The 72,089-nt window shown below is 37.9% G+C and overlaps 1 long non-coding RNA gene and 1 pseudogene across 2 annotated transcripts; one reads left to right on the plus strand and one right to left on the minus strand.

Moving 5' to 3' along the window:
• Nucleotides 1-12,453: 12,453 nt before the first annotated feature.
• Nucleotides 12,454-35,432, minus strand: LOC139362178 (uncharacterized). 2 transcript variants are annotated; one of them, XR_011620543.1, is made up of 3 exons: nt 35,226-35,432; nt 16,815-17,002; nt 12,454-12,708 (listed from the first exon to the last, which is right to left on the minus strand). It is a non-coding gene; the product is annotated as an uncharacterized lncRNA (long non-coding RNA). The 2 variants fall into 2 exon arrangements; XR_011620544.1 differs by lacking the exon at nt 35,226-35,432 and adding an exon at nt 21,617-21,959.
• Nucleotides 13,688-15,782, plus strand: LOC105486240 (eukaryotic translation initiation factor 2 subunit 3 pseudogene; annotated as a pseudogene).
• Nucleotides 35,433-72,089: the final 36,657 nt, after the last annotated feature.

Consider the following 72,089-nt stretch of genomic DNA (forward strand, 5'->3'; position numbering starts at 1 on the left):
AGAAAGAGGGCTTTCTAACAGAGGATTTGACAGACTAGACAAAAGCCCTGGTTAAGTAATCAAATGTTCATGCAGGTGTTCTAGTTTTCCCTGCAGCACTTGTACATACCAGATGAGCTGTGCTTGGGCCTAATGTACACTCTCCTTGGGTTGAAATTTATGCATACTAACATTTTTCGTGGATGATGCATTTTTATGTAGATATTTTACTACATAGAATATTATCTTTTTTTTTAATTCAGAAAATGAGCAACTGCTTTCCTATTTCAGCAAACAGATCATGAACATTCATTATGGTATGCTGTTCTCATTGGGGCTTATTTGTGGGCTTTCTGAATTTGTCATTGGCAACTGCACTGTTTGGCTTAACTGTTGGGCTGTGGAGCAAGGAATTATCCCTTTAATCTCTCTGCTGTTCTACTTTTTAGCAATATGCTACCTGTATTGTTCCTGGGCACCATGTGCCTTGCTGTAATCCAAGATGCAGTTTTAATCAGCATTCATTTTGTTGTAAGGGGAAATAAAACCCATTCAAACTAGCTCAAGTAACAAAAAGGCTTTCCAAGAGAAAATGATGGCTTCTTTTTGAAATAAAATATAGGAAATATATATATAGCCCAGCTCAAAGGAACCACACAATTGTCATTCATTTACTTTCATTTCTTGTTCCTATGAGAGTCTCGTCTCTGCTCTGCACAGGATAGCCACATAGTCTGCTCTTCTTTTTTTTCTGCAGCATTTCTTTCTGTGTGTGCTTATCAAGCATGCACGTGACCATTCCATCTTTCAGGTAAGTGACTCCTGCCATATATTTATTATTAATTTTAGACTGAATAGAAAAAGGAGAGACAGAAGGAGGGGTGGGAAGAGAGAGAGAGAGAGAGAGAGAGAGAAAGAGAGAGAGAGAGAGAATATCTGATGGGTTGCTGGCCAGACAATTGTCATTGTTAATTTATTGGTTAAGTTAGGATAGTAACAAATGAACTCACCAATCTAAGAGTAGGTTTTATTTTTTGCTCACATTTCATGTTAATTACGGGTTTTCAGGGAAGCTCTGCACATTGTAGTCACTCAGGAACCAAGGCTGAGAGAGTGGCCACTGTTTTGAACATTACTGGTCACTATGCCAGGTGGAAAAGAGAGCTTTGGATGGTCTTGCTTTGCAGTTAAATGCCTGGCCCAGATGACACACACTACTTCCTGCTCATAGCACATGGGACAAAAGTAATTTCATGCTTCCCTTCCCCCAGCCATATGTTTAGAAGGCGCCTGATGGAATATTTGGTGAATAGCACTAATTGCTACCACACCTTAGGACAAGGATCTTATGATCATCTAATTATCTCTTGGCATTAATGTGGCCATAATGTATTTAGCACTTTTTCTTCTTTACTGATTTTTTTTTAACTCTGAAAATAAGTTTGATAGAAACAGTATTATTCAAGGTTATAGCTGACTATAAGCTACTTTAAAGATAATGGTAATAAAGACAATTATTTTGTACCTACTATATGCCAGGCTGTTCGCATAGATTATCTCTATTTGTTGTAAGAGTCCTTTGAAGTTGGCAATATTAACATTATATTGGTTATATTGACTCCAAATTCCATGTTCTTTGTGTTACTCACATTGATGCTAAAGGGCAGATTTGGAAAGTAGTATTTCTTCAAACTTGCAATGGAAACATCTCCCATTCCTTTATTATTTTATTATTTTATTTTATCTTATTTTATTTATTTATTTTTGAGACAGAGTCTTACTCTGTTGCCTAGGCTGCAGTTTAGTGGCATGATCTCTCTTCACTGCAACCTCCGCCTCCCGGATTCAAGCGATTCACAGGCCTCAGCCTCACAAGTAGCTGGGATTACAGGTGTGCACAACCACACCCTGCTAATAGAGATGGAGTTTCACTATGTTGGCCAGGCCCTCAAACTCCTGACCTCAGGCTCCGTGCGCCTTGGCTTCCCAAAGTGCTGGAATTACAGGAGTGAGCCATCACACCGGGCCTCATTACTTTAATAAGTATCTTGCCTTACAAGTTTCTCAGAATATAATGGAGGAAAGTGTAAATTTTATCACTGATCCTTTAATTTTTTATTTAAAATTTAATGGCTATCATACATACACACATATAACATATTGTATATGTGTCTATAGATTAAGATTTGAAGTCATACTCTCAAGTTTATAACAGCAAGAATTTCCACCAATCTCTACCCAACCCTTCTTCAATTCTCATTCTTCAAAAGCATCTACTTCAAAGTCTTTCAATTGATTGTTCTATTATTTACCTCTGTATTTTAGAATAACATTATTAAACTGCTATTCCTTACTTTGACAATTTTAGAGTAATTACTGTGGAAGATGAAAATTCAGCTTTCTTAACCTGCAGTATACTTTGCTCCCCACCCACCTCGTCACACCTCAATCTACGGATACAGCTGTATCACACGTTTTAGTTAATTAGTCAGTGTTACAAATAAGCAAATATTTTTCACAGTTGAGCCATGTTGTTTACTCTAATCACATTATTTTTTAGAGTTAATAATTGCTTCTCTTTCTTTTTTTTTCTTTTTCTTTTTTTGAGACAAGGTCTTGCTCTGTTGCCCAGGCTGAAATACAGTGACACGATCATAGCTCACTGCAGCTTCAACCTCCAGAGCTCAAGTGATCTTCTCTCCTTAGCTTCCTGAGTAGCTGGGACTACAAGCTCGAGATAACCAAACCTGGCGCTTCTCTCTCTCTCGAATACTTTTTAGATACTTTCATGAATCTATTTTCCAATTTTCTGGGAATTACAAGAGTCCTTTCAATGTAATCAAATATATCCTTCCTCTCTCCCTTGTCCCTTCCCTCCCTCCCTCCCTCCCTCTCTCCCTCCCTCCCTTCCTTCCTTCCTTCCTTCCTTCCTTCCTTCCTTCCTTCCTTCCTTCCTTCCTTCCTTCCTTCCTACCTTCCTTCCCTCCTTCTTCCCTTCCCTCCTTCTTCCCTTCCCTCCTTCTTCCCTTCCCTCCTTCTTCCCTTTCCTTCTTCCCTTCCCTCCTTCTTCCCTTCCCTCCTTCTTCCCTTCCCTCCTTCTTCCCTTCCCTCCTTCCCCTCCCTTCCCCTCCCTCCCTCCCTCCCTCCCTCCCTCCCTCCCTCCCTCCTTCCTTCCTTCCTTCCTTCCTTCCTTCCTTCCTTCCTTCCTTCCTTCCTTCCTTCCTCCCTCCCTCCCTCCCTCCCTTCCTTCCTTCCTTCTTTTCCTTGCTTTCTTCCTTTCTTTTTTCCTGTCCTTTCACTATCCTTTCCTCCTTCCTCTTTCTTTCTTCTTGGACACATCCTTTATGGAGCCTTCTCTCCTCCTGCTTGACTCTTGACTAATTGTTTTCTAGATCCTAATTTTTATCAACACCCTAGAGAAGTTTTTGTCTCTCTTCCATGTTGAGTATCCTATTTGCTTGACCTCATATCTGTTTTTCTTAATATTTTGCTCCCATTTTTTGGGTTCACCTCTTCTGGTAGCTTTCTGAAAAAGGTGATAGGAATTAAATTTGTTCTGACATTTTACATAATATTATTTTACCCTCTAAAATGGTCATTAATTTGGCTAGGTTTAGAATTCTAGGTAGAAAAATCTTTTCCTTAGAATTGTGAAGATATTTCTCCATTGCTCAGTTTTGCTGCTGAGAAGATAGCATTTTGATTTCCAAACATTTTTTTATGTAGCTTGCTTTATTTCTCTGGAAACTTTCATTCTATCACATTTTATTTTTGTGATCATGTTTTCATTTCTAACAGATCCCTTTTGGTGTTAGACTGTTCCTTCTGTTGGAGCATCCTTTTTTTTTTATCATTTGTTTCACAGACTCAATATCTTCTGAAATAACTTTTTTATTCTTTTTTGAGATGGAGTCTCACTCTGTTACCCAGGCTGGAGTGCAGTGGTGCGATCTCGGCTCACTGCAACCTCCACCTCCCAGGTTCAAGCGATTCTTCTGCCTCAGCCTCCCAAGTAGCTGGGACTACAGGTGCGTGCCACCATGCCTGACTAATTTTTGTGTTTTCATTAGAGACGATGTTTCCCCATATTGACCAGGCTGGTCTCGAACTCCTGACCTTGTGATCCACCCTCCTCAGCCTCCCAAAGTGCTGAGATTACAGGCGTGAGCCACCACACCCGGCCTCAATATCTTCTTATATCTCTTTGAGGAATTCATTAGAGTTTAAAATATACATATCTTTATTATTTTTAATAGGCAATATATCCAAATGGCAAACCCTTCAAACAGTAAGAAGGGTACTCAATGGAAAGTGTATCTTCCTTCCTCCTTGACACTTGCCATTCAATTTCCCTCTTCAAGGTCTTCCCTTTTAGGCCAGTGAGTTCCTTTTCTTTTTTTTTTTTTCTTGAGACAAGGTCTTACTTTGTCACTCAGGCTGGAGTGCAGTGGAATGATCTTGGCTCACTGTAGCCTCAACCTCCCTGGGCTCAGCTGATCTTCCCACCGCAGCCTGCCAAGTAGCTGGGATTACAGACACGTGCCACCACACCTGGCTAATTTTTGTATTTCTTGTAGAGATGGGGTTTGGCTATGTTGTCCAGGTTGGTGTTGAATTCCTGGGCTTGAGTGCCCAGATGGAATCTGCCTCCCAAAGTGTGGGATGACAGGCATGAGCCACCATGAGTGGCCCAGTAGGTTGCTTTTATAAGAATCCAAGACACCTGCTAGGACAGCCCAGCTGCCAGTGTTCTGGGATCCAGGTGGGCAAAGAGGTGAAGGGTTCCCAGTCTTAGGTGGGTCAACTGCCACATAATCCCCTCTTTTCATTATGGTGCCTCATTCTCACTCTTAGCTTTGCAATCTTAAAAGCCTCTCTACTCGAGGGAGGGCTATTAGTCAGTCTTCTTTGGGATAGAAGAGGAGTAGTCCCATGACTAAGATAAGAGTTGGGAGAGAAATCTCTGATTGCTTTGATTGCTGTCTATCGAGATTTTCAATACATCTGCCTGTTTTCTGGCCCACCCTTCAACTTACACTTTAGAAGGACCTGGTTCCTCTAATTAGGAGTCTTTCTGAGGTTTTGCAGCCTTCTGCATAGTCAATACCCGGTGTTTGATCTCAGGCTACTTTTAGGTATTTAGTGGTTTGGTATAATCCAAAAGAAAACTGTTTTCAATCTCTCATCCAAATCGAAGCTTCTCTCTTTCCCTGCCTAGTGACTAAGTGGCCAGCAGTGGGCCAGGGGGATCTGGTGAATTATTGTTCTATTTTTCTTGCTTCTGCCTTTTCTTTCCATATGTCAGGTTCCTTCAAGATGGAAGAAGGAGAGGTGAGTGAAGGATGAGAGAAAAAGCACCTTTAACTTAACAAGGACTGCTAGTTCTCTCTCGGCTCTCCAATACCCATACCAGTGTTCGTATGGAAAATAGAACCATAAGTTCTGAATTTGAAATAAGGCTTTGTCATTTATTGAGAATGAACTGCATTATAGGAAGGAACGATGCGAATCCTCAACAGTCAGATGCTAGGAGCAATACCCATAGAGCCTTGCTCTGCTGGTATCTCACAGCCCTGGAAAGCAGTCATTTTGGGCAATGTTTTCCTAGTTGCTTCATGCCCATATATCTTCCTTAGTGTCAACTTAATCTTTGAGCACGTGGCATGTTCTCACTGAACTACTCTCTCTTCACCCAGGTGTCATGGTTTTTCTGGCCACTTATCTGTTCTCGTCTCTCCAAAAGAGGTCAGACATCAGAATCTATGTCCTAAAACTCCAGAGGAAAAAGGCGAGTAGTAATATAGGGTTGACTATGAGCTTTGTCCTCAGCAAGGATATTGTCTGGGAGTCTGTCTTTCTGGAGAACATCTTTTCTATCTTTTTCAGTAGTTCTCTTTGGAAGACTTATTTGGCTTGAGGAAAGAGGAAATGAGACAGTACTATTTATACATAAATGCGTTACAGAATCCTCACCAGGAGAACTCCCTATGGTTCTCTTCTTTAGACCACCAGGGATAAATATTGTTAAATGATAAACAGTCTAGTGACCTACTAACAAGTCCTACTTGGGTGTGTCTGTAAATTTTTTTCTTTGTATATTTTTTTCAATCTGAGATATATTCTTTGCCCTTTTCTATCCTGCATTTTACTCCAGAACACTGATCCCTACAGATTTAATTATCTGGATTCCCCCATAGCTGATTGCTATCCTCCAGTTGGATTTGGTCAATAGGAGATCAGTGGGAGAATAGGAGGATGAGAGGAAAAAGGGGTCAGAGTGTTTACTTCCTTTTCCTCCTATTCCGTCTCCTGTGGCTACAGCTCCCATCATTGGTCCCTCCTTCTCAAACTCAGGTCTCTCTGGGTTCCTGGAACAATATGCTCTCCCTTTCTTCCTTCAGTGCCAGTGGTGCTAATTGCTTCCCACTATTGAAGTCTCTGGGTGTCTCACCATTCTTTGTTTGTTTCCTTCATCATGCCCAAAACTAATGTAAGTTCTCACTTCATTGGAGTTTCTTCATTTGGTTGATTTGGAATGAATCTGTTTCCTACCAGAATCCTGAAGCATACAGTAGGAGTGTTAGTATGGAAAATAGACCCCTGAGTTCTAAATATGAAATAAGGCTTTGTCACTTATTGAGAATGAACTGCGTTGCAGGAAGGAACGATGTGAATACTCAACAGTCAGATGCTAGCAGCAATCACATCCTAGTTCCTTAATGCATCAAAACCAAAGCTTTCTTTACACATACGCAAAGCCTAAGAGCCACTTTAAGCATTGCCTTGGTGAGAAGGCAGAATGTGTAAATATAAATTAAGGTGTTCCTAACTATGAAAGGGAAATGGTGACAATATTTATCTGTATTTATCTTTTATTGAGCCTAATTTTTTTCTCTAATGACTTACCATATTATGGAAGAAATGGTATCTTCATAGTTCTCACTCACTTTCCTCAGCTTTGAAGAATGAAAAAACCCCATTCATTTCATGTTCCACAAGCAAAGCTCTTGTTCCATGCAGGTTCAAAATTAGTCTTTTGTTTTAAATTCTGTCTGCTCTTAGGAATGTCCCCACTACTTTGGATATTTGCATAAGAAAAAGGAAAAGAAAAAAGGAATCTAGTATATCATTCTTGGGGTGGAGAAAGTGGGAAGAAGAAACAAGGCTAGCTGCCTGTTAAATGGCTCTCTAATGTTCCTGGTGAATCTTGAGAAAAATGCAGGTGAGAGGGGGCTGATGTAGCCTATTGTCCCCAAAGGACAGAACAGGAGCAACTTCAACAGGTTTACAGAAACTTTTGCCAAAAGGAAAAATAATTAGGTGTTTTGGGGTAAAATTTTAGAGGTTACATACAAATCTTCTTGTCTCTTTGACAGATGTTACGAGCATGAGCACTTGGAGGAATTGGTTTCTTTTCAAAAGATTGAATTAATCATAAAATTGTGATACAGTCTGGCATGCTTAGTTTATCTCAGTTAAAAAGGAAATAAATACACATATTTATGTTTAATAATAGTCTTCCTCAGGTTTAAAACTAAGTAAATAGATATAAATGGTAAATAACTATCCTTTATGAATGAATTTGGTAGGGGGAGGTAGGTGGGTGTAAAAAATTATCGGTTTATATGTCAGCCCATCGAAGGGAAGGGCTGTGTTTCGTTTTTCTTTCATCTGCATGTGTACCTAACATAAGAGGTACTCACAAATGTTTATTAGCTGAATTTTTTCAACGAAGTTCTGATGGTTATTTTCTATCACTCTCCCATAAAAGTAAGTTCTACTCAAGAAGCTACTAAAATAGCTGGGCTCAGAAAAGAAAGATAACTTTTGTAAAAATTTGCTTGAGGGCATGTAATTTAAACTGCTTTCTTCAGTGATGACTTCAAAGATCACATAAATATGTCAGGCTTATTTATTTATTGTCAAGTTACTTCAGTTAGGGGACTTTTGGTAAGTAATCAGTAAATTTAATAGTTCAGTAGTTATGAGATGCTTCTCATTAGTAGATATTTTATGATTTAGCCTAGCACATAGTTTATAAATCTTCTTAACATCTACTTTCTAACTATCTTTTATTTATTCAAAATTATATTTATTAGGGACTTAGTATGTGCCAAGCATACTTTGGCTATATGTTTGTGTTAGAAATGAAGGCCCAGAAGATAGAGTTAGATTTAGGTTTTCATAGAGCTTAAGCTCACGTGTGTGTGTATGTCTGTGTATGATATGAGGAGAATACAGGTCTATAAAATAAACGTGGAATTACAGTGTAATGTGATGACAATAGCATAGGTGAAGAGCAGGTGCTAGGGGTCAATGCCATCCTTCGGGATCAGTGAAGGATGGGTTCTAGTAAGAAGCCATGTTTTAGCTGAGAGTGGGGGATGAGTGAGACATGGCCAGGCAGGTGGTGGTGGGAGGTGGTGGCAGGGATTTTCCAGGCAGAGGAAATTATACACTGAAAGTCAAGGACCTCAGTGTGTCTGAAATATAGCAACAATGCAAGAAATAATGTTTTCTTAGTAAAATTCCCACTCTCATTGATAGGAATATTGGCAATAATATTGACGATGACATTAACAATAGCAATGATGACATTCAGAACTTGTGGAAGCATTTACTGAATATTTATCATGTGTCAGGTGCTGTGCTAAGGGCTCGATATGTATTATTTTATTTAATTCTCACAATAGCCACGAGGCAGAGACTGCTATCTTTATCTTAAAGATAGGGAGATTCAGGGTCTGAAATGTTATGAAAAAGGCCAGACATGATGATAAATGGTGGGTCCTGGATCCAGGCAGGTCTATCTCACTCCAAAGTTCATTCTCTTGATAACTATGCTTATGGTCTGTCTGAACCTGAAAATTAATAAAGCAATATAAGCCCATAATTCACTCTCAGGTAACAGTTTATGCTTAAAGAATCTTAATTTTAAAAATCAGAAAGTATAGACTATTTTCAAATGTGCTTTTCTTTCAGTCCGACAATTCTATCACATTGTAGTAAATATAGAGTCAATTTAAAATATTAAATGTAAACATATTAACAAATAATACAAGGCATGTATGGACACAGCACATAATTTCGAAGTCTGCGTTTTCCTTTCTTTGAAGAGGAAAAATTAATAAGACTATATAAATCAAGTATGAGTTACTATTGTCATATCTTACAGCTAAAGAAAAACTAATACATTGTTTTGGGTTTCTTAGGGAAGCCTCTATGAATTGCAGTTATTTGAAATGAGCCTGATACTAAAAGGCCATGCATGGTGTTATTTTCAACTTTACAGGCAAACCTTGGCTTCTGTGTGTTTGACATGTCAAATCCCCTATAAGTTCCTCACTGTGATCCAGCTTGGTCTGTTTACCAAATCTAAATCTCTGGAAAATTTGTTCCTGCAGAAGATCTAGAAAAGGTGATTGATTTTTATGCCGCACATTTGTCATTCTCCTCCACCTTCCCTTCCCCGGGTCTCACCAAAGTTTCCATCATCAGGTCTGACGCTGCTGGGAGTATCCTTTCTCGTCTTGTTCCCTGTTCACTTTCTTTCTGTCCTTTCTAGTAACTCTTTTATCTACATCTATAATTCTAGTTTATCATCTGTCCTTTTATTTACATATCTCTGGCATCTGTCTTTCCATTTCCCTCTCCTCTACCTCACTTTCCTCTTGTCTCTCCTTCATTTCTTTCACTTTGCTCTTCACTTTTGGAAAGTAATGATAAATACAGATTTGCAGCCTTGTGTTATCTAATTCCTTGCCTCTTTTCCTTGCATAGTCTGGTGAAGGCAGACAGATTCACAACTCCTTCCAACCCTATTTTTGCCCCCTCGTCAGCTATATTACTTCTTGCATGGTTTTATTGCTGTGGAGGAGGTTGAAAGATTGCCAAGTGACCCAGAAGACCTGACCGGCAGTCTCTTGTTTCTTAGCACTTGAGAGACAGTATTTAAATTTTATGGGGTGTGAGGTCTTATTTTGGATACTGTACTTGTCTTCTGGCTTAGAAAACCTCTTTGGGAAAGTGGACATTGAGATCTTCAAGCTATGCAGTCCTAAATGTTTCTTCCATAACTTTATGTTCACATATCTTAAATGAATAAGCATTCTTATGCTAAAACAGCAAAATTTTCCTTAACAAAATAATCAATGCCCATTTCAAATAGTAAATTACAAATACTATGTAGACAAGTGTGTATTTTTTTAACCTAGAATGATGGCTAAGTTATTTCTTCACAGTCTACCATAGTCTAACATAGTTTTTAGTCACATTTTTTAAAAAATTGCATAGTATTTCTTGGAGTACCTAGAATATAATTTATTCAGTCATTTATCAATTGTTGGCTACTTCCCTACTTTTTAATGTGTGAGCTTTCATTGTTGTAAGCACTCAGTTTGACAAACTTTATTTCATTCTTCAATGACCTTCCACGTGATCCTCTTAGTTACTGTCTCAGGGTGACTCAGGGAGTACAAGGAATGAAACACTGAAAACAATCTCAGGGCTGTGATGAGCTTCCTTCCCCCAATCTGTTACAACATGGCACTCAGGAACAAACTTTGAGAAAGCCTGGGATTAATCATAAAGACAAATAGTGAAGGAAGGCTGTTAAGAACACTTCTAGAAATGAAAATACAGACCGACAGGCACAAATCCCAGATAAAAGTTATTGACGTTCCCTCTCAACATGAATATGGAATGTTACATTGGTACCAAGAGAGTGAGTGTTTTGTATGGATGTTTGTTGGAAGGATAGAGTGGTATAAAATCACTAGAGGCAGTCTGATTTTAGGTATATGTGAGTTAGGTCTGTAAGTAACAGAAAACAAAATTAAACTAGCTTAAATAAACAAATAAATATTATTAACTCCCATGCTTGAACATTCAGAGGGGACAAGCTTCAGTCTGACTTAATCCAGTGGCTTTGGCTGGTTCTCTTCAGTTTGCTCAGCTGTAGCCTCCTCTGTGTATTGGCTTCATCTTCAGGCTGGCTTCCTTTGGAAGCAAAAGGACTAGTTACTTTAAGCCTCACAGTTTCATTTCATGATTTTCAGAGGAAGTGAAAACTTTTTTCTGGTTGTTTTTAATTAAGAGTGAGAAAAATTATTTCCCAGGAGTTTCATGTAAACCTTTCTTTGTATTTCACTGGTGTAAATTAGATTACATGTCCATTCCCGCACCAATCCTTGAGGCCACGGCAACGCCATGTGCCGATCGGCTTATGTCTGTTTTCCTGACCCAATCACCGTGACAGATGTGTTGAGATTACCTCTAAACAAATTTCCCAGGAGATAGGGATGTGGTTAGTGCACCTTTATGAATATGGGCTGCATGAGGCAAGAGGTGAATGCATGAAGGAAAACTGGACCATTATTAGGAAAGGGAAAATGAATGCTATACAAATTTAATCCATAATATCTGCCAGTTCCCAGCTGCATCTAGTTTAGGGCTTGCAAACTGTTATAACTTAGAAAATATTCACATAAATGAAATAGATAATAAATTTAATATAAAATATAACAATTAAATATGTTAATAAAATGTGGTATTATTTAATTTTGTAAAGGAGATGGTTAAGGGGGATTTTATAGTATATGGTTCTGAAAATGTTTCCTGGGTTTCCAAATCCCACATCTTTTACTTCCTAGCTCTGTGATTTGAGCAAGTTACTTCATCTCCCTGTGGTTTAGTTTCCTTATCTGTAAAACAGAATTATAAAAGTATCTACTGCATAAGGTTGTTATGAGGACTCAGTGAGTTAAGACATACAAAGCTTTTAAAAATAGAGTCTAATTCATAATAGCACTTGATAAATATTTACTTTTAATACTTTTTAATTTTCTTTTTATTATTTTTTTTTAGAAGCGAGGTCTCACTATATTGCCCAGGCTGGTCTTGAACTTCTGAGCTCAAGTAATTCTTCCACTGCAGCCTCTCAAAGTGCTGGGATTATAGGTGTGATTTTAGGTGTGAGTCACCATGCCCAGCGACTTTTGAAATTTTCATTATACTCTCTGATCAAAATTCCCTCAATGTCCATTTTATCAGTTATTTATAACGTTTTCATAGAAAATTATTTGAAAGCAGTAGTAGTTTAATTTCCTCCATAATTTGATATAATTTTTTTTCAAAATATCCAGGAAATATATATTGAAAAGTGACAGATTTTATCTTGCTCTGTGTGCGTGCGTGTGTGTGTGTGTGCGTGTGTATGTGAGAGAGAGAAAGAGGGGGAGAGAGGTGGTATATGTTGATAAGGGTCATTAATACCTTTTAAACTTTGTTCATTTTTATGTGCTTTTGAAATCATAAAAACAATATATATTGATGGCTATCATTCAGGCCACAGAGGTAGGTGAACCTTCACCCAAAGTCTGATTCTGATGTCAAGACTGATGTAGCTACACATGCACTAAAAAGATATGACAGGGTTTATTACTCACATAATGAGGCTTTCTGCAGAGAGCGGGGTAGCCTCCCAAACAGATCCAGAGACAACTTGAGAGAATAGAGAAAGCAGACTTGTTCAGCTTTTATTGTAGTTAGGGGATGGGTATAGGGTGAGGGTCCTTGCTTACAGACCTAGCATTTTATAGTTCACACTCCCTATTGGCAACAAAGGAGGGATCACCCAAGTTTTCTTATCAGCTTGCCCAGGTAAAGGGAAAGGGTGGTGGGGGCACTTGAAAGCCGACAGCAGTCCAACATCATAATGGAATCAGACAACTGTAGAAAATATGGGAGATATAGAAATCAAAATGCAGAAATTATAATCTTTGGTAATCATCCAATACAGATACATATATATATATGTATATTTTATACTTGTGTTGTCATCTATTTGCATTATTCCTGGTAATTTTAAAGTCCTAGATGTAATAAATTTATTCACTCTTTATTATGAACTACTCTTTATGATGAACCATCCTAAGTCTCACATTGTGTGTGCTGAACCAAAAAAGAAAAAAGGCTATTTCTGTTGTGAATCTTCTGGATAAAATAAAATTGCCTTATAGGCGTTCCTCTTTTAAATTTCAAGCTATGTAAAATTATCCATAGTAATGTTTAACAGATAGCACTAGTTTCAATGTATTAACCAAATGACAATAGAACTTCTGTCCATGTCATCTTAGTCTGGAGCCAGAGAATCAACATCAGTCAGCCAGACAAAACCACATACTACAATGATCTGAAGGGTTTGTATTCTTCTTAGCCTTATTGATTGCCCATTTTAATACAGAGTTATTAATTTTCTTTCATGTTTCAATCTTTTTTTTGTTTCGTATATCACCTTTTTTTTTCTTGCTAGGCTGAATCTGGGTCAAATTGACTCTAGAGGACTCTAAATATAATCCAGCTTTAAGAAATGACTTTTTACCTCTTCGTGGAAAAGATTACTCAAAGAGTAGATATTTGAAACTTCCTTTGTCCAGAAAATGAAAATTATTTTTTAAAAAGCATGATTTTTCTGATGGCACAAATATAAGCTATATGAATTAAATACTTATTTTTACATTTTAGGGGCAAAATACATTAATTGGACCAGAAAAAATTTTAAACCTATTCTAACTGTATTATAAAGATTTAAAAAGTGAAAATATAAACTTGACATGCACATATTCTAGTATCAACACTAATAGGCTTGCAGCGGGCCAGATAAAGCTCATAGATATGCTATACAATGAAAATGCTGCCATAGCTCTTCTGGCAACATGGCGGGCGGAGAAGCTGGAGTGACTCTGGGGCAGCCGCATCTTTCGCGTCAGGATCTCACCACGTTGGATGTTACCAAGTTGACGCCACTTTCACACGAAGTTATCAGCAGGCAAGCCACAATTAATATAGGTACAATTGGTCATGTAGCTCATGGGAAATCCACAGTTGTCAAAGCTATTTCTGGAGTTCACACCGTCAGGTTCAAAAATGAACTAGAAAGAAATATTACAATCAAGCTTGGATATGCTAATGCTAAGATTTATAAACTTGATGACCCAAGTTGCCCTCGGCCAGAATGTTATAGATCTTGTGGGAGCAGTACACCTGATGAGTTTCCTACAGACATTGCAGGGACCAAAGGGAACTTCAAATTAGTCAGACATGTTTCCTTTGTTGACTGTCCTGGCCATGATATTTTGATGGCTACTATGCTGAATGGTGCAGCAGTGATGGATGCAGCTCTTCTGTTGATAGCTGGTAATGAATCTTGTCCTCAGCCTCAGACGTCTGAACACCTGGCTGCTATAGAGATCATGAAACTGAAGCATATTTTGATTCTACAAAATAAAATTGATTTGGTAAAAGAAAGTCAGGCTAAAGAACAATACGAGCAGATCCTTGCATTTGTCCAAGGTACAGTAGCAGAGGGAGCTCCCATTATTCCAATTTCAGCTCAGCTGAAATACAATATTGAAGTTGTTTGTGAGTACATAGTAAAGAAAATTCCAGTACCCCCAAGAGACTTTACTTCAGAGCCCCGGCTTATTGTTATTAGATCTTTTGATGTCAACAAACCTGGCTGTGAAGTTGATGACCTTAAGGGAGGTGTAGCTGGTGGTAGTATCCTAAAAGGAGTATTAAAGGTGGGCCAGGAGATAGAAGTAAGACCTGGTATTGTTTCCAAAGATAGTGAAGGAAAACTCATGTGTAAACCAAACTTTTCCAAAATTGTATCGCTTTTTGCAGAGCATAATGATCTGCAATATGCTGCTCCAGGCGGTCTTATTGGAGTTGGAACAAAAATTGACCCCACTTTGTGCCGGGCTGACAGAATGGTGGGACGAGTACTTGGTGCAGTCGGAGCTTTACCTGAGATATTCACAGAATTGGAAATTTCCTATTTCCTGCTTAGACGGCTTCTAGGTGTACGCACTGAAGGAGACAAGAAAGCAGCAAAGGTTCAAAAGCTGTCTAAGGATGAAGTGCTCATGGTGAACATAGGATCCCTGTCGACAGGAGGGAGAGTTAGTGCTGTCAAGGCCGATTTGGGTAAAATTGTTTTGACCAATCCAGTGTGCACAGAGGTAGGAGAAAAAATTGCCCTTAGCCGAAGAGTTGAAAAACACTGGCGTTTAATTGGTTGGGGTCAGATAAGAAGAGGAGTGACAATCAAGCCAACAGTAGATGATGACTGAAGAATACCGGTTAAATAATACATTCAGATGGAGTTGGAAGTTGGAATTTCTCTTAACAACCAAGGGGTTTATTTTCAAAGCAATATTGGGGAATTGATTTCACAGTTCGTTACCTTAGTAGGTAACTGTAAGGTTATTCTCTTTTTTTTTTGGTTATGAAAATTTAGGGACTACAGTGAATATAAAAATTGGCATAATATTGGATTGAATCTACATTTTGGCAGAAGTCAAGCGTTCCCACATAATGTCAAAATTATACATCATGCAGTTTTGGTTTTTTTGTTTGTTTTATTTTCTTTTGTTTTTGAGTCTGGCTCTGTCACCCAGGCTGGAGTGCAGTGGCGTGATCCGCAACCTCCACCTCCCAGGTTCAAGCGATTCTCCTGCCTCAGCCTCCCGAGGAGCTGAGATTACAGGTGCGCGCCACCACACCTAGCTAATTTTTGTATTATTAGTAGAGACGGGGTTTCGGCATGTTGGCCAGGCCAGTCTCTCCTGACCTCAGGGTGATCAGCCCACCTCGGCCTCACAAAGTGCTGCGGTTACAGGCGTGAGCCACCTTGCCCAGCCCACATCATACAGTTTGAAATGAAACTTTGCCACAACCAGCCTTTGCTGTAGTACACACATATATCACTGAACCTGCTTGAAATAAAGTTTTTTTTTCTTTTTCAAAAAAAAAAAAAAAAGAAAATGCTGCCATAAAATTACAGTATTTATGTATGCATTCACTCACAATGTGGCTTGATTGTCTAGAACACAATGATCATAATGCTGACTAATATAGGTCCTGATGCAAGAAGATTTCACTCGAGTGGGGATAACAGACAATTAAGAATTGAATGCAATGTAGTGTGGTAAATATCAGGACAGAACAAACCAGAACTGAACTATTAGGTTTCCCGAAGGAATCATCATTCAGTAGTATTTTTCCTTTAGGGATGTCATGTTGGCTCTTCTTAACCTCTCTGAGCCTCAGTTTTCTAATTTTTTAAAAATATCAGTTTGCTTATACAGATTTTTTTGGTAACGATTAAATTTTAAAATATGTGGAGCACCTAGCACAATGCTATCTGTAGTAAGTACTTGGTGAATAGTAGATATTCTTATTAGTAGTACTTAAAGTCATGATCATTTTACAGCCATGTATCTTTTTAAAAAATTTTATTTTAGGTTTGGGTATACATGTGAAGGTTTGTTACATAGGGAAATGTGTGTCATGGGAGTTTGTTTTACATATTATTACATCACCCAAGTATTAAGCTCAGTACCCAATAGTTGTCTTTTCTGTTTGTCTTCATCCTCCCACCGTCCCACCTCAAGCGCACCCCAGTCTCTGTTGTTTCCTTCTTTGTGCTCGTAAGTTCTTATCATTCAGCTCCCACTTAAAGGTGAGAACATGTGATATTTGGTTTTTTGTTCCTGTGTTAGTTTGCTAAGGATGATAGCCTCCAGCTCCATCCACATTCCTGCAAAAGACATGCTCTTATTTTTTGTTTTATGTCTGAATAATATTTCATGGTGTATATATACCACATTTAAAAAATCTGATCTGCCATTGATGGGCATTTAGGTTGATTCCATGCCTTTGCTATTGTGAACAGTGTTACCAGCATGCATCTTAAAAAGACTTCAGAAATATTGTCTTAAAATGGGTAAGAGTCAAATACCATTTAATTATGATTTAGTTATGTAACTTACTTTCTTACTCCAAACCTTGAGTGGTTTCCTATTTTTTTGTACAATGAAGGCCATATTACTTTTTCTTATTTTGAGGGCCTCGATAATCTGTCATCTAGCTCCCTTTTTCAATGAGGTCTTCATGGACTTCATCAGCTATTCCTCTTGCATGCCCTGTACTTATCTGCTTTCATTCCTCCATGCTTATTCTGTAACAATAATAGAGACTAATATTTACTGTGTACTTATATAAAAGGCACTGTGTAACACACTTTACATGAATCATTGTCTTTAATCCCAACAACAAGCCTATGATTTAATCTTTCTAACTGTCATTTACAAATGAGAAACTGGCATAAGTCATACAACTAATGAGACGGTGTTAGAATTCTGACGATCACTTTGCACTGCCAATTCTTAACCTTTGCATTCTTCTGCCTTCACCCAACCAATCTCATGAGATCCTCTCAGCCTTCATGGTGTTCTTGAAACTTTATCTATAGAGATCTTCCCTAGTCATCTGAGCTAAAGTTAACGTTTACTTCCCAAGTATACCTAGACCTTAAATTTAAACCTCTCTTACGGAATGTCTACTACATTCTGCTTTCTATTCCTGTTCTTTATGTGAATATCTCCTGAATGCCATTATAGACAACCTAAGAGTGGGTGTAAAGACCAAACAATGTGCTTTACACTTCAGAGACACTCAATGGATGCTTATGGACTTAAATTGAATTCGACTGAAACTGTTCTGGAAATATTTTGGTATCCATGCTAAAGTGTCTTTGATGAGTGTGGACTTAGCAGACAGAGACTTTGTAGAATCTAAAGGTGATGTGGCACCCTTTATATTAAGGATAACACTTACACTTAATAAGTGAGTTTCTACAATGTAGCTGATGATTCAGTGGTCACAGTGCTCTTAGTAGCACTGTTCTGGTTTCAATCACCCACATACGAACCATTCCATTTTCCTTGCTAACTAGACTACACTGCTAGACTGTGTACACTGCTACACATGCTTGTCTTGACTACCACAAATGCCCAATTCTTAGAACTGTGCCTGAATAGAGTAAATGCTCAACTCATATGGATGTTGTTGACGTTAGTTGAATGTTGAACTACCCTAAAGTTTTTGAGAAGCAAATGGACCATCGGTTAATAAGGCAAATGCTGAATCAAGCAAAGATGATTAGATATCTAAAATATGCCATTTAATTGGTAACTTTCCCTTTCAAGCTGGCATAGTAGATTACTTTAATTCACAAGATATATATTCAGTTTTGTTTTTGTGCTATTGCCAAATGTAAAAGCAAACCAGAATGGAACGTATTCATTTATTTGCCTGTTTGTAATAACTCTAATTTTATGACTGTAACTTTCTCCTTGCCTGTCTCCTATTATCTTTTGCGTAGTTTCTAGAGCTGGCCTCTCAGTGTAAATCCTTATCTGAAACCCACACTTCACCACCAGCTTCCTTTGGAGTGAGCATGGCAGCACCATTTCTCGTTGTGGAACTGACAGAATCCTAAGAGATAACCAGCTGCATCAGCCACTTCCCATGATTTATAAAAATAGGCTTTTGACCAGGACTCTGCCAGGAGCCCAAAATTACTTTGTGAGGGCACAACAGTAATAAGTCATTTTAATGTATTTCCTAATAAAAATGAGGAGTTTCTGTTATAAAGAAAATGTCTGTACTGGAAAATCCCTTTCTGAGCTCTAGAAGTAGCATGATTTTCTCTCTGGAAAAACAATAATGCTGTGATTTAAAATTCCATTCTCCTGATGGAGTGATTACTGTTATCTGCTTGTTGGGGAAGGCTTCACTACCTTGTCTTAAGCTTGAGTGGGAGAAGAAACAAGGGAAGGCAAACGGTGAACAAAAAAGAACGAAAGACCCATTTCTGGTCTAAGAATCCTTGTTCTCTTTTTTCTTGTTATCTTAAAGATTTTGTGGATGTTCATAAATAAGCAGAGGTACTAAATATTTCACAAAGTAGATTAATATAATGAATTCACTGGAAATACCAGGAAATGTGAAACAGCGAAAAGATTTCTCTCCTTGCCATTTTAATCTGATATGTGCTTCCCTGGCAGGTGGCTACATACTGCCTGGAGCACATTCCCTTTGAAACCATCCTGTGGGAGCTTGTGGGTCTTCATTTATCAGCTGTTAGACATAGTCACAGGAGTCAGAAGAAGTGAAAATAGAACTCCTTCCAAGTCACTGGAAAACCCTCAGGAGTCCTTGATAACAAATGGGAAACAGCAGTGCTTGAAAGTGGATTTCTTTTTACAGGCAAACACTCCGGGAGTCATTAAAAGTTAGTTTCCATTTTCAACTTCTGTCATAAAGTGACTTTTTTTTTTTTCCAGGACAAATATTAACTACCCCTATCACTATCAGGAGTATCACGGTTAAGTTACATGTTCGCATTTTGTAGCATTTAGGAAAGTCCTTTCTTTTACTCAACGCTCTGAAACAAAAGGCTACTTCCCATGCCAGAGAACATGTAATGGAAAACTGCCCTTCAAGATTTTAAGACTTAATCATTTAATTAAGAAAACTGATATACCTTATATAAGTATATATAGTATGGGGTTGCTAGACTCAGACCTTATAGATTTTCTGATAATATTTTTAATCTTCTTATTTGTTTAGCTCATGTCTGATTTCCCTTTTTTCCATCTGTGCTCACAGAGTACCGACATATCTAGGCTACTTATGGAGTTGCCTAGATTAAGATGACTCCGTGAAAATGATCCTGAACATTAACTTATGTACTATTGCTATTTCAACATAAACCTTAAAGATCTTCATTTTCCTAGATCTTCATTTTCTTTTTTTTTTTCTCTTTTAAATTTTTGGTGTTGTGTTGACTTTTACAGAGAAATGTCCCACTATGTTTGACTTACAGATTCCCCCACCCCCACTCCATCTCTTGCCACCTCCTTCACCCCATGGAGTCTGCTTCCTCTATCATCTTTCTGTGGTGCTGAATGTATACAGCCTCTAAACACTCTGGAATGAAAGGTGATATGAAATTGTAAAGTGTTTTTATCACAGAGGTCTGCCCATATGTCTCAATCCTGACGTGTAACACCTCTTCTATTTCAGTGTTGTGACGGGAGCACAGCTGGTCCTGAAAAGGCACAACACTCAGACAAGCATGTGAGATTGCATTCGTCCCTGCTGGGGAGCCCCGAGCTTTTAGAGCATCTGCCGTGTTAGATGACCTGGGCAATGCGTGGAGGAAGGCTAGCGCCTTGCTGCCCAGAGTATGGTCTGTGACATCACCTGGGATCTTGTTAGAAATATAGAACCTCAGGCCCTGCCTAAGGCTTTTTGAATCAAACTCTGCATTTTAGCAAGCTCTTCTGGTGATTAGTGCATACATCACAAGTATAGTCAGCATCTGCTATTTTTTGTCCGCCCTGCATTTTTACTCGGGGCCTCCCACCTCTTCTTGAAAGAGCTACTCCTTTCTCCCTACGTTCCTGTGATTCTGATGGGGTGGCCAATTACAGGGCCTTGACTTTTTGGCCACAGAGGTGGGCACATAATTCAGGTCTGAACATTCAGGCTACAATGATTAGTTCAGGGTAGCGACAGGGGACCCAAGGGGTCAGGGATTCCTCCCTGTGTTTCTTCACGCTGGGTTCTTCCCCAGGCATCTCTTCCCTCTGGAGTCATGAACCTGGGAAGAGGTAAATGTGGAATTGTCAATGGCTATTTTCCCAACCAAGTGGGAAATATGTGAGAAAGAGAGTATATATGTGAGAAAGAGAGTATATGTGAGAAAGAGAGTAATGCATGCAAAGAGAAATAGAGATAAGGCATGGAGATCTGGTGTCCTGTTGCTACCTGTGGTTTGGTTATATGAGCTCCGAAAATGTCCTTTCTCCTTAGCCTATTTTGAGTTAGGTTTCTGATCCTTACAAAGGAAGCAAAGATTTAAATGACACAGACAGATGTGAGAAAAGGTAGGTTGCTGTGAGAAGACAAAGCTTTGCAAGTTCAAATACTAACTTATAACACAAGAAAACAATGGCAAATTCTGTCATCTTGCATTTTCCTCACCTCAATTCTCCATCCTTCTTTATACTGTATATAAACAATTTCTCATAAGATTTTTGAAATGTTTACATGAAAAAAACCTAAATATAGAACCCTAACTAACATGGTGGCTGATATATAGCAAATGTTCAATGAATCTTATCTACTATCATTGTTTTTTATTATTATTATAACTGCTACTTCACATAACTCACTTGATAAGGTAAACTCTCTCTAAGCCAGGAATCTGAATGCTACTTTACCCTTTTGAGTCTCAGTAACTGGTTTGAGTTCTGCAATACAAATTTAACTAGTTGTGTTTTGTTTTTTCCCCGGTGGACCAATTTTCTCCTCAGTAAGAAGAATGACAAAATTATTCAGGCTGGAGAGGGGCTCTAGGTGCATGGAAAGATAAGCATAATTCAGTTTCCCTACCGGAGAAAGCAGAAAGGGCCAGAGTTGTCCATGCAAAGAAATTTCTTTCCTGAGCTGACACTATCTAAACTTCAATGGCAGCCACTATCAAGAGAGGCAACTCCCCTTGGTTGTTCCTCTTCTAGGTCCCGTCTCTTGCTTGGTTGCACTCACTGGCCATGGATATGAGCAGCAATTTCCAGTTATATAACGTATAGAAACCCCTCTCTTGCTGTCTTTGGCCCTTGGGACCATTCTCAAATATTTTCTCTCTGTCTCCGTTGCTGAAAACTTTAGGGCTTTAAAAATTTTTTTCCCTCTGATCTGCTTACAAAGGAATCCCCCTTACCTGTGGGTTCTCAAGCTTTTCAAAGTAACAGCTCCTTTGAGGAAATTGTCCAAAGCTCTCTGTCTTGCCTTAGGCAAATAAACTTATGTTGCACTATATATCCACTAGTCCCTTCAATTTATTTCCATGCTTCCTTGAGGTAGACATAAACAAATGGATGCTTTTGGCATAAGTTAAGCCACTTCTTCCCAGAGATGCCTTCTCAGGCTACACTGGGGTAGGTGTCATCACTGCCTTCATCTGAAGTCTGAGTTCAGGTATTTCAACACTTGGCAATAGCTCCAAGGCCATTTTTGTCTTTCCGCAGGGCAATGGTGACATCTTGGAAAGTCAAATTAGTAGTTTTCTGGAGAAGAAATTAGGAAGAAAGTGGGATACTTATTTTGCGCTGCACTTCCCTCTGTCAGAATAAAATTTGATTTTAAAATAATGATCTTAAAGAAAGTAGAAAGAGTCTCCAACTCCCAGCGCAAGCGACACAGAAGACCGGTGATTTCTGCATTTTCAACTGAGGTACTGGGTTCATCTCACTGGTGAGTGCCGGACGATCGGTGCTGGTCAGCTGCTGCAGCCCGACCAGCGAGAGCTGAAGCAGGGCGAGGCATTGCCTCACCTGGGAAGCGCAAGGGGGAAGGGAATCCCTTTTCCTAGCCAGGGGAACTGAGACACACAACACCTGGAAAATCGGGTAACTCCCACCCCAATACTGCGCTTTAAGCAAACAGGCACACCAGGAGATCATATCCCACACCTGGCCGGGAGGGTCCCACACCCACGGAGCTTCCCTCATTGCTAGCACAGCAGTCTGTGATCTACCAGCAAGGCAGTAGCGAGGCTGGGGGAGGGGCGCCCGCCATTGCTGAGGCTTAAGTAGGTAAACAAAGCTGCTGGGAAGCTCGAACTGGGTGGAGCTCACAGCAGCTCAAGGAAACCTGCCTGTCTCTGTAGACTCCACCTCTGGGGACAGGGCACAGCTAAACAACAACAACCAAAAAAAAATAAAAAGAGCAGCAGACACCTCTGCAGACGCAAACGACTCTGTCTGACAGCTTTGAAGAGAGCAGTGGATCTCCCAACACGGAGGTTGAGATCTGAGAAGGGACAGACTCCCTGCTCAAGTGGGTCCCTGACCCCTGAGTAGCCTAACTGGGAGACATCCCCCACTAGGGGCAGTCTGACACCCCACACCTCACAGGGTGGAGTACACCCCTGAGAGGAAGCTTCCAAAGCAAGAATCAGACAGGTACACTCGCTGTCCAGAAATATTCTATCTTCTGCAGCCTCTGCTGCTGATACTCAGGCAAACAGGGTCTGGAGTGGACCTCAAGCAATCTCCAACAGACCTACAGCTGAGGGTCCTGACTGTTAGAAGGAAAACTATCAAACAGGAAGGACACCTACACCAAAACCCCATTAGTACATCACCATCATCAAAGACCAGAGGCAGATAAAACCACAAAGATGGGGAAAAAGCAGGGCAGAAAAGCTGGAAATTCAAAAAATAAGAGCGCATCTCCCCCCGGCAAAGGAGCGCAGCTCATCGCCAGCAACGGATCAAAGCTGGACGGAGAATGACTTTGACGAGATGAGAGAAGAAGGCTTCAGTCCATCAAATTTCTCAGAGCTAAAGGAGGAATTACGTACCCAGCACAAAGAAACTAAAAATCTTGAAAAAAAAGTGGAAGAATTGATGGCTAGAGTAATTAATGCAGAGAAGGTCATAAACGAAATGAAAGAGATGAAAACCATGACACGAGAAATACGTGACAAATGCACAAGCTTCAGTAACCGACTCGATCAACTGGAAGAAAGAGTATCAGTGATTGAGGATCAAATGAATGAAATGAAGCGAGAAGAGAAACCAAAAGAACAAAGAAGAAAAAGAAATGAACAAAGCCTGCAAGAAGTATGGGATTATGTAAAAAGACCAAATCTACGTCTGATTGGGGTGCCTGAAAGTGAGGGGGAAAATGGAACCAAGTTGGAAAACACTCTTCAGGATATCATCCAGGAGAACTTCCCCAACCTAGTAGGGCAGGCCAACATTCAAATCCAGGAAATACAGAGAATGCCACAAAGATACTCCTCGAGAAGAGCAACTCCAAGACACATAATTGCCAGATTCACCAAAGTTGAAATGAAGGAAAAAATCTTAAGGGCAGCCAGAGAGAAAGGTCGGGTTACCCACAAAGGGAAGCCCATCAGACTAACAGCAGATCTCTCGGCAGAAACTCTCCAAGCCAGAAGAGAGTGGGGGCCAATATTCAACATTCTTAAAAAAAAGAATTTTAAACCCAGAATTTCATATCCAGCCAAACTAAGTTTCATAAGTGAAGGAGAAATAAAATCCTTTACAGATAAGCAAATGCTTAGAGATTTTGTCACCACTAGGCCTGCCTTACAAGAGACCCTGAAGGAAGCACTAAACATGGAAAGGAACAACCGGTACCAGCCATTGCAAAAACATGCCAAAATGTAAAGACCATCGAGGCTAGGAAGAAACTGCATCAACTAACGAGCAAAATAACCAGTTAATATCATAATGGCAGGATCAAGTTCACACATAACAATATTAACCTTAAATGTAAATGGACTAAATGCTCCAATTAAAAGACACAGACTGGCAAACTGGATAAAGAGTCAAGACCCATCAGTCTGCTGTATTCAGGAGACCCATCTCACACGCAGAGACATACATAGGCTTAAAATAAAGGGATGGAGGAAGATTTACCAAGCAAATGGAGAACAAAAAAAAGCAGGGGTTGCAATACTAGTCTCTGATAAAACAGACTTTAAACCATCAAAGATCAAAAGAGACAAAGAAGGCCATTACATAATGGTAACAGGATCAATTCAAAAGGAAGAGCTAACTATCCTAAATATATATGCACCCAATACAGGAGCACCCAGATTCATAAAGCAAGTCCTTAGAGACTTACAAAGAGACTTAGACTCCCATACAATAATAATGGGAGACTTCAACACTCCACTGTCAACATTAGACAGATCAACGAGACAGAAAGTTAACAAGGATATCCAGGAATTGAACTCATCTCTGCAGCAAGCAGACCTAATAGACATCTATAGAACTCTCCACCCCAAATCAACAGAATATACATTCTTCTCAGCACCACATCGTACTTACTCCAAAATTGACCACATAATTGGAAGTAAAGCACTCCTCAGCAAATGTACAAGAACAGAAATTATAACAAACTGTCTCTCAGACCACAGTGCAATCAAACTAGAACTCAGGACTAAGAAACTCAATCAAAACCGCTCAACTACATGGAAACTGAACAACCTGCTCCTGAATGACTACTGGGTACATAACGAAATGAAGGCAGAAATAAAGATGTTCTTTGAAACCAATGAGAACAAAGATACAACATACCAGAATCTCTGGGACACATTTAAAGCAGTGTGTAGAGGGAAATTTATAGCACTAAATGCCCACAAGAGAAAGCAGGAAAGATCTAAAATTGACACTCTAACATCGCAATTAAAAGAACTAGAGAAGCAAGAGCAAACACATTCGAAAGCTAGCAGAAGGCAAGAAATAACTAAGATCAGAGCAGAACTGAAGGAGATAGAGACACAAAAAACTCTCCAAAAAATCAATGAATCCAGGAGTTGGTTTTTTGAAAAGATCAACAAAATTGACAGACCACTAGCAAGACTAATAAAGAAGAAAAGAGAGAAGAATCAAATAGATGCAATAAAAAATGATAAAGGGGATATCACCACCGACCCCACAGAAATACAAACTACCATCAGAGAATACTATAAACACCTCTACGCAAATAAACTGGAAAATCTAGAAGAAATGGATAATTTCCTGGACACTTACACTCTTCCAAGACTAAACCAGGAAGAAGTTGAATCCCTGAATAGACCAATAGCAGGCTCTGAAATTGAGGCAATAATTAATAGCCTACCAACCAAAAAAAGTCCAGGACCAGATGGATTCACAGCTGAATTCTACCAGAGGTACAAGGAGGAGTTGGTACCATTCCTTCTGAAACTATTCCAATCAATAGAAAAAGAGGGAATCCTCCCTAACTCATTTTATGAGGCCAACATCATCCTGATACCAAAGCCTGGCAGAGACACAACAAAAAAAGAGAATTTTAGACCAATATCCCTGATGAACATCGATGCAAATATCCTCAATAAAATACTGGCAAACTGGATTCAGCAACACATCAAAAAGCTTATCCACCATGATCAAGTGGGCTTCATCCCGGGAATGCAAGGCTGGTTCAACATTCGCAAATCAATAAACATAATCCAGCATATAAACAGAACCAAAGACAAGAACCACATGATTATCTCAATAGATGCAGAAAAGGCTTTTGACAAAATTCAACAGCCCTTCATGCTAAAAACGCTCAATAAATTCGGTATTGATGGAACGTACCTCAAAATAATAAGAGCTATTTATGACAAACCCACAGCCAATATCATACTGAATGGGCAAAAACTGGAAAAATTCCCTTTGAAAACTGGCACAAGACAGGGATGCCCTCTCTCACCACTCCTATTCAACATAGTGTTGGAAGTTCTGGCTAGGGCAATCAGGCAAGAGAAAGAAATCAAGGGTATTCAGTTAGGAAAAGAAGAAGTCAAATTGTCCCTGTTTGCAGATGACATGATTGTATATTTAGAAAACCCCATTTTCTCAGCCCAAAATCTCCTTAAGCTGGTAATCAACTTCAGCAAAGTCTCAGGATACAAAATTAATGTGCAACAATCACAAGCATTCTTATACACCAGTAACAGACAAACAGAGAGCCAAATCAGGAATGAACTTCCATTCACAATTGCTTCAAAGAGAATAAAATACCTAGGAATCCAACTTACAAGGGATGTAAAGGACCTCTTCAAGGAGAACTACAAACCACTGCTCAGTGAAATCAAAGAGGACACAAACAAATGGAAGAACATACCATGCTCATGGATAGGAAGAATCAATATCGTGAAAATGGCCATACTGCCCAAGGTAATTTATAGATTCAATGCCATCCCCATCAAGCTACCAATGAGTTTCTTCACAGAATTGGAAAAAACTGCTTTAAAGTTCATATGGAACCAAAAAAGAGCCCGCATCTCCAAGACAATCCTAAGTCAAAAGAACAAAGCTGGAGGCATCACGCTACCTGACTTCAAACTATACTACAAGGCTACAGTAACCAAAACAGCATGGTACTGGTACCAAAATAGAGATATAGACCAATGGAACAGAACAGAGTCCTCAGAAACAATACCACACATCTACAGCTATCTGATCTTTGACAAACCTGAGAAAAACAAGGACACCCTTTTCAACAAATGGTGGTGTAGTAATTGGCTAGCCACATGTAGGAGAATGAAATGGGATCCTCATCTCTTATCTTATACAAAAATAAACTGAAGATGAATTAAGGACTTAAATCTAAGACTTGAAACTATAAAAATTCTAGAAGATAACACTGGAAAAACCCTTCTAGACATTGGCTTAGGCAAGGTTTCCATGACCAAGAACCCAAAAGCAAATGCAATAAAAACAAAGATAAATAGCTGGGACCTAATTAAATGAAAGAGCTTTTGCATGGCAAAAGGAACAGTCAGCAGAGTAAACAGACAACCCAGAGAGTCGGAGAAAATCTTCAGAATCTATACATCTGACAAAGGACTAATATCCAGATTGTACAAGCAACTCAAACAAATCAGTAAGAACAAACAAACAAACAAACAATCCCATTAAAAAGTGGGCTAAGGACGTGTATAGACAATTCTCAAAAGAAAATATACAAATGGTCAACAAATATATGAAAAAATGCTCAACATCCCTAATGATCAGGGAAATGCAAATCAAAACTACAATGCGATACTACCTCACTCCTGCAAGAACGGCCGTAATCAAAAATCAAAAAACAATTGATAACAATTGATGTTGGTGTTGATGGGGTGAACAGGGAATACTTCTGCACTACTGGTGGGAATGTAAACTAGAACAGCCGCTATGGAAAACAGTGTGGAGATTCCTTAAAGAATTAAAAGTAGAACTACCATTTGATCCAGCAATCCCACTACTGGGTATCTACCCAAAGGAAAAGAAGTCATTATTTGAAAAAGACACTTGCATATGTGTGTTTATAGCAGCACAACTCTCAATTACAAAATTGTGGAGCCAAACCAAATGCCTATCAATCAATGAGTGGATAAAGACACTGTGGTGTATATGTGATGGAATACTGTGCAGCCATGAAAAGGAATGAATTAACAGCATTTTCAGTGATCTGGATAGAATTGAAGCGAAGTAACTCAGGAATGGAAAACCAAACATCGTATGTTCTCACTGATATGTGGGAGCTAAGCTATGAGGATGCAAAAGCATAAGAATGATACAATGGACTTTGGGGACTTGGGGGGAAAAGTGGGAGTGGGGCAAGGGATTAAGACTACAAATATGGTGCAATGTATACTGCTTGGGTGATATGGGTGCACCAAAATCTCAGAAATCACCACTAAAGAACTTACTCATGTAACCAAATACCACCTGTACCCCAATGACTTGTGGAAAAATAAAATAAATAAAATATTAAAATAAATGCAGATATATTAAAAAGTGGGAAAAAAAGCAATGATAATTGATGTCTTATATGGAAAACAGACATAAACAAACAAACAAAGCATCCCCTCACAACCTCCCCAAAAAAACCCAAGTCTGTGATAAACTCCCTTGGTTCTTTATATTTTTTTAAAAAATTATGTAACTATAGCAAGGGACTTTGTCTCCTAGTACTTGAAGAAGGGTAGTACTGGACTAACCTGTCTTTATCAATTATTATTTCAAGTGAAGATCAAGTCCTTTTCTGTTGTGGCTCTGTTAGGAATAGAATGAAGACTAATAAAAATAATAATATTTTGCCTGATGAAAGAAATGAATCTGTAATAAAAAGGATATTAGGATTAATTCTGAGTATTTTTATTATTTAGGGACAGAATTGTTTTTCCACTAATGATTTAGTTTTGGTGTTTAGATTAAGAATGTAAGTTCTAAAATTCTTCTTCCCTCTCATCAGTTAAGTAATAGAGGTGGTGTAGTTTAGAGCTGTGGATAATGTCTCATTCACCTAAGGTTTATTCAGAAGTTCTTAACAAGAATAACTGACTCTATAGCTGGAAGAAAAGGATGGTGTGGGGGTGTCACTAGAACTCACCTGAGTCAGAAGTGAGGAGGCTTTGGGGAGATGAGACCATGTAATTAAATTTTTCAAGCATGCACTCAGACCTCATAAACAGAGAGTCACTTTCTGAGCTTATTTTAATAAAACAATGCTTCTTTTCTTGAATGTGTAGGTGGGTAAAGTAAGACAAGCAAGTGTGAGCCAATCTGAATCTACTGAGGTCATTTAGAGTCATTTTAAAATATAAAAACCAATAACTTTTTAAAATGTATTTTTTATTTCAATAGCTGGGACCTAATTAAACTAAAGAGCTTTTCAATAGGTTTTTTGGGAACAGGTGGTGTTTGATTACACGAATAAGTTCTTTAGTGGTGATTTCTGAGATTTTGATGCACCCATCACCCAAGTAGTGTGCACTGTACCCAATATATAGTCTCCTATACTCACCCCCCCTTTCCCCTGAGTCCCCAAAGTTTATTATATTATTCTTATGCCTTTGCATCCTCATAACTTAGCTCCCACTTATGAGTGAGAACATACAATGTTTGGTTTTCCAATCCTGAGTTACTTAGAATAATATTCAGCAATTCCATCCGGTTGCTGTGAGTGCCATTATTTTGTTCCTTTTTATGGCTCAGTAGTATTCCATGGTATATATATACCACATTTTCTTTATCCACTCGTTGATTGATGGGCATTTGGGCTGGTTCCATATTTTTGCAATTGCAAATTGTGCTGCTATAAACATGCATGTGCAAGCATCTTTTTGGTATAATGACTTCTCTTCCTCTGGGTAGATACCTAGTAATGGGATTGCTGGTTCAAACGGTAGATGTATTTTTAGTTCTTTAAGGAATCTCTACACTGTTTTCCATAATGGTTTTACTAGTTTACATTCCCACCAGCAGTGTAAAAGTGTTCACTTTCACCACATCCACACCAACATCTATTTTTTTATTTTTATTTTTATTATGGCCATTCTTGCAGGAGTGAGGTGGTTTCACATTGTGGTTTTGATTTCCATTTCCCTGATAATTAGTGATTTTAAGTACTTTTCCATATGCTTCTTGGCCATTTGTATCGATTTTTGAGAATTGTCTATTCATGTCCTTAGCCCACTTTTTTTTTTTTTTTTTTTTTTTTGAGATGGAGTCTCGCTCTGTCGCCCAGGCTGGAGTGCAGTGGCCGGATCTCAGCTCACTGCAAGCTCCACCTCCCGGGTTTGCACCATTCTCCTGCCTCAGCCTCCCGAGTAGCTGGGACTACAGGCCCACTTTTTGATAGGATTGTTTGCTTGTTTGTTTTGCTGATTTGTTTGAGTTCTTTGTAGAGTCTAGATGTTAGTTCTTTGATACTGGCATATAGCCTTTCAGTTTTCTTCCTACATATATGTGAGCCCATGTTCATGTATGTATGTATTTTATTTACAAAATGGGATAATACTCTATACAACTGTTTTTGGAGAATATTTTTCTGTTTAAAAGTACACTGTAAATTTTTTTACATTATAGATCTGCCTATAATTAATGACTACATAATAGTCCAATGTATATCTTTCATTAACTGGGATTTTTTACTTAATTTCATGTTTACACATTTGAGTTATACATTCTTTCAAAGATTTGTCTATTTTCTTTTATTTATTGCAAGGATTTTTAGCCTCAGCACCATTGGCATTTTGGGCCAAATAGTTATTGCTGGGGATGTTCTGGGCATTGTAGTTTACTTAGCATTACCTCTGGTTTCTACCTGCTAGAGGCCAGTTCATCCCACGGACAACCAAAATTGTCCCCAGACATTGCCAAAGTCTTCTGGGGTGGGATTAGGGGTGTGGAGAATTGCCCTCAATAGAAAACCATTGTTTTAAAGGAAGAATGTAAAAAACGCATTAATACATTTGTAATATGAAAAAAAAAAATGTGAGGTTTGGAAATAGCCAGACTTGGTTTCAAATTTTAGCTCTACCATTTACTAGCTGTGTAAACTTAGTTAAGTGAATGAATGACACAGCTAAGATTTGAAACAATATTTAGTGGAATTTCGGAACCATTCATAATTCTGCGTATATCCAAGTAACTCCTTTGCTGGAATATTAAGATTCAGCAGGCCCTGAAACTCCCCTGCAGTGGAGTAGATTCTCTGGATTCTGGTGTTATATCTCCACAAGTTCCCCCTAACTATCCCCTCTATGGAGAATAGATAACATACTAAGCTGTATTGGCCATTACTCTCTCCACGAATTGTTTAATCAGAGGGAAATATAGCTTGACTGGGTACAGCTAGAACACTGTGAACAGGTGACGTGTAGGAGGGTTTCTTGGGTTATAAGCATACGAGCTGACTCTGGCCCACCTGAGCAGATAGAAGGAAACTGAGAGGGTTCTCAGAGAGTTGAAGGGAGTCCAACAGGTAGCATGTGGGTAGAGTAGAAGGCAGGGTGGCTGCAGGCCCTTGTCACAGGAGTTTGTGGTCATTCTTCTTAAGGCATTGCCATTAATGTGATTCAGTGCCTCTATGTGTCTTAGTCTAGAATTTCAAATTCTCATGAGAGATTGCTGACTGGCTCAGTTTGAGTCAGATATCCACTTGAGGAACCATCAGCTATTTCCAGGGTGTCAGGGTCATGTTAAGTCACGGCCTGTCATCTCATCCTATGTTGGTGAATATTTCCCAAAAAGGGACAGTTGTGTGCTGAGGAGTTATCCTTGAAGTTTCATCCACAGAACAGCAAGATAGTACAGGTCACCTTGAAAATGGGAGGCCTGGGCAGAGAGGTGGGCTGAGGGTGCTGGCAGAGTTCAGCGACTTTCCACTTGCCTTTGGGATTCAAGCAAATGGATCCATCTTATCTCTCCGCATTAGACTATAAGCTCCCTATCTCAGGCACAATGCTGTCTTCTCAACAGCTGTATGGTGATGCACAGAATTCTTACTGATATTGAGTAGCTCCTCAATAAATATTTGTATAAAGAATAATGCATTAGCTTTTATTCATAGCTTTCTCCAGTTATTCATTTGTGACTCAGTTTTCTTTTCTATGGGCTGATCACACATTGTGTTCACATCTACCATTTTAATTTAACCACATCACACTGAAATTATTTTGTCTGTCATCCCTACTAGACCATTAACTTCTAGAGGGCCAGGGATATGACTATTCGTCTTTATCCCCATAACTGCATTTGACAAAAAGCAGGCTTTCATTCCATATTAGTTGACCCTAATGCATGAGATTTCTGTTTTTGTGATCAATCATACTAGGTCAGTGCTTGTTATCATGTGAGTTACATATGTTGAGAACAAATGAACTAATGAATGAACTAATGAATATTTTGGCTGACTATGAGTATAAGCCTGTGAAGTGCATCAACAGATGTTGGGAACAGAAAACAATTTCAAAAGCATAGTTCTCAAAGTAACCTTGGAGATTGATTACAGGGATTGTTAATACTATTGCCATAATCAATATTAACATGAACTATGTTTTTGGGAAATTTTGTTCTAGTGAAGTGGCATGAAACACTACTACTCAGTCACAGTGCTGTGACACAGGTCAGGAGTGAGGTGTGTCATAAGTGTTTGTTACCAAACACAGTTGAAGTACTGAAGCTTGCAAATAATTTACATTTAAAATATATTTAGAACAGCCTCAAGGTTATCTCTGTGATAACATGATTCTCACTCTCTCCAATGTGATATGCCTTTTAGGAGGAGTGAAGTGCAGTATATCTAGTGTCAGAAGTTGTGTTTGGGAATATGCCTTCCATGTGAGACTCACATGTTGAGAATCATCACCTAGGGTTATGGGTCACAAATAAAGTCTTTTGATGGATCTTATAAATTGTCCCCTCAATTTATACACTCCTTGTTTTTGTAGGCTTTAAAATACAAAGGCTTGATAACATTAGCTTAGGGGCCTGAGTAGAAAATATTTTCTGGAAAGAACAAGGCTAAAGAGACTGTGGTTGCCATTTCCTCCATTGCCTCCTTGGGGAATGTGGGCATTCCACAGCCATGTAAATGTGGCTCTGTCTTTTCTCATTTTTCCTTATAGTAACAGCAACACATACTCAAGCCCTTTGAGTACCCTTTGAGTATTATTGAGTATAATAATATATCAAACATGACTGATCACAGGTCACCATCACTGATATAACAGTAATGAAAACGTTTGAAATATTAGGAGTATTACCAAAATGTGATGCAGAGGCACCAAGTGAAGGCATGCTGTTAGAAAATGGCACCAACAGACTTGCTGAGTGGAGGAGTTGCCACAAATATTCAGTTCGTAAAATACGCAATATCTGTAAAGCGCAATAAAACAAGGTATGCGCATATGGTAATGCTTACTTCTGGCAATAGGTACTTTATAATGTCAACTAAGGCAATCACATGTGTACTGAATAGATGCAATCCAAGATTTCCTTAACCTTGGAAAGGGTTTAACTGCTGCCTTACTTGATGCAACCACATCTATCCATACTTCCCTAATTGTGGTCTTGATGTCTTTGCTTGAATCCATGCACAGTCTCTATTTCTTAATTAAGGTCACGTCTTGGTGAATAATTAAGAAGTTGATCCTCCTAGTCCTAAGTTTTATCTTTTCACTTTCCTTCTCCTTTTTTTCTGCCCTCCTGACAATCACAGGCTCTGTGCAGTCTGGAAACTTGACCCTTTTTTGTCCTTTAACATCAATTCTTGTCTCCTAATTCTTGCAGATAGTTGATATGGTGATATTCACATGGCCCCCATTTAAGGGTTCACACTCAGTTTTGTGGGGTGCCATAGCCTGCACCCTTCGTCTCTTCACTTCTCCTCAGCTTGCTTTCTACTTTCTTTCCAAAACAGCGATAAAGTACTAGGAAGGCTTCTGAGGAAAGAATTCTAAGGGGTAGAAAGTTACCTGTGCTTTGTCTTCAGTGAGGGGAAGAAAGAAAGTAAATATTCTATAAGAAGGGTTGGCAAGCTTTTTCTGTAAAGGGCCAGATAGTAGGTATTTAGGTTTTGTGGCCATCTGGTCCCTGCGGAAGCTACTCAACTGTGCTTCCAAAAGTCTCCATAGGTAGTTCATAAACAAGTGAGCATGGCCATGTGCAGTAACTACTTACAGACACTGAAATTTAAATTTTATGTAATTTTTACTTGTGACAAAATATTATTTTCCTTTCAATTTTTCCAGTCATTTAAAGATGGCAAAATCATCCTTTGCTTATGGGTTGTACAAAAACAGGTGTGGGCCAGGTTTAAAGTTGCCAGATTTAGTAGTTCCTATTTGGGACATTTTGACTAAAAAATTATTTGTTGTTTATCTGAAATTCAAGTTTAACTGGGAATTCTGTATTTTATTTGGCAACCCTAGCTGGCTTTCATCTCTGAGCCACAATCTGAAGACTCCAATTCTATAATCAGTCAGTTTTTACGAAATATTTCTCTGGTTGCATTTGTCAGGGGACGGGGTGGTGGGGATTTAAACCCACACATACTTTGCCCATCTGGTTTTAAATCGTCCTGTGGTCATCTACTCTAATGGAGTTCTCAGATGGGGAAGAATAATATTGAGAGATTCAGAAACCAGTTTGTTTCCAGAAGAAGAGTCATAACAGGAGAGCTTAGGTTTGCAGCAAAGATGCATAAAGCTAGCGTGAAATGACCTCAGATATTGAACTATGCGAGAAATATTCTCCTTTTTTTTTTTTTCTGAGTTTTTTTTGTAAGAGTGTTTGTTTTAAGGATGAATGAACAATAATATATTGAGCTTTCTTTGTCCCAGCTACTATAGTGGCTAATGACTGAAATATCTACAGTGAAATATTTGTGCTAATGGATTTCCAATTCTTTAATATTCATACATTCAGTGAGTTTGTATTGAGTTCCTACTCTATGCTAAGCATATTTTAAAAGCTGGCTATACAATAGTAAACAAAGCAGATAGGTGTCTTTTGACCTCAGAATGTTTACATTCTAGTTGAGGGAAACAAACAAAAAACAAACAAGTAAAAGATTTACTCTCTCAGATATGAAAAGGGATATAGAAAAAAAAGGAAGCAAAGGAGAATAGGTATTGCCAGAGAGGGGAGGGACTGCCTTTTGACAGGTGAGTCCTGAGAAGGTTACAGTGGAGCAAAGACCTGAGGAAGCAAGGCAGGGAGCTCTGTGGCTCCCTGGGAGGAAAGCATCTGTGGCTAATGTGAAAGTCCTGAAGTTTGAGAAACGATAAGGAGGCCAAAGTGACTCAAGTGGAATGAACAATGGGGAGACTAGGAGGATATGAGTTAGAGGAGATAACAGGGTGGAGGGTATGGCATAGAGATGTAGGGCCTTGTAGCATTGGCTTTTAGTTTGCTGAAATGAAGTGTCATTTTAGAGCTTTGAAAAGAGGGAAGACTTACTTTACTTAATTGCTTATGTTTTACTTAATGACTCTGAATACTGTGTACCTGGTGGACCTCAGGGAGGAAGATCAGAGGCAGGAAAGCAGCTGGGAGGCTACTGAGTAATCCAGGTGAGAGATAATGGTGATTTGGATAAACACAGTTGCGGTGGAGACATTGTGAAGTCACATTCTGGTTGATGTGGAAAGTTGAAATGGTAGGATTTGGTGATGGATTTGATGTCGGGTGGGAAAGCAAGAGAGGAGTCAAAGATAACTTCCAGATTTTTGGCCTGAATAACTGAGAGGGTGGAACTGCTGTTTACTGAGAAGGGGAAGATGGTGGGAGGAGAAGATTTGAGAGAGAAAATCCAAAGTTTGGGTTAGGACAAGATAAGTGTGAGATGAATGTTAGGACTTTAAATGGAGATGTCAAATCTGCAGCTGGACATATGAGTCTGGAGTTCAGAGATGCCGTCTGGACTCCAGATATAAATTTGGGAATCATCAGTGTATAGATGACATTGAAAGCCAAGTAATTGGATGAGATCATCAAGGGAGTGAGCATACCTAGAGGAAAGATGAAGCTCTAAGAGCCATCTTTTATATGAGTCACTGGAAATGGCTTGATAGCTTCTGTATTCATCATAGCCACAAATACAATTACTATTAGGAGTATTCAAATTGTGAAAACATCAAGTGCTTTATGGTAGTAAAGAACTTTCATTTGTAATGCTGAATATTCAGATGCATCTTTTCTGTAAACAAAATAAACACAATTAAAAAACATTTAAACTTCCTTTTGGAATATCAAAAACTAGAGGTGTAAAATTGACCAAATTCATTGCTTGATTCTTTGTAAAGTCTAGAATTACATGTATCTTTAGGTTTGGAAACTGCTGGTAGGTTAAAAAAAATGAAGAGCAATGAAAACAGTTTTTGATTAGTTGATTCTTTTCTAGCTATGTTTTGCAAAATGCTTTTTATTGCTAAGTTAAGAAAAAGATTTTGTTTGGACAAACACCCACATATATATAAACATATATATAAACATATATATATAAACATCTATATGTGTGTATCTATCCATATCTGTTTCTATCTGTATGTCCGTTTTTCTGTATCTGTATTGATACATACTCTCAATTGTCTTGGTAAGGATCCCTGGGGACATTTCTCCTGTGCCTAGAACCTTCCAACCAAAACCAGAACCAAAACAAAAACACTTTGTAATGAGCTTTTTACCCCCTGGCTTACCAAACTGTTTCCTAAAGTAGTGAAAGCCTCTAGGCATAATATATTAAACTGGGGCTGGGTGCAGTGGCTCAGCCTGTAATCCTAGAACTTTGGGAGGCTGAGATGGGCAGATCACGAGGTCAGAAGTTCGAGACCAGCCTGGCCAATATGGTGAAACCCCATCTCTACTAAAAATACAAAAATTAGCCAGGCGTGGTGGTATACACCTGTAGTTCCAGCTCCTTGGGAGGCTGAGGCAGAAGAATTGCTTGAACCTGGGAGGCAGAGGTTGCAGTGAGTCGAGATTGCACCACTGTACTCCAGCCTGGGTGACAGAGAGAGACTCTGTCTCAAAAAGAAAGAAAGAATTTTTTTTTTTTTTCCAAACAGGATCTCGAATTTAGACCCCAATACTATCTTCAAATGTGAAAGCATTATTGACTTTTAAATTTGTGATGTAAATGTCTTGGTTGGTTATTTTTTTTTTTTTTTTTTTTTGAGACGGAGTCTCGCTCTGTCGCCCAGGCTGGAGTGCAGTGGCCGGATCTCAGCTCACTGCAAGCTCCGCCTCCCGGGTTCGGGCCATTCTCCTGTCTCAGCCTCCTGAGTAGCTGGGACTACAGGCGCCCGCCACCTCGCCCGGCTAGTTTTTTGTATTTTTTAGTAGAGACGGGGTTTCACCGTGTTAGCCAGGATGGTCTCGATCTCCTGACCTAGTGATCCGCCCGTCTCGGCTCCCAAAGTGCTGGGATTACAGGCTTGAGCCACCGCGCCCGGCCATGGTTGGTTATTTTTAACATGAGGCCCTCAATGTCCGACCATCAGTGCTAAGTGGGTGGCCTGTCCCTTAAACACCAAGTCACATTCAGTGTGATGAAGCTGCCTGCTTCTTCTGGCTTTCATGGCCACTCCTAATAAGAATTTGTATAAGTTGGCTGGTTCCATGAGAAGGAGACAGCAGTGGCCTTTTATTCCGGGACAGCATAGGCCACATGATACACATCTGCCCACTCTGTTGCCATTATACCCTCCAGGGACAAGCTGACAAAAATGCTGCTCACCTTTAGGAGAATCAAGAAATGACTTCCTCGAGGCCTCACAGCTCTGTTGGCACTTCTCCTCCTACCCCACTACATGGACAATAGACGCTGGACCCTGCCTGGAAAATGAGCATCCAGAATTGTAAAATTTTCTCAAAGCAAATTTTCTCTTTCTTTCCCACTGAGTTCAGAAGAATGCAAGATATTTTACCAATACTCTATAGTTCTGTAGAAGGATTCCTTATCATTGTCCCTTATAAACCACATTTGTCTAAAGAAAAAAGTACTGGCTATACCTCCCCTTTTGATACTTGAAAATTAGTACCCTAATTGACTGCTACAGAAGCCTTGCTTAATAAACTGGTGAATACGATGTTGATCTTGTGACCTTCCTTTTCATTCATGTATTTATTGTATTAAGCTTATTGCTAAATAGCAAATCACTGTAAAACTTAGTGGATTAAAACAATAAACATTTTGAACTCACAGTTTCTATGGGCCAGGAATGTAGAAGCTACTTAGCTGGGTAGTTCTTTATCAGGGTCTGTACTGAAGTTACATTCAGGCATTGGTCAGGACTATGGATATTTGAAGGCTGGCCTGGAGCTAGAGGATCCCCTTCCAAGATGGCTCACTCAGTTGGTTGACAAGTTGCTGCCGGGTATTATCAGGCAGCCTCAGTTTCTTGCCACATGGATTTTTCGGTAGGGCTGCTTGAGTTTCCTCATGACATGATAGCTGTCTTCTCACAGAGCAGTAATCCAAGAGTGCACAGCAGAAGCTGCAGTGTCATTTATGACTTAGCCTTGGAAGTTACCATCATTTCCCCCATATCCTATTGGTTAAACAGACCAGCCCTGCTCAGTGAGGGAGGGTGCTATGAGTGGGTTTCTAGGGTTACTACGGCTAGCTGCCACACTCATTTATTCAGTTGAGATTTATTGAGTGCCTACTATGTGCAGGCACTGTGCTTAGACCCTTTTGACCTAACGTTGACTCAGTTATCTGACTCACTGCCAGTGTCCTCTCCTCCTCTACTGGGTATCGTCACTCCAGCCTCCTCTACAACTCCCTCAAGCTTCCTGTTCACTTAAGAGATTATTCCTTGAAAAAGAAATTGTATTGTCTTTTAAATTAAGGAAAGAGGTCACTAAACTAGGAACATTACTCAATATCTTTGCTGATAGGCAGTAATTTCACTGCTTGAGAGAACCAGATATTTCTGGCTAAATCTACTGTGAAGAAATGTCCAAAGACTATATCTTATTTTGGGAAGGAAGATCAAAAATCCACTTGAAGTGGGAAGATACTTATTTAGCACTTACTATGTGCATCATTACAACAACCCAGAAAATAATATATTTCTGTCCTCATTTTAAAGATGGGAAAATGTATTTACTCAAAAAAATTTATTGATTATTTACGATGACCAGGAGCTGTTTTAAGTGCTTGGGATACAATAGTGAAAAAAAATGGACAGAAATGTAAACACTCATGGAGCTTATTTTCTAGTGGGTCAGAAAAGAGAATAAATGTAACAAATAGTATGTAAGAAGGCAGTAATAATAGCTGTAGCTATTATTAGCTAATAGGTAGATACATGGTAACAGTGTGTTAGACGATAGTAAGCACTATAGAAAAGGAAACAAGTCCTGTAGAGTAAAGTGGTTTTGAGAACCTCAGGTGTGGTTGCAGGTTGCAGTATTACATACATGGATAAACTAGGCCTGATCGAGAAGGCAGTATACGAGGCAAGATTTGAGGGAGGTGAGGGAGCTAACCATGTGGATGTTTGGAGGGAGAACATCCAGGCATAGGGAACAGCTGGTGCAAGGGTTTCTAAGATGGGACCACTCCTAGTGTGTTTGAAGCATAAACAAAGAGGCCAGTATCTGGGAGAAATGAGCTGATTAGATATACAAATCTAGAGTCTGGGGAAGATATTTGCGCATGGCATTTAAATACAGGAGTTGTTGGCACAGATGTGATATTTTCAACCATGAGGCTTAGTAAGATTACCAAGGTCAAGACAGTTGATAGGTAGAGAAGAGAACTGTGGCCTCAGCCCTGGAATACTTCAACATTAAAAAATACAAGGAGCTGGCAGGGCGCGGTGGCTCAAGCCTGTAATCCCAGCACTTTGGGAGGCCGAGACGGGCGGATCACGAGGTCAGGAGATCGAGACCATCCTGGCTAACATGATGAAACCCCGTCTCTACTAAAAATATGAAAAAAATCTAGCTGGGCGAGGTGGCAGGCACCTGTAGTCCCAACTACTCGGGAGGCTGAGGCAGGAGAATGGCGTGAACCCGGGAGGCGGAGCTTGCAGTGAGCTGAGATCCCGGCCACTGCACTCCAGCCTGGGCGACAGAGCTAGACTCCGTCTCAAAAAAAAAAAAAAAAAAAAAATACAAGGAGCAGAAGAAAAATAAGGAAAGGAATCTGAGATGAAGGAACCAGTGAGCTAAGTGCCAAGTACAATGAGTGGCTTCCTGGAAGCCAAATGAAAAAAAATCCTGTATTTAGAAGGAGGGAGTGGTTAACTGTGTCAGGTGCTTTCTTAGGTCAATTCCTAGTTGGGGATTTAGCAATGCAGAGATCACTAGTGACCATGGAAAAAGAACTCTGGAAACATGGTGGAGGAGGAAACCTGAAAAAAGTTTTTTTTAAAATTTTATTTATTATTATTTTTATTATTTTGAGACAGAGTCTTGCTCTGTCACCCAGGCTGGAGTGCAGTGGCATGATCTTGGCTCAGTGCAAACTCCGCCTCCTGGGTTCAAGCAATTCTCCTGCCTCAGCCTCCCAAGTAGCTGGGATTACAGGGGTGCGCCACCACACTTGGCTAATTTTTTTTTTTTATTTTTAGTAGAGATGGGGTTTCACCATATTTGCCAGGCTGGTCTTGAACTCCTGACCTTGTGATCCTCCTGCCTCAGTCTCCCAAAGTGCTGGGATTACAGGTGTGAGCCACCATGCCCGGTCCTAAAAGTGGGAGTAAAAGAGGATGGGGTGGGTGGAATCATTGAAACTAGTGAGATTAGAGAACTCTTTTGAGTTTTGCTGAAAGGGCAGCAAAGACATCAGGTGGATACTAGTGAAAAGTAAGGTCAAGGGGAAAGTTTTCTTTTTTTTCTTTTTTAAGATACAAATGCTTTTATGATGGGAATAATTCAGTAGAGAGTAAAAAATGATAATTTAAGACAAATAATTGATGGAATAATGTTTTTGATTGGTGAGAGGGGATAAGATGTAGTGTAGAAATACAGGATTAATTTTTGACAGGAACATTGGATAATTCAACAGTGGTGATAGGCAGGAAGGCAGTGATGTTTGCAATGCAGGCATGTGGGTGGATGTGTTGATGGGAGTAAGTGGAAGTCGTTTTCTTACTGCTTCCATTTTTCTTTCTTCTTTTTTTTCAGTAAAATAGGAAGCAAGGTTTTCAGCTGAGTATAATGGTGGGAAAAGAGGTGTTGGGAACTTGAGTAAAGAGAAAGCATAAAATGGCAGACTAATGAGAGGAAGAGGGTATGAACTGGAGACATGTAGTGTGAATGATGGGCCAACTTGAAGTTAATGGCCAAGTATTTAAAGCAAGACCAGTCATCCTGGCTTGTATTTTTCTCTATCATGCTGCAGTGGAGGCAGATGTACAGTAGGCTGAAATTTGGATTTAAATAGGATTATCATTTTGCAAAGCAAGAGTAACCAAGTTGTAGAGAAGCAAAGGATTTAATAGCTATTGATAATGGAATTTAAACTGGGTAAGGGCTGGGCACGATGGCTTATGCCGGTAATACCAGCATTTTGCGAAGTCAAGGCAGGAGGAATGCTTGAGCCTAGAAGTTTGAGATCAGCCTGGGAAACAAGGCGAGACCCTATCTCAACACAAAAATAAAAAAATTAGCCAGGCTTGGTCGCACACACCTGTAGTTCCAGCTATTCAGGAGGCTGGCATGAGAGGGTGGCTTGAGCCTAGGAGGTCAAAGTTGTAGCTAGCTATGATCATGACACTGCACTCCAGCCTGGGTGATAGAGCAAGATTCCTGTCTCAAAAAAGTAAAAAATAAAAAATAAGTAAATTGGGCAAGGAGAGGAATGAGGGCATGAGGGTGACAAACAGTGAAAAGATGATAGGATCAATGGCTTCACAGAAGCAGTGGGATGGAAGAATTGTGATAGATGTGTTGGTGGGAGTATAATATGGAGAGAATGAGATGAAATGATAGGAAGTGATGACAGAGAGTGGGGTGCGTGTAACCGACACTAAGGAGAAGATGTACTTGTTAATAGTAACAAGGCCTAGGGTGATGACCATGGAGGGAGTGGCTAGGTTGGGTGGGGAAAATAAGGGGGATTTCTGGGGTTTTGGTGATAGGAACAATAAGGAGTCATAGGTGATATAATTTGATGACAAAGATTCAAAATGAGGACTTTTTAGAAATGAGAGAGGATTGGAAAATGGTCTGAAAGTAGCAGTAAGGAGCAAGGAGGACGTGTCCTCTACTTCTAGGCCTTATAGGTATAAAAATCTTGAAAGACAAGGTGAATTCCACTACAGAGGACTGCAGGTGTGGCTGTTCCTTTAGTGGAAAGCCAGGTTTCCCTCAAAGCAGGAAGGAGAAGAGAGCATTCGGATAATGGAGAAGAGACACAGGTGATTTTGTTGATGGCTGACTGAGTTTCAGAGGACAGAGTGGAAGGATTTTCAGAACTTGAGGAGGGGTGAGAAAAGGGGACAGAATAGGTTCAGATTCCTATAGGGACTGTGGGAGTTGAGAGTCATCTTGGGGGCTGGGGGCAGCCTGTCGTGAAGACGGATAAAGGGCAATATGGGAGGAGTCCTGGTGGTGGGAGCAAGATGGCGGTAGTGAAGCAGTGAGAGTTGCAAGGGGAACAGAGGGTTCTGGCAGAAGGGTGGGCTCTCTCAGGTCCTCACTGCCAGTAACCAATGAGGTCCAATGTCAGCCCAGGTCTCCTCAGCTCCACAGTAAATGCCCTTTCCTATACACCCTTTCTATTCAAAGCGGAGTCTGTGATGAGCTGGTAGGATCACCTGAGAACGCGTTAGGAAGGCAGAAGCTCAGGCCCCACCCCAGACCTACTGACTTTGAATCTGCATTTTAACACGGTCTCCAGGAGCATTGTGAGCATGGGAGAGTTTGGGAAACATTGCTGTACACTGCATATTTTTCAACCTCTTAAAAATTAATTTTTTTGTGTCCAGTCAATAAGACTCCATGGAATAAAAAAGTAGAACTTTTTGTAATGAAGGCTTTCTGAATTTTTCAAGACTTTACAGAAAGTTCTAAAGTAAAAGTGTGCAAAAATTGAAGGGAGATGAGTATGAGACAGTGAAAAAAATGCTTGTCATATTTATTTATCTGGCTGATGATTGATCGAGTAAAGTTTGTTATTTTCCAAAGTCTTAGGGCTATGTGAGGAGAAACCACTCACACATTTGAGGTGAAATTCTTCCAGCTTGGATTATGGTGTTGCCACCAGTCTGATTTATAAGCAAACTAGAACTATCAGGAAAAGGAAAGAGGAGGGGTAAAATGAGTGTTTATATTTTCTCCAGCTATTATTAACCTAAGCTCAGGTGCTTGTACTAAAGAAAGGAATTACTTGTATTTATCCTTACGGATAAGTTGCTAGCAATAAATTATGAAAGGAAAAAAATAACCAAGTGAGATAATTGACTGAAAAACAAATGTCAGTAAAAGTAAACAGAATGGATTCCTCTAAACCTATTTGCAAAAATGTCAGAGGAGTTGAGTTGTTTTCCCTCACAATATTTGTGCTGGTATAAAGGGACTGCAGTTTAATTAAATTTCTCCTTAGAGACCGGGTATTCTACTAGATGTCATTTTGAGATTTTGCTAAAGGAAGGACTGCATTCTGATTAAGTGATGCAACATTTTGCCCTAAGCAATAGAGTAGAGATGATTAACATACCTCTTCCCCAAACCTCCTATAGTGACGGAAAATCAGAAACATCTGCCACCGAACCAGGACTCTCTGGAAGCTGGGTTTAGTCCTGATTTGGCCACTAATCACTGTGTGACCTTGAGCAAGTACCTTAGGACCTCCAGCATTAGAGTATTGGAGACACTGCTTTGTCCTGCGTTATATGTTCAACATCCAGCTCTCGAAGTCCTCCAAGTCTAAAAGTTTCTAGTTTTGGTGGATTTTGTTATGGGTTACACAGGTATGCAGTCAGTGAAATCTAGCAAAAATAAGAGGAAATGTGGGAATTTTTAAGACGAATAGATTAATCTCAGTGCTGGAGTCATCAGCACTGCTGCATATTATTGTGGAAACAGAAATATTAAAAAAAAAATACATTTGTCCACATTTTAAAATCTTAAGGCTTTTCAAATTCTCAATATTTAATTATTTGGCTTATAATGCAAGTAGTTCTGATCTTTCTTGATTTTTGTCTGTTTCCAGTCTATTTGGGAATGAGAGACAAAAGGATAAGCATGTTATGTATGTATTGTGATTTTCTTTTTCAGGGGGATCTAAGACTTTGAGGAAAATGTTGAATCTAATTAATTACTTACTACCTTTTTTTTTTTCTTGAGATGGAGTCTTGTTCTGTTGCTCAGGCTGGAGTGCAGTAGTGCCATCTTGGTTCACTGCAACCTCCACCTCCCAGGTTCAAGCAATTCTCCTGCCTCAGCCTCCCAAGTAGCTGGGACTACAGGCACGCACCACCATGCCTGACACATTTTTGTATTTTTAGTAGAGTTGGGGTTTCACCATGTTGGCCAGGCTGGTCTCAAACTCCTGACCTCTAAGTGATCCTTCTGCCTCAGCTTCCTGAAGTGCTGGTATTATAGGTGTGAGCCACAATGCCCAGGCTACTTATTTACTACATTTTACTTAAGGCATCAAATTCAGATAGTCATAGAACTGGAGGGAACAACCAGCATCTAACTGTTCAGAATCATTATTTTTAAACACATTTCTACATTGTTAATACATCAAAGACAAGTTAAGGCAGTTTTTGTTTTTTTCTTGTATCCTACATGTTATATAGAGGAAAATCTGAACAGACCTGTACATAAAGAAAGAATTATAAGCTGTTGCTTTTCAATAAAATGATAAAGAAATCCTCCCATGGAAGTAATAACCAAAGTGGTTTTTTCTAAGCAAATATAAAATTGCCTTTTCTTTATTGGAGAAATACATTAGAAGCAGAAATAATTTTATTTTATTTATTGTTTATTAAGAACTTCTGTGGTATGCCCATTCAGCTTCCATGCCACGTGAGCTAAACAGTTGGATTTGTGATATTCAGAAAACAAGGACATAAAGAACAGAAGTGCAAAGAAAAGAATGTCTGAACTTTAAATACTTTTTAGCTTTAAGGATTGCCAATGGGTCTTCTAAAACTCCTTCAACCTGCATAATATTTGTGCTGTAAATAATCATGATGTTTGCACCTATGCTCATCTATTTACTAAATTTATGAAAACAATGGAGCACAACTAAAAACAAATTAACCACATGAATACAAAAGGAACATGTACTTATTGATTGAGTATGGTAAATCTAGCTTTACTAAGCTCACATAGGTTGTTTCGAAGATGGCATACTAATTTAGTTTCTACTGCTCTGACGCATAATGGACCATAGATTTAAGTGGGCTAGGGCTGTAGATTAATCATGTAATAAATGAAAACTATTCTAACTGTTCAAGTATAGTGCATGTAGCTAGGAGAGATATGGCTACACAGCCAAATAGCTGCGGTTCCTTGAGTGTTTTTGTGTTGTTTTTCTTTTATCTCTGCAGGAACCCTTACGTGAGGCCAAAATCAAATATTCCTAAAAAGTAGCTTACTTCTGGGTAGATGCTACTCTTAGAAGGGAACATATCTAAATGTTTTCATTTCTGACTCAGACTGGGATGAGGATGGCAGGCATACCAAAGAGCTTGGAAATTTTAGCAGGTCTCTGAAACTAAATTTATTCAGTGTTACCTAATTAATTGGATGTTTTGTTATTATGATACTGTCATATTAACAACTTTGCACCTATTTCTGCTCTTTTGTCTCCTTTTGTTTCCCTTATGGATAATTTATAAATATATGAACATATTTTGACCTGGAGTAAAAATTTAGCAAAGGAGTAGGCCAATGAGGCTATGTCATTGAGTAGGAGTAAACCAATGAGGCTATGTCATTGAGTAGGGGTGGAAACTGTAAAAAAACATTGTAACAATAGCAGGAAACCTTTCTTTGTAGGAAGTTGCTGACTTATAGGGAAACTATTTTACAGACTCACGTATTAAAGAAAGAAAAACCGACAATTTGTTTTTTAATTTTAAAGAGAAGAATTTAAAATTTCTACATAGTTGCTTTAAAGAGTAAGGCTAGGAAAGGAAGTTTTTGGGAGAAGCGAGATAGTGGGAGGAGCTCAGGTGAACGTGGAGGGACAGAACTGACATTGCCTGCTACTGCTGCCCTGTGATGCTGATCAATAATTCCTTCTTTGCTAAGTAATGGTGGATTCTTATTCAAAGTTCAGAGTGTTTCTCTGAAGAAAAAGGAATTTCCTCAAGGAATTCTGGGAGTTTCTCCTATCTGTAAAGAAATAGGTAAAGTCCAGACTAATAAAGAAGAAAAGAGAGAAGAATCAAATAGACACAATAAAAGATGATAAAGGGGATATCGCCACTGATCCCACAGAAATACAAACTACTATCAGAGAATACTATAAACACATCTACGCAAATAAACTAGAAAACCTAGAAGAAATGGATAAATTCCTGGACCCATACACCCTCCCAACTAAACTAGGAAGAAGTCGAATCCATGAATACACGAATAACAAGTTCTGAAATTGAGGCAGTAATTAATAGCCTAACAAACAAAAGAGCCCAGGGTCAGTTGGATTCACAGCCAAATTCTACCAGAGGTACAAAGAGGAACTGGTACCATACCTTCTGAAACTATTCCAAACAACAGAAAAAGAGGGACCCCTCCCTAACTCATTTTATGAGGCCAACATCATACTGATACCAAACCCTGGCAGAGACACAAAATAAAAAAGAAAATTTCAGGCCAATATCCCTGATGAACATTGATGTAAAAATCCTCAATAAAATACTGGCAAACTGAATCCAGCAGCACATCAAAGAGCTTATCCACTACGATCAAGTCAGCTTCATCCCTGGGACACAAGACTGGTTCAACATATGCAAATCAATAAACGTAATCCATCACATAAACAGAACCAATGACAAAAACCACATGATTATCTCAATAGATGCAGAAAAGGCCTTCGATAAAATTCAACACTCCTTTATGCTCTTTATGCTAAAAACTCTCAATAAACTAGGTATCGATGGAACATATCTCAAAATAATTAGAGCTATTTATGACAAACCCACAGTCAATATCATACTGAATGGGCAAAAGCTGGAAACATTCGCTTTGAAAATCGGCACAAGACAAGGATGCCCTCTCTCACCACTCCTATTCAACATACTATTGGAAGTTCTGGCCAAGGCAATCAGGCAAGAGAAAAAAATAAAGGGCATTCAAATAGGAAGAGAGAAAGTCAAATTGTCTCTGTCTGCAGATGACATGATTGTGTATTTAGAAAACCCTATCGTCTCAGCTCAAAATCTCTTTAAGCTGATGAGCAACTTCAGCAAAGTCTCTGGATACAAAATCAATGTGCAAAAATCACAAGCATTCCTATACACCAATAATAGACAAACAGAGAGCCAAATCATGAGTGCAGTCCCATTCACAATTGCTACAAAGAGAATAAAATACCTAGGAATTCAACTTACAAGGGATATGAAGGACCTCTTCAAGGAGAACTGCAAACCACTGCTCAAGGAAATAAAAGATGACACAAACAAATGGAAAAACATTCCATGCTCATGGATAGGAAGAATCAATATCATGAAAATGGCCATGCTGTCCAAAGTAATTTATAGATTCAATGCTATCCCTATCAAGCTACCATTGACTTTCTTCACAGAATTAGAAAAAACTACTTTAAATTTCGTATGGAACCAAAAAGGAGCCTATATAGTGAAGACAATCCTAAGCATAAAGAAGAAAACTGGAGGCATCATACTACCTGACTTCAAACTATACTACAAGGCTACAGTAACCAAAACAGCATGGTACTGGTACCAAAACAGATAGATAGACCAAAGGAACAGAACAGAGGCCTTAGAAATAACGCCACACATCTACAACCATCTGATCTTTGACAAGTCTGACACAAACAAGCAATGGGGAAAGGATTCCTTATTTAATAAATAGTGTTGGGAAAACTCACTAGCCACTTTTCACATGCAGAAAAGTGAAACTGGATCCCTTCTGTACACCTTATACAAAAATTAACTCAAGATGGATTAAAGACTTAAATGTAAGACCTAAAGCCATAAAAACCCTAGAAGAAAACATAAGCAGTACCATTCAGTACATAGGCATGGGCAAAGACTTCATGACTAAAACACCAAAAGCAATGGCAACAAAAGCCAAAATTGACAAATGGGATCTAATTAAACTAAAGAGCATCTGCACAGGAAAAGAAACTATCATCAGAGTGAACAGGCAACCTACAGAATGGGAGAAAATTTTTGCAATCTATCTATCTGACAAAGTGCTAATATCCAGAATCTACAAGGAACTTAAACAAATTTACAAGAAAAAAACAACCCCATCAAAAAGTGGGCAAAGGATATGAATGACACTTCTTAAAAGAAGACATTTATGCAACTAATAAACGTATGAAAAAAAGCTCATCATCACTGGTCATTAGAGAAATGCAAATCAAAACCACAATGAGATACCATCTCACACCAGTTAGAATGGCAATCATTAAAAAGTCAGGAAACAACAGATGCTGGAGAGGATGTGGAGAAGTAGGAATGCTTTTACACTGTTGGTGGGAGTGTAAATTGGTTCAACCATTGTGGAATACAGTGTGGTGATTCCTCAAGGATCTAGAACCAGAAATACCATTTGACCAAGCAATCCCATTGTTGGGTATATACCCAAAGGATTATAAATCATTCTACTATAAAGACATATGCACACATATGTTTATTGCAGCACTATTCACAATAGCAAAGACTTGGAACCAACTCAAATGCTCATCAATGAAAGCCTGGATTATGAAAATGTGGCACATATACACCATGGAATACTATGCAGTCATAAAAAAGGATGAGTTCATGTCCTTTGCAGGGACATGAATGAAGCTGGAAACTATCACAGGAAGAGAAAACCAAACATAGCATGTTCTCACTTATAAGTGGGAGTTGAACAAAGAGAACACATGGACACGGGGCAGGGGAACATCACACACCATGGCATGTCAGGGAGTTTGGAGCTAGGGGAGAGATAGCATTAGGAGAAATGCCTAATGTAGATGTCAGGTTGATGAGTACAGGAAACCACCATGGCATGTGTACACCTATGTAACAAACCTGCACGTTCTGCACATGTATTCGAGTACTTTATTATAATAAAGTGTAATATGTATACTAAAGTATAACATGTATGCCAGTACTTTTATTATACTAAAGTATAATAGAAAAATAAAAATATTTTAAAAATCAAAGAAGGAAGAAAAAAGATAATAAAAAAAAGAAATGGCTATAGTCTTAAAGTTTTATTTTGAAAGAAGACAACTATCTTTGTCCATACTTATTTCTTCATTCATTTAACACATGTCAAATTCGTCACTAGATGAGGAATTAAGGATTTAATGATGAGCTAGACCTATCACATGTTTTTGGAAAACTTACAGGACTTGATGATGCAGCAACAATCTGAAAATGTATTGACGTGGGGGAAAAATAGACCTTATTTAAGGCAGTGTTTCTCATTCTTTATCTAATCATGATACAAGAGAATTATAATGTTTGAAATGCATGCTGGGATAATCTGCAGGGAATTTATGATGATAATAAGAAAATACAGAGTAGAATAGAAGAAAATCAATATTTAATTGGCATAAAATTTAAATAATTTGAATAAATACCTAGATATAATTCTTTGAGAAATTTTAGTAAGATTTTTAAATGATGATTTCTTCAAATTCTTAGAAATAATAACTGATGAGATATTATTTGCATAAATAGCAGAATATTTAAAATGTATTTTTACCATTTAAAAAATTTAAAGCAGTTGAAAATATTATCTAAGAATTTAAAGGCCGGGCGCGGTGGCTCAAGCCTGTAATCCCAGTACTTTGGGAGGCCGAGGCGGGTGGATCACGAAGTCAGGAGATCGAGACCATCCTGGCTAACATGGTGAAACCCCGTCTCTACTAAAAATACAAAAAACTAGCCGGGCGTGGTGGCGGGCGCCTGTAGTCCCAGCTACTCGGAGGCTGAGGCAGGAGAATGGCGTAAACCCGGGAGGCGGAGCTTGCAGTGAGCCGAGATTGCGCCACTGCACTCCAGCCTGGGTGACACAGCGAGACTCCGTCTCAAAAAAAAAAAAAAAAAAAAAAAAAAAAAGAATTTAAAAGTTTTAATTTTCTTTCTGTGACAGATGTAATATCAAAATATCCTGTGATAATGTAAACAGATGTAGAATTTAATTGGAATTTTTCATATCAAATATTTAAAATAATGAAAATGTAATCTGTAGAAATGCATAAGTAATTACAGGAGTTATCCTGTTACTCACTTCCATACTATTAAAGGACACATAAGTGTCATCAAAGAGAAGTATCCAACAAATGTGAAGGTTGGGGGCCACAGCGTGAGGTGTGCTTGCCAGCCTCCTGCTCAGCATACCAGCCAGCCCTTTGCAGGTATACCTTGAGCTATATATGCTATGCTCTATGGGCACCTGGAACGGGAACGCTACCAGTAGCTCCTTGGGCTTCCACCTATGATGGGCAGCAGTGTGCAGTGTACTTTGTTACTGACCATTAAGTAGTTGTTCAGATAATATGGCATACGTGACTGTATGCAATATGTCCATCACAGAATAGCAAATGGCTGGATGCTCCTTTTAATTTTTGCTGCCCATGGGGACCATGGAACACACTATCAATCTTTAGTTTGCTGGAGCAGGCCTTTGTTGTTGTTGTTGTTGTTTTTGAGATGGAGTCTCACTCTGTCGCCCAGGCTGGAGTGCAGTGGTGCGATCTGAGCTCACTGCAACCTTTGCCTCCCAGGTTCAAGCAATTCTCTGCCTCAGCCTCCTGAGTAGCTGGGATTACAGTTACCCACCACCACATCCAGCTAATTTTTTTTTTTTTAGTAGAGGCGGGGCTTCACCATCTTGTCCAGACTGGTATTGAACTCCTGACCTCATGATCCCCCTGCCTCGGCCTCTCAAAGTGCCAGGATTACAGACGTGAGCCACCGCGCCCAGCCTGGAGCAGCCCTTTGAAGAGCACTAGATAAATCTGCTCATGCCTGGAGGTAATTGGCCTAGGTAATCTGGACACTCCAGACTCTCTGCTGACCTAAGAGTTGATGGGAGTGACAGAGTCATTGCACACCCATAATCTATTTGCAGCACATTGGTTGGGTACTTGCAGCCAAATGCATTCTGTATTGATATAGGAAGTTATCTTAAAAAAAAAAAGTATTGCACCATGAAATTGAAATTTAAGAAGCAACCTCTCTGGTAATTTGGGATTATATGAAAATTTATGTTTTTACAAAATAAAAATTACATTACATCAAGTTTTTCCAGAGTTTCATAGATTTTTTTCAGTGCCTTAAAATCTCATGCTTTACCTGCACCACCTGTACATGTACCCCAGAACTTAAAATTAAAAACACAAAAAACAGAACTCTTACTTTTTGAAAGGAGGCAGAATTAAAGTCTATCTTTGTGTGTGTGTGTGTGTGTGTGTGTGATTACACTGTTTTTAATGTAAATTCAGCAAACCATTCTCAGTGCTGGGTGAGCTGTCACTTTATGGAGGCCCACGAGCTGGGCCAGTCTCTGCCCTTTTACAAAGACAATTACAAAACATGTATCATCTGATATCCACCCAGAGGAAATGGAGAAAGACATGGGCAACTCACCCTCTGGACCTAGTACATCTAGGTTGTCAATATTTAGTAATGCACTCTCAGAAGCTAGGTGTATTAGGGTTCTCCAGAGAAACAGAACCAACAAGATGTATGTGTATAAAACGTGCATATATACATATATATCTATATACCCATATATAGATTTTTACATATATGGATATGTATACATATCTATATAGATATCTATCTATATTGAAATAAATCTTTATTTTAGGGAGTTGGCTTATGTGATTGTGGAAGCTGGACAGTCCAAAATCTATGAAGTAGGCAGGCAAGCCAGAAGCTCAGGAAAAAGTTGATACTGCAGTTTGAATCCAAAGGCAGTCTACTGACAGAGTTCCCTTTTTCTCAGGGGACATCAGTTTTTTTTTCTGAAAACCTTCAGCTGATTGGATGAGGCCACCACATTATGGAGGGTAATTTGCTTTATTCAAAGTCAGCTGATTTAAATTGCTTCACAGCCATATCCAGATGTGTTTGATCAAGCATGTGGGTCTCTGGCCTAGCCAAGTTGACACATAAAAATAACCACAACCCCAGACCAGGTACTACTCCTTCCTTCCTTCCTTCTTTTTTTTTTTTTTTTGAGATGGAGTCTCACTCTGTCACCCAGGCTGGAGTACAATGGCGCAGTCTCTGCTCACTGCAACCTCTGCTTCCTGGGTTCAAGCGATTCTCCCACCTCAGCCTCCTGAGTAGCTGGGACTATAGGTGCGTGCCATCACACCTGGCTAATTTTTGTATTTTTAGTAGAGCTGGGGTTTCACTATGTTGGTCAGACTGGTCTCAAACTCCTGACCTCGTGATCCACCTGCCTCGGCCTCCTAAAGTGCTGGGATTACAGGTGTGAGCCATCATGCCCGGTCAACTGCTTCCTTTAAGTAGTTACTAACCTGAGGGAGCCATGCAGACAAGGCCCAGGTTTAATCCAAAACTTCAGTAGCTTTCTCCTAAATATGAACAAGTAGATCTTACATTTCCCAGGGGAAACAAGCAAGATTTAGTTTTCCCTCACATCCTCCCTATGATTGCTAACAGTAGACACTCTCCATGCTTCAACCAGGAAGTCACTTTCCTAAAAGTCTTCCCAGGGTTCTTGGTTGCCCACCAGGATTTAATAACATGATCTCACAGCTTTTCTAAAGATGTGATGAGTCAAAATAGAATGAAATTTTATCTTGTAGTTCAGCAGCTAGAGAGAAACAACTTGGAATGGCAACCAAAATTTAATAATGGCCTTTAGGACATAATACAATGATTTAGCCTTGGTTGAGCTTCGTAGCCTCTCAAAACTTGTCCACTTATGTACCAAGTTGGAATTTGCTCATATCTTCTTGATGATGCAACAACGTAGATGAGAAACATCCCCCTCCAGTTAAAGAAATCAGGGCCACCACATGGGTATTGCATTCAGATATTTTCTCTCAAATTAGTTGAATAGTAGTTGTCAAATGTGCAGAATAAAATAGGTAACATTTGTTAAATGCTCAACACATGCCACACTTAGTTCCAAGTGCCTTATGTGAATTAGGTATTTTAATTCTTACAGAACACTAGTAGTAAGATCCAATTATCCCCATTATATAGATGAGGCATCTGGAGCAAAGGAAAGCCCTGTAGATCTCTTAAGGCCATACAGCTAAGTTAGTGACAAAGCAAGGACTCAACATCTAAAGAGCTCGGTTTTAGAGTCTGCCCTAAGCCACAGCACTGTCCTGGGTGCTGAATAAAAGAAGTGAGTTACAGTATGCTCAGAGGAGAGCTCTCAGACTGGCAGGTCTGGAGTCATGGAGCCATGTTACCAGAGAGTAAATAGTGGCTGGCATTTTCAGAAAAGAATATATTGGAGTGAACAAGCCCTAGAAGGCATCTACCAAAAATAATTGCAGTAGAAATGAACACTGATCAACTTTGTAAGGAGAGAACTGGTTTACAGTCCTCATATTAAAAACCAGCTTTTTGGTGTTTTCACATGGTATGGAAAGAACTGGAGCACAGAGAAGAGGTTTTAAAAATAAACAAACATGGGCAGTGCAAAGCGACAAGGGAACCTGAATGCACCAGAATAGAAGCCACATTTTTGCTGTGAATTTTTACCCATTTTTATGGAGGAGCTAATTTGAAATTTATATTTGAACCTTACTGTACATGTACTGTAGTTTTAGTATATATATATTATTACACTCAAGTTATCTATGTAATTGTATATAATTATTCATAGATCTCATTCGGTATCATAGTTTGAGTGATTACTCAATAACTCCCTTTATTTTCTTTCTGAAACCTGAATTAAAGAATAGTTTGAGCTATTGTGCCTTGAGCTGCTCATCTGGCTTGAGCAGATGCTGCCTTGACTATCAGGGTCAAGATGCAGATGCTGATTGGGGTTGGTCTGCAAAGCTTTACCTTTCTCATGATACCACTTGGGTGCGCTGCCGGAAGTTGGTGTTCTGCACAGAAATTTCACTGTGGTTGGCTTCCCTCTGATTAATGCAGTTAGTGGCCCTCCACAGGGCCTAGCTCATGGAGCAACAGCAAGAGCTGTTGAGCTGTTTGAATACATCGGCAGAAAAGATTAAAAAAAGAAAAGTTATCTGCAATACCGATTATGTGGATAGTCTTCAGAATGATTTAGACACGTTGGAGTGATCAAGCCGTCACGAGCTTGACTGTGGTGCTCACTCTTTTTTTTTTTTTTTTTTACATTCCTGGCTAAGGTTCAAAATTTAGAGAGGTGGCAGGCTGAGGCCCCACACAGCTGTCAGCATCTCTGTGGGCATCTGAGATGGCACGGGGCCCACACATGGCCATGAGTGAGGCACGGGCTCTGGATAAAATGCAGGCAAGGCCGGCCTTGAGACTGCGGCAAGAGGCTGTGTGGAGGGAGTGGCTTGACTTCCACCTAGTGGCAATCGCAAATGGGGCAGCCACTCTTTCCAGGTTAGAAACATTTAAGACTAACAACCTTTCCAAATATGGGGCTCAGAATTTTCCTAACTCTTTCCCCTGGGAACAGGCCAATTCTGACTGCTACCAAATCAAACCAAACAAAAGATAAGCGAAGCAAACCAAACCAAACCTTGTGGGTGCACCTTCAGAGAGAAGTTTTTAATTTCAAAAGCATGATCATTTTATATAGGTATAGAGAGATTCAAAAGTTATAAGCTATGGTTAAATGTTTTTAAACAATGGAAAAACACAAACTTTAATAGTAAAGTTAATTTAAATTAATCTTAAGAGGTAAAACTTCATGTTTTTCAATAATTAGGAAAAGGAAATTCTATGGCTAAATATATCTCTGCTCTCGAAATACTGTTTTATTTAACAGAGTACAATAATGCTAACTCTAGATTTTTTCCGCGTTTTTAAAACACTTACATTTACGTACTTACTACTTCACCTTGAAAAGTAAGAAAAATTAGAGTATTGATTTATGAAAACTCTTCCTATCTTTCATTATTGTTTTTTCCTGAGGATTAATATGTGAAATACACTGTTTTGCAATAATTAATGACAATTCAGAATATTTTTATTTCATAGACTTTTTTCAACATTCTTTTTTCTGATGTAGAAAGTCCATCTTTTATTCTTTCTTTTGCTCATTTCTTAGCAACCACTTTAATATCCTCAAAGCTTGGCTTCCATTATATAATTTAATTGTCTAATTTTTAATATAATGATTCAGTATGGCATTAAAATACGGTAACATTATTAATGTTGATTAAATTTTGTATGTCTAAAATTCTATTTTGTTATTGTTGATATCAATAAAAATTCCATAAAAATAAAAGTAAGAAGTGTTTCTATATAATGTATAGAAGTATAATGTGTATTATGAGCATAAAAAGGATATAGACCATACAAATTAAATTCAAATTTTTAGAATATATGTCAATATGAGTGTGTAAGCATAGTGTGTGTATGTTTTTTTTTAAAAGTGATGTTTTAAAGGCAGAGAAGCAGGATTGAGGATCAGCTTTGGGTCAGACAGATAGGTGTTGGACCCATCACACGCAACTTAGCTTTGGCTTTGTCATCTGGAAAATAGATATAATAAAATACATGTATATAATAGTTGTCATGATGATAAACTAACTAATGTTTGTAATGCACATAGTATAATGCTGAGAAAACAGCACTCACAAAGGGTGATAGCAAATAAATATATATCTACTATGTTTCCACGAAAATTAAAAATACAAAAAAATTTAAAAAGGGTGATAGCGCGGTGGCTCAAGCCTGTAATCCCAGCACTTTGGGAGGCCGAGACGGGTGGATCACGAGGTCAGGAGATCGAGACCATCCTGGCGAACACCGTGAAACCCCGTCTCTACTAAAAAATACAAAAAACTAGCCGGGCGAGGTGGCGGGCGCCTGTAGTCCCAGCTACTCGGGAGGCTGAGGCAGGAGAATGGCGAAAACCTGGGAGGCGGAGCTTGCAGTGAGCTGAGATCCGGCCACTGCACTCCAGCCCGGGCTACAGAGCGAGACTCTGTCTCAAAAAAAAAAAAAAAAAAAAAAAAAAAAGGGTGATAGCTTTTGTCATGATGTTGTAATACTATTTTATTCTTTTAATATTTACTTCTCAGATAACCAGTTTGAGTTTTATACAAAAGAGGAGCATATTGTATATAAGTAGTAGTGTAATAAGCTTTTTAATATATTTAGATTTGTATTCAGGCACTCCTATGTAGTCATGGTTTTATAGACAAAAAGACTATGACTCTTCTATTTTGTGTTTTTCTTTTCCTGCTTCTTTCCTTTGGAATTTCGCTCATAAGAAAGGTGAATTTTTCTCAAGAGGCATAAAGAAATATTTACGATATGTGCTGTGGTTTGAATGTGCACCCAAAATTCACGTGTTGGAAACTTAATCCCCAGTGCAACAGTGTTGAGAGGTGGAGCCTTTAGAGGTGATTAGGTTATAAGGGCTCTCCCTTGTGAATGGATTAGAGTGGGTTGGTTATCTCAGGAGGGGGTTCCTGATAAAAGGTTGAGTTTGGCCCGCTTCTTCTCCCTCCCCTTTCTCTCTCTCTCTTTCCCTCCCACGCAGACTCCATTGCCCTTCTGCCTTGCACCATAAGATGATGAAGCAAGAAGACCCTTGCCAGGTGTGGCCCCTTGACCTTGGACTTCCCAGCCTCCGGAAATATAAGAAATAAATTTTTTTTCTTTGTAAATTACCCAGTCTGTGGTACTCTGATAGAGGGGCATGGAACAGACTAAGACAATATGCATAGACCAATTCCATTATTTCACTCTGGTCAGGTGTGGATATTTTCTATGAAATGATAATGCCAAATCAACTAGCTGAACACTGTATAACCGATTAAATCTTTAAAATTAGTCTATAGTGTACGAAAATCATTTATTGTTTCATTACCAATTATGAAAAATTATTTCCTTCCCTCAATTTAAATATTCAGTGATTAAATTGAATGTAATAAAACAAAATCCTCAAGTTTTTTTATTGAGAAAGGGTGTTTCGGGTTAGTGAAATTACAATTTATATCATTATTTCCACTGAAAAGCCTTATTGTCTTCCTCTTTTTATTGTCTTATAATTTTTTATATGTCTTAGTTTATTTAAATACCCATTGAATGGGAAAAACAAACTTTTTTTTTTTATATACTCACAGTCAACATGGTATCAAAATTTCTGTGATCAAAAGTATAGATTTCCTCCCCACATACCACGCATTTCTCCAATTCTCTGCAGTCATCAACTTGATGTCCTTCAACTTAACTCAATTCTGACACTACCTGGAGATAGCATCAGGTGCTTCAGGTTAAGGGCTCAGTCCCACAAGGCTGCCTCCCACTTCAGAGGACAGTTGAAGTCTAAATTGTCACCTGTACTTTTAATGGAACAGCTATCAATTGAAGGTTCTCTTGATCCCCTTCTTGGGTTCAACCATTTGCTAGAATGGTTTACAGAGCTCAGGAAAGCAGTTTACTTACTAGATTACCAGCTTATTATAAATAATTCAACTCAAGAACAGTCAGATGGGAGAGATGCATAGGGCAACAAATGGGAGAAGGTGCTTGGAGCTTCCATGCTCTCTCCAGGCACAACACCATCCCAGCACCTCCATGTGTTTGGGAATCTGGATACTCTTCAAACCTGTCCCTTTGGGTGTTTATGAAGGCCTCACCATATAGGCATGATTGATTAAATGATTAGGCATTGATTATTAAGTCAATCTCTTGTCACTCTCCGTTCTATCAAGGTTGGGAGCTGGGGCTGAATGTTCCAACCCTCCAATCACGTGGTTGGCTCCTCTGGTCATCAGGCTCCCATCTGTAGAGACTTAAGTCCCCTCATTAACATAAACTCAGGTGGGATTGAAGAAGTCTTCTTATGAATAAGAAAAGATGACCCTTTCAGTTTCATTACTGTTATTTAGGAATTAAAAGTGTTTTAGGAGCTCTGACCATGAATCATGTATATTTCTTGTTATATCATAATATCACAACCATAGTATTGAATCTGGTCAAATAGCTCTTTGACTTATAGCTTTGGTTTAAGCGGGTCCCATAAATTTGAAAAGGATTTTGGCTGCTAATGAAGGAATTTCAGAAGACTAATGCAGAAATCACAGCAACTTAATTCTACTAGTTTAAACAAATACATTTACTTAGTGTTTTCAGACTACATAAAAGACAATATTTACTTATTCTCTGTTTTGGTTTATTTCGTAGGAATTCATAGCAGAGCCCCCATTTAAGTTGCGGAGTTAGTTATTCAGGGAGCTCTGTTTCAGGAGGTAGTGTGCTGTTTCAGCGCTCCTGTCACTCCCCACCTCTTCCCTTTTTCATGAGTCTGAAGTACTGCCCATATAGTATCTGCACTGCACGTGCACTGGAAGGTGGAGGCCCAGAAATTGATCGAGAGGGCTCTGTGGTTCTTTCCGCCACTTAACATTAGGCTCAAATAATTTCAGCTTCTTCAATGATTCCAATGTCAGCAGATGCTGAATGTTCCTCAACCACATCTTGAAGTGATTATAGATATAGATATAGAGATTGGTTTTAACAATAGCAAACTGTGATTTAAACACAGTAAAGAAAAATACTTTGGAGTTCTAGAATGTAAAGTATATAGGGAAAGAAGATAGTGGCTAAGTCTTTCAGCTTTATATTTTGCATTTTGTTTGCATTACAGCCTATTTCTAAAATATTACAGAGAAGTATTTATGTGTATTATAATATTTATATATATAAATATTTATATAATATATAATATATTATGTGTATTATAATAGATATATATCTCCTTTCATCTATATGTACATAATCCATATCTATATATGTATATGATATGTATATGTGTATATATGCACAATGTGTATATGTATGCACAATCTATTTTATTGGCTTTATAGGTTTAATACATGAGTCTCGTTGGATTCAATTTATGCTATCGCTGATAAGAAACAAAGAAACAATTTGGTTGGTTTGGTTTTAATCTTTTTTTTAGCAATAAACAGAGGTACTCTAAGTTATTTCTTCTAGTTTAGTTTTATGGTATTGATATAATTATAAATCAGGTCAACTTCTATTTTAGAAGTTATATTTTACATGTAAATTTTTTAGCAAACACTAATTCTTTCTAGACAAAAGAAATGAGAACATTTTATTATGTTTTTAATAAATCACACCAAAATTTATAAAAATTCCTCATACAGCTTAATAGCTCAGCATAAGAAAAAATATATTTGTTTTTCTAAATAACATTTATGATTTGATACATTCAGTTTTCTAGAGAGTGTACTTATGACTATAGTTTTCTTTATGCAATCAACAATGGCAGAGAGAGGAATGTAAGAATAGAAAACATCCGCATTTGGCTAGCAAGCAATAACCCCTTGGTGTCCTCCTTGTCCTTTACCCCCTTTTCTGATTAAAATGAATTTAAGTAAAGCTAACTTACATTGATAAAAATATATCACCTACTCTGAAAAAGGTGTTAGATCACTCCTCCCAGCTCTGCGAAGGTCACTTCTAGAGGACTGTATTCAGTCCTGGGCATCACACTTTCAAAAATGTATCAAAATACTTCCTCCAGAGGAAAGGAGCAAGAAGATGAAGGACTTCAAATCATTAGATATAGAAGGATCACTGAATTGTGACTGGTTCAGATGGAGAAGGAAAAGCTCAGGGGAGTGGTTGGGAGCTATGAACTAGTGGATAACCTGTTAGAAGAGGTCATTAGAAGCGATCTGTCTTTAGAAGTGTGGTTGGGTTAAATTATCTTTAATGGTTTTTCCAAACCTGAGATTCAATGGTTCTTTTTCTGACCTTTTGCTAGAGTTGTTCTGAGGAGCTGAGGCTTGGTGCAGGTATTGTCTTCACATTTCGTTGTAGAAATTTACATACTTACCCTGCCTTGCAATACTGCAATTTCTTAATTGTCTGTATGAGGAGAATACTTAATATTTCATGCCAGATATATTTCTTTTTGTTGAATGAGTGTTTTACTCATGTAATCATGATATGGAAATATCCCCATGGAAACCATTACAATATGTTAAGAGAACTTTATGTGAAATTTTAATGGTCAAAATTTATGGACAGTAGTAGATTTGCATGCTTAACTGTGTAAATATTTCTGCTTGATTGGAGGAGTCTCTTCTTTCTTTTTTTATTTAGATAGTTTTTGTTTTTATTTATTTATTTTTATTTATTTTTTATTATACTTTAAGTTCTAGGGTACATGTGCACAACGTGCAGATTTCTTACATATGTATACATGTGCCATGTTGGTGTACTGCATCCATTAACTAGTAATTTACATTAGGTGTATCTCCTAATGCAATCCCTACCCCCTCCCCCTACCCCACGACAGGCCCCGGTGTGTGATGTTCCCCTTCCTGTGTCCAAGTGTTCTCATTGTTCAATTCCCACCGATGAGTGACAACATGTGGTGTTTGGTTTTCTGTTCTTGTGATAGTTTGCTGAGAATGATGGTTTCCAGCTGCATCCATGTCCCTACAAAGCCCATGAACTCATCCTTTTTTATGGCTGCATAGTATTCCATAGTGTATATGTGCCACATTTTCTTAATCCAGTCTGTCATTGGTGGACATTTGGGTTGGTTCCAAGTCTTTGCTATTGTGAATAGTGCCGCAATAAACATATGTGTGCATGTGTCTTTATAGCAGCATGATTAAGTCTCGGTCTGTCGCCCAGGCTGAGTGCAGTGGTGCTATCTGGGCTCACTGCAAGCTCCGCCTCCCGGGTTCACGCCATTCTCCTGCCTCAGCCTCTGGAGTAGCTGGGACTACACTACAGGCGCCCGCCACTACACCTGGCTAATTTTTTTTTGTATTTTTAGTAGAGACAGGGTTTCACCGGGTTAATCAGGATGGTCTCAATCTCCTGACCTCGTGATCCGCCCGCCTCGGCCTACCAAAGTGCTAGGATTACAAGCGTGAGCCACCGCGCCCGGCCTCTTCTTTCTTTTATACCTCTATTCCAGGAGTTGCTTGGCTCAATGAATAAATACGGTAATTTTTAGACGTGTGAGATCAGAAAGCAGGTCTGTCTGGGATGCGTGTCATTCTTTGAGATAAGAGGCCAAATAACTTGCAGCAGAGTCTAAAGATTAATAAGTCAGGATTTAAAAATATATCAGATTAGTTTGTTCCATATAATTCTTTCCAGATTCTTTTATATGATCACTATCTCTGACATTAATAAGCACGGGGAAACAATTAGAGAAAGAAATAATTATTTAGTAGGAAGAAAATTGCTCAAGTCCCCCTATTTTGCTTTAGTCACAGCTTGTAAATGTTGTATTTAAGAACTTTAATACAAAATTTGAGAAACTGGAAGGTAAAGAAAATATTGGAAGATGAGAAAAATATAATAATGTAGTTGCTTATAAACCTAGAAAATGAAGAGGCCTTTTGCCTTTAGCCCTCCTTCTTTAGAATTAACCTCAGGGAATAACCGTGAAACAAATGCTCTCCCATTGGTGCATTCTCAGGAATAGAAATGTTTGAGCAATAACTTGATTACATAAGACATTTACAGTCTATGAGGGAAGAGAAGAATAGATACCTTTACAACGAAGCTCAGCATATAGTGAAAGACCTGAAGATGGAGCTCTTTGCAAAGTTTTGATAGTGAGTATGATCCCAGCATTTGGATATTGGTGCTTGTTTACAGTCTTAGAACTTTCCTTTTCCCCAAAACTTTGATTTATAATCTGCTTGAAAAGTAAACTTAGGCATCATATTTTTAAATCTGAAAGAATTAAGAAAAGTTACACAAAATCTATGATTTTTTGGATCATATTTCTGAAAATAATAGCCTAACGTAATCCTCAGCAGTCTTTCTTATTTTGTTTCCCTCTTTAAATCTTGCATAGTGTCATTTTTGGTGACAGTGATGATAGCTGATAATGTAATGTTCATGGTGAACATCTTCCATTAATTGTACTTGAAACCTCCTTTTCCACAGCTACCATATTTACCTTTCTTGCTTACTTTCCTTTTAGATAGGAGATAATACATAAACAAACAAACAGACAAACAGACACGTCTTTCAGATATACCTTAGCAACGTTTTAGAGTTGTTTTGGGATCCCAAAGAAACATTTTCTTTGGCAGTCTGTTGTCTAGTTTTATTTTTTAAATGAATGAGCTTCCAAATCCTTCTCTCATCCCTTTCTCCCTCTTATATTTATTCAAAAGAATTTGCTGTTACTCATTTTTTCTTAGTATATAGTTGTGAAATCTTTTTGGTGTTTTGTATTCCTCTGTTTTTTTCATATTTGTATATGTATACTTTACAAACCGAGGATCAATTTTAGAAATCAGTTTTTGTATTTATCTAATATTTTAGGATGATTAACAATATATTGACTTAAAAAATCTTTTTATTAGGATTCCATGTGAATTCTGTTTATGAGAAATAGTTGTTTTCTATATTTTCTGTTTTCTTTGTGTTTCAGTCAATGCTGTGAGCATTGCTGAAGATAACTCAATTAGTTTTAATTATATTTCTAACAAAGGCAATGTTTTTAATTCCAAAATTTTAGGTTACAAAGTTTAGAGTCATTCTAAACGACAGTTGAGATACTCTCCAATGTGCGTAAAACCTATCCTGTCATATATATTTCTTAATTCGTTGTTATGTGATGGTTTAATTAAGATGCTTAATCAAGCTTCAGAGATAAGAATTAATCTTGTCAACCTTTCTGGTTATGAGCAAGCTGCTTGCTCATTTTTTTTGTAGTTTTTAAAGAGCACTGCATAAATACTGGAAAATATCATCTTTGTTCCTTTTAATTACTAAAATGAAATCCCAAAGCGTTACTGTTTCAAACAAAAACAAAAATGCATGCAAATCTCAGAAAGCATATTTTGGTGTAGTGGATAACTACCACTTTGCCATATTTGTATGTTTTAAAGTATATATATTATATATAACATATATATAATATATATAATGATATTTGGTGAGAATATTAGGATGACTTTAAAAAAGTAAAATAAAAAATAAAATAAAAAAGTATGCATATTATATATATAATGACATTTGGTGAGAATATTAGAATGTCTTAAAAAATAAAAAATAAAAACAGTATATATATTATATATAATGACATTTGGTGAGAATATTAGAATGACTTTAAAAAATAAAATAAAAAATAAAAAAATAAAAAACAATGAATGTGTGATTAGTGAATAAAATATTAAAAATATCTCATGTATAGCAGTAACTAATTTGTTTTTTCCTTTTTTAATACATGAAAAACTAATGGTTGCAGATTATATAGTAAATATTTTAAAATATGTTTCACAGTTGGTAGTTTTAAATGACCATTTACAAATTATAATAATTATTCCTTCTTTGTTACCATAGTGACTTCATCAGATTAATCATTTTAAGTCAAATTTTTAAGGAAGAGTAACTCTCTAACTTTTCTTGAGAGACATGAAAATGCAGCAAACACTGATGACCTTGGTTATAATAGTGCTTTCATTAAATGTGTCAACCTGGCATTGCCAGTTTAGTCCAAATTGAGTCCATTTGATTTAATTTGAAGAGTGAAGGGCAAGAAATGTGAACTTCTCTGTAAGTAACCTCTCTTTCTTCTACCAGGAAGTCTTTCCAGGAAATCTTGTGGAACTTCCAGTCTCTCCCTATCCCTCGCTCTTCTTGACCAGGCACTCTTCAATGTGCTCCCACAGTGCCCTGCATTTAACTCTTGCATAACTTCTATAACACTATAGTCCTGTATTGTCATTGCCTGTTTATCACTCTCCCCCTTTTCCTTCCAGTAGATTAAGTGCAAGAGCATGTCTCATATTACTGCAAAAATTAACACAGCAAATAGCACATGTTAGCATCCAATAATTTTTAATGAATACATCAGAAGTCTACAGAATCTGGCTGCATATACACAGTTGTCTTCAAAACAAGCCCACAAATGAGGCTATTACTCTTGTAAGCACCATTTTTATATACTCACATTTATGTATTAGAAACTTGAATTTTTATATACTCACATTTATATATGTAGAAATTTGAATTTTTTTCCCCTGAAACTAGCAATGTCAGTTGAAAATCTTTTTATTCATAATTTGGTTTTTGATAACTTAAAATGCAGTTATTTTCTTCCACAGTAGTATATTGATACATTTCTTTGACATTCCATTTAGAAATTGATCAAATTTAAAAAATAATGTATTTTTTATAAAGGTAAATAGCTTGTATTATTAATTTGTCAATATAATGGTGCCATAAGTAATCATTTTTATATGAGATTTTGGGAGAGACAATGAGTAGTATTGTCATAGTAGTTTATGAATGAATGGAAATATGCTGTAAAACTATCCATTTGGTTTTATGCTTTCAGTAATGTGGATTATTTTCTCAGCACTGTAATAAAATCATCTGAAATCCATTAAAATCCACCTGGAGCCTGTGAAATTCAGAAACAGAAGTAATTTAATCCCTTCATGGCCTGACAGAGCAGAAGGAAATCTTACATGGTGCCAGCGATTAAAATCCCAACCCACTAGTCTTCTCAGTCCCTTGGTCTCTTCTTCATTTATTCCTATCTTTCTAGATGAGACCCTTGAAACTTAGGTTTAATTCTCACTAGTTTTAACATGACCCCAAAATGCCACAGAAAAATGCCTCATCCACTGCTAAATTGATTTTCTCTTAGTCACTTATTTGTATGTTTAAGAGATTATCCAAGGAACCTACAAGGGTGTTTTTTTTCCTCTTTCAAAATCTGCTATTCACAAGGTCTGTGAACATCTTAAGTTACTTCCTTTACCACCTTGCCACATCCTCTTACAAACTTTTATTGTCTTGGGCTCTGCAGTCAATTATCCTCTTTGAGACTGATGAATAAGAACTATTCATAGATCTCTCACTAACCCAGTGGATTAAGAGTCTCTCTGGGTATTTCCAGTACTAAAACATTAGACTGTATAGAACAACAATTACTTTATATTTTGAGAAAAAAATTATTTTTAGTTATATATATACTCAGATAGCTGTGATGTCTTTGAACATGATATTATTTTCTCCCTCATAAAAATATTAAAAATATTGCTTCTTGGAGTAGGGAATTTAAAAATTAAAAAAGAAAAACTATTAAAAATATGAAAAATAGGAATTTTATTTTGCTATGATTTAAGGTAATATAGGAGGAAGACTCATGCAAGCAAACCATGAAATGCAAAGATACACAGTGGAGATGGACTTAGACATTCTTCTGCAGGGAAAAACAATTTGCAATAAATAGTGGGTTATAACTAGTATTTAAGTGAGCACTCTCGTTAGTAGAATGAGCTCTATGATGATCCTAGCTTTAGATACTGAAATGTGGAACCTAAATGATGGGCTTTATATTCATCAATCAAATGTTTATTGAGTGCCTAATAAATGTCAGGCCCTGTAATGTTCTGAGGATATTGTTGTGAACAAACAGTTCCTGCTCTCACAGAGCTCAAATTCTCACAGAAAAGGCCAACATCGCAAGTGTTGAGTATGGAATTATACGTGTAGTTCAAAGATTGGAAGCGAAGTTGGAAATGGCATCCATGGTTTGCAAGGAAAACTACATGATAGCTCATATTTTTGGTATATTTTTTTCCCTTGAAATATGAGTTTTTTTCTTTTTTTTCTTTAAATCCCTTATCAATTAATTTCTATTGACACAAAGTAAAATCTCATTCAATTGGGACGTTGTTTATTTATCTATTACTATTGTTACTAATATTCTGCAAAAGGTACTTTTTAAACATTTGAATATAAATTATATTTTAAAATTATGCACAGGAAATATTTTGGTATGACTTACTGGTTACATATATTATTTTTCAATTTTTCTCATTGTCCTATTACCCTATATTTATTTTAAAATTTTTTCAAATATCACTAATCTGAAAAATTAGATAAATATTTAATTTTTGTTACGATTTGTCTATTTAAGTGATAATGAGATTTTGAAGACCATAGAAAGAATAAAACAGAGGGATGGCAATGCAAACAAAAAAACCTGTTGTAGAGGAAAATTTGATTTGAATAATCTGGAAACATTTCTTTTTCTTTGAATTAGCATGTTTAAAGAAAAAAAAGAAGGAATGAGACATGTTTGATTCTATTATACATGATTACACAATCTCTGAAGGGTGATATTGGGCATTTATTTGTCCATAAATGCTACAAATAAGAAAAAAATAGATGTTAAAATAAATATGAATAATATTAAATGACCAGTTATGACATCAAACTAATGAGCACCATAATTTCTTGGAATTTATTATAAAGTCTTGTCTTTTGCATAAAGTATTGGAATACATTTGAATCTGCATCTAAGTGGTAATACTTGATTTGTTTTGGCGATTAATACATTGAAATGAAACATAATTATGATTTTATAAAAAATGTTGGTTTAATTGGCCTTTGCAAATTTCTTCTAAGGATAATGCAAAACCATTAATTCTTTATTATTGACATGTATAGAATAAAGCATAGGCAAAGTAAACTTATATTCTTGATTTGCTGGACTACCCCAGTTTACACCTGCTGTAGATCAATTAATGCCAGTTAATTATTTCAGCCCCACTTCACTCTCAACAGTGTCCCAGTTTGGACAGAAATACATCTTCACTTGAGTAATAGGTTCAAGAGTTTAATTTTGCCTAGACAACTAAATTAAAGAAATAAAATCATTATTTTTTTCACAAAAATGTAAACCTAATTTAAAACATTTTGAAAAGTAACAAAGATCACAAAATCTACATATAATTTTCCAGAGCTGGATCTTGAGTAGTAATTAATTCCTGGGACAAAATGAAGATTTTACTTTTAATTCCTTAAGCCATGATATTCGGTTCCAATTTGCTAGGTTTTATAAAGCTTTGAAGGGCCACCTTAGAGTTTCTAAATATGGGTTTAGGAGTAGTCCTACTATTGGTAACAATTAACATTTTAATCAGTGTATCGTACCAGACACCATTCTAAGAGCTTTTTATACATGATTTCATCTAATCTGCACAGTAACATGATGAAGGAGGTACTATTATTATCTCTATTCTACAGCTGAGGAGACTGAAGCTTAGAGTAGTTAAGTGATTTGTGTCCTTCCTACCTTCTGCTTTGCTGAACCGTTGACTAGATAGCTGTGTTCCAAGTCAGCAGGATAAAATAGGTCCATCTCTCCTACCAGTGAATGTAATACTAGTATTTGCTTCCTAACTCATGAGATGTTCAGTAACTTCTGAGGTTCCACATTGTTATATGTGGAAAGATTGCCATAGAAGATGTAGTCTATACATTCCTTGAGATAATCTAAATTTTACTCTGGGATCAGGCCACATCATCAGGCATACATACTTGGATAACATTGCTTGGGAGCATTAAAAAATGTGCCTCCTCTGAGCTAGGTTCTGGTGGTGTTCTCTGAGTTTTCTTTTAGGGCAATTTGAGTAGGTGCTACATTTTTTGTTTGTTTATTTATTATTATTATTATTAGAATACTCTTTTTTTTTCTCATAACGTCTACCAGATTTTAGAGCTAGGAGAAGCCATGTGTCTTTTGAGTTGTTGATATGCCTTTTATTTTATGGGCACCGTGTATTTTGTTCCTGATAATGTCGTTTTCTTTCTTTGATTTCCAGAAAATGAGAGCCAAATGTCTGATTTACTTTTTGGTATTAGGCAAAATTTTCAATGCACATTTCTCATGCTGACTTTAACCCTGGCTATCTTTTCTTTCTCTGTCATTAATGGCAAGAGCATGGATCTAGACTTAGACCACTGGGGTTCAAATCTCATCCTAGTTGCTCTTCAATTTTATATCTTGGGCAAATTAGTTAGCCTCTCTCAGCTTTCTCACCTGCAATAGAGGAGGGTAACAATAGACAGACCTCATAAGGTCATAGGAAAATTAAATGAAATAATGAAATAATACATGCAGAAATCTTTGAACACTCCCTGGCATATAATGTAGGTGTGTATTACTATTATATAATTATATTGTCATTTGTAAATCTACTCAAATCCTCTTTATATTGAGGCTTAACATAAATAAATGTTAAAATGTTGCCTTGCTCTGTATGTAGTATGAAAACAAAAACATACTTTGGCCAAATTGAAGTATATGTTAAACTGAGACTACAAATCACAAAAGATAGATTTTGTTTACCTCGTTTTGCCTAGTTTCAGAAAATATTTAGAGAATTTAGGCAAAACTCAGAGAACTCGTGTAGATGAATAGTTTTTAATAATATGTAAATGATACTCTGCAAATTTGAGAAACTGATTAAATAAACATAAACTTCTGATTTTGCTAAGATAGAAATAGAAGAATCTATCAAACAGGTAAATGTTAGCCTAAATAAAAGAAAACAAATATATAAAATAAATATGAAATTTTGCCGATACTTTACCTTTTCAGGAAATGAAAGTATTTTCTGTTCCATTGCGTGGGAGGAAGCACTTGAGTTTCAACCACAAAAGCAAGCATGTCCAGGCAACCGAACACATGCAGAGATGGTTGGCCAGGCCTCATTTCTGCAACAAGCTCATGAAAGATGGGTTAACTAGGTTAATACTGTAGCCTACGAAAAGCTCATTGAGGGTAATTAGCTTTTGTGGGGACATTGCATGTATCATTTCCTTTTATTTCTTAATGAAAGAAGTACTGTAGCCTACGAAAAACTGTTAATACTGTAGCCTATGAAGAACTCATTGAGGGTAATTAGCTTTTGTGGGGACATGGCATGTATCATTTCCTTGTACTTCTTCAAAGTTTGACGAAGCTATACAATAAGGTGACATTTTCTGTTGAAGCTTGGAACTAACTTTAAATTACAGATAAAAAATTATTTTTATCTTCAATTTATCTGAGTTTTGTTATTAAGACCCTTTGCATTATGCTTAAACTTATTTTACTTAAGCATATAAATAAGTTATTTACTTATTTATTTTAAAAATTTAAAAAAGTTTATTGATGGAATCTCTGTCTGTTGCCCAGGCTAGAGCTCAGTGGTGTGATTGTAGTTCACTGCAGTCTTGAACTCCAGGGCCCAAGCGGTCCTCCTGCCTCAGATTCCCAAGTAGTGGAACTATAGTTGTGTGCCACTGCACCTGGCTTGTTTGTTTTTATATTGTTAAGGTTAATCCTGGCCTGTATTTTTTCATTTGATTAACCATAAATACCAAAATTATTGTCGTCATCATTGCTATTTTGAATACCACCCAGGTTACAACTTGGACCATATAATATGTTAATGAAAAGGTCCAGGGGAAAGGATTTTAAGAGGAGGAGACTTCAAAGTGGAGCCTTTGATTTTACTGAAGTAACAGAAAGAAAAATTCAAATTGTGTAATAAGTGCTTGAAGTTAACTTGTGGGTCGTGAGAGGAGAAGAGAGTGTGTGATTAACAGATTTAGAGGGTTAGGATGCATCTAGCACTATGTCAGAAGGTAAAGTTAGAGTGGAAGGAGAAGGGAACTGGAAAGAAAAAAGGTATCTAATGTGTTATATAAGTGGTAGACAAGATGCAGACTACTCTTGAAACAGGATCAGTCTTCTTCTCAGCAATCTTAGAGTCAAAAACAAGTAATCAGCAGCTATCTAAGGTTTAATTAGTCCAGGTTTAAATGAGGAAAGGTCATCAACATAGCTCCGGCATATAATACTGATAATCTCTAGTTTGGTATCACTTTATGAAACCAAATCCATAATTAAGAGGCTATAAGGTCAATAAATCCTCTGGTCCATATCCCAAGCTCATGCAGGTATGTAAGCACAAGTGAAATTGTTAGATTTACATGGATCCCTGGGTAGTTCTAAGGAAGAAAAAAGAAGACAGCCCAAGAATGTACGTGATTTCAATTCCTGAATTTTTTTTTTCCTTTTTTTTCTTTTTTTTTTTTGAGACGGAGTCTTGCTCTGTCGCCCAGGCTGGAGTGCAGTGGCCGGATCTCAGCTCACTGCAAGCTCCGCCTCCCGGGTTCACGCCATTCTCCTGCCTCAGCCTCCCGAGTAGCTGGGACTACAGGCGCCTGCCACCTCGCCCGGCTATATTTTTGTATCTTTTTTTTTTTAGTAGAGACGGGGTTTCACCGTGTTAACCAGGATGGTCTCGATCTCCTGACCTCGTGATCCGCCCATCTCGGCCTCCCAAAGTGCTGGGATTACAGGCTTGAGCCACCGCGCCCGGCCCCAATTCCTGAATTTAAAAGTAATATTATCATGTTACTTTTATTTTTCCCCTGAAATGCTATATTTTGACAGCTATAATAATAAAGGTAAATATTTACTAAAAAACTTATTTTTTAATAGACACTTTAATATTTCATTTATTTTAATCCACATAAAATGCTGTGATTTATTTTCTTCAATGAATGAATAGGAAAGGTGAGAGTCAGAGAAATTACATGACTTTTCCAGGTTCTGTAACCATTAAGCACAAATATATTGTAAGATTTTTTATAAACTCCATTTACAGAATTGAAGACATGGAATAGATTGCAATATAAATCTTATAACTTGATCAAATATTTACTCAACGCTGAATGAGTCCATCAAACCAATACACACTTGCTTTATGAAGCTACTTCACTTAAGGATCCTTCTTAATTCAAATAATTTCAGATAATATAATTGAGATTTTCACATTGAGTAGGTACCTTAAAGCTGTTAGTGATATCTGAATATTGATGGTAAATGGAGAGCTAATCTCTGCTTTTACACTGGACTATCTTACATTAAAGATCTGCTATCAGTGCATATTTGCACATTTATTCATATAGAAATAGGAATGTATGTTTATATTCTTTACTGTTGAAATCAGACGAAACAATGAACAAAATTGTTTTATCTTCAGAAAAACTTTAACACTTTAAAGATGAGCTTTTAATGGGGAAAGGACTCTCTGTTCAATAAATGGGGCTGGCATAACTGACTGGCCATAGGCAGAAAAATGAAATTGAACCCCTACCTTTCACCATATACAAAAATTAACTCAAAAGGTATTAAAGATTTAAATTTAAGACCAAGAACTACAAGAATCCCAGAAGAAAACCTAGAAAATACCGATCTGGACATTGGCATGGGAAAGAATTTATGACTAAGTCCTCCAAAGCAATTGCAACAAAAACAAAAATTGACAAGTGGGATCTAATTAAACATAAGAGCTTCTGCACAGCAAAAAACAAACAAAAAGACACATACAAAAAAACTACCAACAGACAACCTATAGAATGGGAGAAAAGGTTTGAGACTATGCATCTGACAAAGGTCTATTATCCAGAATCTATAAGGAACTTGAAAAATTCAGCAAGCAAAAAACAAATAGCCCCATTAAAAAATTGGCAGAGGACACAGACAAAGAAGACATATGGCCAAGAAACATGAAAAAATGCTCATCATTACTAATCATCAGTAAAATGCAAATCAAAACCATAACGAGATACCATCTCACAGCAGTCAGAATGCCTATTATTAAAAAGTCAAAAAAAAAAAAAAAACCATACTGGCAAGGCTGTGGAGAAAAGGTATCGTGTATATACTGTCAGTGGGAATATAAATTAGTTCAGCCACTGTGAAAAACAGTTTGGAGATTTCTCAAACAACTTAAAATGGAACTACCATTTGATCCAGCAGTCCCATTACTGGGTATATACCCAAAGGAAAAAAAGTCATTCTACCAAAAAGACATATGCACTTGTATGTTTATGAACTATTCACAATAGGAAAGACATGGAAACAACCTAGATGCCCACCAAGTGGCTTGGATAAAGAAAACGTGGCACACATACATCATGAAAAACTATGCAGTCATAAAAAAGAATAAAATCATGTCTCTGCAGCAACATGAATGCAGCTGGAGGCCACTATGCTAAGCAAATTAACACAGGAATAGAAAACCAAGTACTACATGTTCTTATTTATAAGTGAGAGCTAGCCACTTAGTTCACATGGACGAAAAGATGGCAACGATAGACAGTGGGGACTACTAGAGGGGAGAGAGGAAGGGAAGGGGCTGAAAAACTACCTGTCAGGTACTATGTTCAGTATTTACATGACAGGACCATTTGTTCCTCATACCTCAGTGTCACACAA

This window comes from Macaca nemestrina, chromosome 3 (genome assembly GCF_043159975.1).
Source record: "Macaca nemestrina isolate mMacNem1 chromosome 3, mMacNem.hap1, whole genome shotgun sequence".
NCBI lineage: Eukaryota > Metazoa > Chordata > Mammalia > Primates > Cercopithecidae > Macaca > Macaca nemestrina.